This window comes from Phoenix dactylifera, unplaced genomic scaffold (genome assembly GCF_009389715.1).
Source record: "Phoenix dactylifera cultivar Barhee BC4 unplaced genomic scaffold, palm_55x_up_171113_PBpolish2nd_filt_p 000100F, whole genome shotgun sequence".
NCBI lineage: Eukaryota > Viridiplantae > Streptophyta > Magnoliopsida > Arecales > Arecaceae > Phoenix > Phoenix dactylifera.
The window spans coordinates 1,392,270-1,464,358 of record NW_024067682.1 but is presented as its reverse complement, the minus strand read 5'-3'; the positions used below and the strand labels follow the sequence as shown (position 1 = coordinate 1,464,358).

General features: G+C 38.7%; 1 protein-coding gene across 1 annotated transcript; it reads right to left on the bottom strand.

Annotated features, from left to right (window-relative positions):
* Positions 1-46,868: 46,868 nt before the first annotated feature.
* LOC103718701 (G-type lectin S-receptor-like serine/threonine-protein kinase At2g19130) lies at positions 46,869-49,536 on the bottom strand. Its single transcript, XM_008807630.3, has one exon. It carries the CDS (start codon positions 49,534-49,536, stop codon positions 47,125-47,127), a length of 2,412 nt encoding a protein of 803 aa, XP_008805852.1. The 3' UTR covers positions 46,869-47,124.
* Positions 49,537-72,089: the final 22,553 nt, after the last annotated feature.

The window sequence follows — 72,089 nt, the reverse complement described above, 5'->3', positions numbered from 1 at the left end:
TACTTGGGTGCTCGGTGATGTCTGGACCATACACAAGCTAAGGCTTTAGATTCTCCAAAATACTGCTAAAACTAGTAGTTTCCAAGAATTGGTCAGATAAGACCTAATCACTGATTCAAAATCATCCTACCTTGCAGGATTTCGAGAGTTGTGGATGTTTACTTTAATACCTCATGGGCTTTATCTGTAATATTCCAGTTTACTCGAATTTTTACAACGACGGCTTTCACACTATCATCTTTTTCAAGGTCAATATTATTTTCTCTTTTTCTTTTTTTTATTTTTTTAATTATTTTATATTATTTTATTATTTTTATTATTTTATATTTATTACGCACTTTTACTCTTGTAATGATTCCTCCATGTAACGAGCATTCAGTCAACACTCCCACACCAGATGGCATAAGGTGTTAGGCATCAAGACTCCCCTACAGACCTATGCTCGGATTCATCATTGCAAGCCCGCTGACCTTTGACAATAGGTAGCCCTTTTCGATGTACCTGACTAAATTTATTTTTTTTTTTAATAGCGAATTAGATAGGTATGATTCATCAGGACTCAAGGTTGCCACCAGACTTAACAACATCATGTTAAACCTAACCCTTAGAAGTGCAGGCCATGTGTGTTGTGAAATTTCAAAGTAAAAATTATCTTACAACTTGCTAAAAGAATTTTTAATGAAAAGAACTCAAATTGACTTATTTCTGACTAATCATTGGGCTTTTTAGATTTTATATACTTTGTGTGATTATCATTTCAGCACTAAGGCATAGAAATTAGGTTTTTTTTTTTAAATTCACTTAAAAATGTGAAAATGCGAAAAATTCCTTCAAAAATTCGAAACCTATACCCCCAACCTAGATCAGACATTGTCCTCAATGTTTTTTTTGAATATTATATTATTATTTTTATTTTTTTATATATTTTTTATTTTGGACGAAAATATGATGCATATGGAGGATAGAAGCATTTTACCGTAGTTGCATCAGTAATATGAGGGATCCTGTTAAGAAAATAACAAAAAAAAATGCGACAAGAAAATATGCAAAAATAACCTACGAGAATTGGGTTGCCTCCCAACAAGCGCTAAGTTTAACGTCTTCAGCCAGACGTAGTGCATCCTTATCAAATCATACCGGGTTCATGCGGGGTTCTCCAAGGAAGAAAATTTGTGGAAGACTGATTGTTGGGCAGGAAGTTGACTGCTTCTATGGCCTTGTCTATATCAAAGTCAAAATGGGCCAAGTATGTTTTCAGAGGGTTATCTGCCAAAATATAGGGAAGGGTTTCTTCTACAAGATCGTCCATTTTGTCTATTAGGAAGCACTCAACTTTCTTTGTAGGTTGATCAGAGGCACGAAATATATTTAACTTGACCTTCATATTCCCAAAGGATATATTCATCACCCCAGTTCTACAATTTATACTCGCATTGGCTGTAGCTAAAAAGGGGCGCCCAAGGATCACGGGGATTTGTTTCTTAGGATTAGGCTCATGTTCCATATCAAGGACGATAAAATCTACTGGAAAATAGAATTTATCTACCTTAACAAGAACATCTTCAATTGTTCCTCGTGGTATTTTTACAGATCGATCAACCAACTGAAGGGATACCGAGGTTGGTTTTAACTCACCTAACCCAAGTTTCTCATAAACTGAGTAAGGTACAAGATTGACACTTGCCCCTAAATCTAAGAGTGCTCGATCAATGAAATTATTTCCTAAGACACAGGAGATGGTGGGAGCACCAGGATCTTTGAATTTCGGTGGGGTGTTGTGTTGGAGAATAGAACTCACTTGCTCAGTTAGGAAGACCTTTTTAGGCACATGTGTCATAGATTTTCGCTTTTGGGTACAAAGGTCTTTGAGAAATTTGGCATAGGAGGGAACTTGTCTAATAGCATTAAGAAGCGAGAGGTTGATTTTGACTTGTTTGAAAACCTCCATCATCTCCTCTAGTGAAGTTCCCTTTTTGCCAAAGGGAGAGGGTGAATTAAGAGCTTCAAGAAATGGGGCCTTTGGGATATGAGTTTTGGCAGAAGGTGGACTAGCTGAAGAAGAAGAAGAAGGTTTTAGATTTTCATTTGATACATTTCTATCCTCTTCTTTACCTTCCTTATTGTTATCCTCCCCAATCCTATTGTCTACTATACGTCCACTCCTTAGGGTAGTCAAAGCATTAGTGTTGCCCAGATAGACAACCCAAGAGGGGGGGGTGAATTGGGTTTTAAAATAATTTTGCAATTAAAACGTTTGAAGATGACTAATTAATACTTTTGCAAGATGATTAATTAGTTGCTATGTGCTGTGAGTGAAATGAGAGTGAGTGAGAGAGACACAAGCAATCACAAACACAATGTTTATAGTGGTTCGGAGCTAACCCTTGCTCCTACGTCCACTCCCCAAGTCTCACTTGGGAATTCACTATAACCCCTTGGATTACAGCCGGTTGTTTTACAAGCTCACAACCCAACTTGTTGTTTTACGAGCTCACAACGAACTCGGTCGGTTTTTCCAGGCTCACCGACTAGAACCACCCCGATTGTTTTTCCGGGATCACAATCGAACCCTTACACGTTGGTTTTATCCTCGGCTCACCAACCAACCTCTACACTCTTGATTCAATCCCCTGATTGAATCAAGCAAAGACAAGATGGAAAGAACAAGGACAAATAGAAAAACAGAGCTTCTAAAAAATAGATATACAGCAATATAAGCTGGAGAGAGTTAAGAGCCCTCAAACACGTTTGAGTTGGAGTAGAGTAGGGCTTCTTGAACTGTGAGTCTCCTCTTGAATGTCTGGTCGACTTGAAGGCAGGAGGAGACTTCTTTAAATGCTGGGAAGAGGTAGCTGGATGGAGTTAATGGCGCTCTTCCTTCTTTTCTGTTGAAAACTAGTTGGCAGAGATAGGATGCTTGATTTCTTTGAGTGGAATAGTGCTTCTCTACCTTGCTACAGTTCTCTGTGGCTATTTAAGCCATCCCCCACGGAAACTAAACGTTAGACACCTTTTTCTGCCCGTTCTGCACACTCTGCACATCCTGACAATATGTCCGTTGGGGTCGGAGTCGACTCGCGCGATCTGGAGTCGACTCGGCTGTAGCGGGAGTCGACTCATGCTTTTCTGGAGTCGGCTCGGCAACTGTTCCGGATTTGAATTAAAGTGACCTCCGCGACTGGGAGTCGACTCGACTTAACCCGGAGTCGACTCGCCAACTTCTGGAGCTGACTTGCCATTTTTGGAGTCGGCTCATCCCATGAAGTCCATGGAGCTAATTTTTCAACTTGGCCCACTCGAGTCGACTCGACAATCCTGGGAGTCGACTCGGCGCTCAGACCCCGAACTCCCGATCTTCTGTCTTTTGGCTCGTCCAGTCTTGGAGTCGACTCGAACTGTTCCGGAGTCGACTCGGCTCTCAGTTTCCGAAACACAGCCTTCTGCCTTTTTGATGTAGCGCTGCCTTGGAGTCGACTCGAGCTGTCTGGGAGTCGACTCGGCTCTCAGAGACAATAATTCGGTCTTCTGTCTTTTTGGGGTCGCGCTGTCTCGGAGTTGACTCGCGCATTGCGGGAGTCGACTCGGATCTCAGAGTCCGAAAACTGCTCTCTGACTTTTGCCTTGTGTACCACTGAGAGTCGACTCTCGCTTTCTTTGGAGTCGACCTGCCAACCATCGGAGTCGACTCGCGTTCCACAGGAGTCGACTCGAATCTCAGGGTCGAAAATCGCTCTCTGACTTTTCTGTCTGTAACTCCTTGGAGTCGACTCATACTACTCCGGAGTCGACTCGCGCACTTCAGGAGTTGACTCGCTGACAGGTTTTGAGTTGAGTCTTTCTGTTCGTCTGTCAGTTCTCAGTCGGAGTCGACTCGTAATGATCCGGAGTCGACTCGAGCTCGTGCCAGTGATTCTGATACGCTTGGAGTCGACTCGTAATATCCCGGAGTCGACTCGAGTCTCAGACTTTGGTTCAAACTGACTTCTTAACTTATCCAAAATATCTTTAACCAAGTCTAGAAACACTTAGACAAGATTTTCACTGAAACACTCAATTGAATTCATTAGTAAACAAAAGATATACTCAATTGTTTGAGCTCATCAAAATCAAATAGGGTTTTAATCAATCACTCCACAATCTCCCCCTTTTTGATGATGACAAAACATTGAGTATATGTAAAGTGAATTGCTCAATAAACAAGGAAATGAAATCTATAAATGAATTCAAGTGTCTGGTTTTTTTAATTTATCCAAACTTGAAAGGTGTGAAACAATAAATTTTGGAGTTAAAGCTCCCCCTTTCATTTGTAATTATATAAGCCTTCATGTCATGCACTCAATTGTTTGGCTTATATATATTTAATGATTTGACTTTCTTAAAAATTCAGATTCTCCCCATCAACATATGCATTCTACTTTGTTTTGATTCTCTGAATTTTCTTTTAATGCATTGAAGTTTTTGAACTGAAATTTTTGGTTTTTAGAGGGAAAATCTGTCAATTTGTTCTTGAGTAGGATTCAACTAATCTCCGAATATCCCTTGAATAGATTCTGGAGATTACTCCATTAGGAGCCCCAACAGAGAGATAATGAGCCTCGAGGTACCAAATCCACTAAGAACAAATTATGTTTTAATTTTTGATTTCTTTTATGTTGATTCCATTTACATATCTATTAAATATTTCTCTCCCTTTTTGTCATCGTATCAAAAAGGAAGTGAGTATAACACGCAATCAATTAGAGAGCAAATTGCACAAAATTGAAGAGAATATGTCTACTCATTGTATTGATGTGTATGTAAATACATTTGTGAATACAATAAGTAAAGCAAAAAGAATACATGTCAAAATACAAAAAGATATCTAAGGCTTCCTCGAGGAGGATGCGGCTCCCCGGGGCATGCGCTCTGCAAGTAGTGTGACTGCATTGGTGACGTGCTCGAGCTGTCGGATAATGGCCGAGGTGGCCCTGCTATGTGTCGTATCGAGCTCGGTCACCGACTGCTGAAGTGTGTCAAGCTTGGCGATGAGCACATTCGCCAAGCGCTCGGCCCCCTGGGTAGTGGTGCCCATGTCGTGTCGCATGTCATCGCGCATCTTCCGAGTGGTGCTCGTGACTTCGCTCATGCTGTGGAACTGGGCTTGGATCAGGCTCCTTACATTGTAGATCTCTTCCCGCACATGGGCCGTCATCTCAGTTACGGCTGACAGGGAAGGGACCAACGCTGAAGAAGGTGCAGGAGAGGGAGCAGGCACTGAACCTCGGAGCTCCCTAAGCAGGTCGTCCCGGAGATCTCTAACTATCTCCTGCCGCAACTCCCGGAGCTGCTCAGGAGAGATCCGGACCTCCATGGGCTGAGTAGGTGGAGCTGAGGAGGAGGGTCCGGCAGAGGTGGTGGGAGCAGAGGTGGAGGGAAAGGTAGGATAGTCTGAGTCTGGGTCAGGACTGGGGGAATGTCTGGTAGTATGTGTGGAGGTGGATGATTTCCTAACCCAGGTTCCCTTGACCTTCCGAAACCCCATCCTGTGTAGGGTTCCCGGACGCATGCGATCTGTCCATCGCAATGCGCGAGAGGGTTCCCCCTCAGGAATGGGAATCTCGGCCTCCCTAAATAGAAGAGTGAACATCATGCCATAGGGGAGGGTGAGCCTAGGTCTATCTAGTGGCTCACATAGATATCTATACATCATCTTGGGAAAGTTGATTGGGGTGTCCTGGAGGATGTAGAACATAAGAGCTAGGTCTCTCTCAGATACAAAATTGAAGCGGCCAGTCTTCGGAAAGAGGGACCTAGAGATGATACTCAAGAGGAGCCGCATCTCAACTGAAAGTGAGCTAGCGGACACCTCATCTAAGGGGGACTGAGGTGGATGTCCTAGAATGGCCGTAAGGGCCTCAGTCCTATCCTCGGAGTGTGTGGGAGCCACCCCTACTTGTGGAAGATGGAGGACCTGAGCAATGATATCCTCCGAAATGAACAATGGGACACCGGCTACCATGCCCTCGATACCCCCATCGCCCCTATGTACAGTACCGTAGAACTCCCTAACTAGGCCAGGGTATGTGGGGAGATCTAGAGAACAAAAATACTCTAAGCCCTGGGCCCGCAGTCTCTCTCCTATAGTAAAGCCCTCCCGGGAGAGATAGTCGAAATCGACATATCTCCCGGTGGAGACCGCCTTCCCGGCGCACGGCCTCGAGGGAACCTCCCTCGGCGGGGAACGAGCCGGAGGTTGTGGCCTCGTGGGATCGTTCCGAGCCTTGGAACGCCGCTCGGCACCGGTCGCGGGTTGGGGTCTCTTCCGGACAACGGCTTTACGAGGCATTTTGACCTAGAGAAGAGGAAGGAACCTAAAGAAGCGAGGAAGATGGACGGGAAAAACCTTAAGGTCGGCTGGAGACGCTCTAGGAGTCGGCTCTAGGGCTTGTGAACAGTGGCGGCGGTGAATAGAAGTGTTGAGTAAACGATGAAGTTAGGGTTAAAAAATCAGATCCCGACTGTACTCGGCCGCTGTGCGGGCCATACCCGCGGGGTCCCTGAGCAGCACAGGGAGGGTCACTGTCAGCATGTCCTGCCGCCTGCCAACGGCGATGGCCTGGTTAGTAGGTGGGTCATACCGAGGGTCCCTGAACCCATGGCGAGGCCAGGTCGGAGTCCGGGGTTGGGCGAGGCCTTGGTCGGAGTCGACTCGTGGCGCTGCCTTTGGTGGGGTTTAAGGAAATAGAGTTGCGCCTTCACTAACACCGGTCAGTTTTGGTGTAATGGTAGCGCTTGATCCTGACAATTGGTATCAGAGCCTAAACTCTTCTACTCTAAGAGTAAAAGATCAAAATGACAACCCCATTTGGATATTCCCACATTGAGGGTCAGTCCACCCAAAGACCCCCATTCTTTAATGGATCCGACTACTCATATTGGAAGGCTAGGATGAGAATATTTATCCAAGCCCAAGACTATGAGATGTGGACCATTGTAGTAAATGGACCATACATCCCATCCATCTATATAGAGGGTGTCACTGTACCCAAACTCGAAAAGGATTGGGATGACCATGACATGAGAAAGGCACAACTCAATTCCAAAGCAATGAATGTGCTTTACTGTGCATTAGATAGGAATGAATTCAATAGAGTCTCTACTTGCAATTCTGCAAAAGAGATTTGGGATAGACTTGAAGTGACCCATGAGGGCACGAATCAAGTCAAAGAATCCAAAATAAACATATTGGTTCATAAGTATGAACTATTTAAGATGGATTCTAATGAAACAATCACTTGCATGTTCACTAGATTTACTGACATTGTCAATGGCCTAAAAAGCCTTGGCAAAAACTATACTAACAGTGATCTTGTCAGAAAGATTCTTCGTTGTCTACCAAGGTCATGGGAAGCCAAGGTGACGGCAATCCAAGAAGCCAAGGACTTGAACAAGCTACCACTTGAGGAGCTTCTTGGATCCCTAATGACGCACGAGCTAACAATGAAGCAACACAGTGAAGAAGAGTCCTCCCATAAGAAAAAGGTAATAGCTCTCAAATCTACATCATCTAACAAAGACTTGTCTTGCAGTAGCAGCAGTGAAGAAGAAGATCACGAGGGAGAGGATGATGAGGCTCTTCTCGTACGTAAGTTCAGAAGATTCATCAACCAAAAGAAGTCCTTTCATCAAAGGAGAGGCCCCTCAAATTTCTATCGAAAGGATAAAGGTAAGAAAAGGGAAAATGAGGGGATTGGATGTTATGAGTGCAAGAAGCCGGGACACATCAGAGCTGAGTGTCCTTTACTGAAGAAGGGGAGCAAGTACAAGAAGAAGAAAGCCCTTGTCACCACCCTATCGGACTCCGACACATCATCATCATCATCGGATGAGGAACAAGGAGAAAAGGCCAATTTCTGCTTCATGGCCAATGAAAATGAGGTAACATCCGCACCACATTTAGATTTTACTTTCGATGAATTATATGATGCTTTCAATGAATTAATGGATGAATACAAAACAATAAACGTTAAAAACAAAGAACTAAAAGTAACTAACCAAACTCATCTCCGTAAGTATGATTCATTAGTTAAGGATAAAGATGTTCTTATCAAAGAAAATGCAGAACTTAAAACAAGCAACCAAATCTTGATACAAAAGAATAATACCTTAACTAAAGAAAATGAAAGGCTGAACAAAGAAACATTAGAACCCAAAAACAATAAACATATAAATGAGAGTCTCACAAAAGAACTAAATGATCTAAAAGCAGAAAAACAAACACTAACTAAAGAACTTGAAAAATACAAACCCTTGGTTGAAAAATTTACATATAGTTCTGAAAAATTGAATATGATACTTAATAGTCAACGAGTGGTATTCAATAGAGCGGGTTTAGGGTATAAACCTAAACATAAGCAAAAACTTCTTAGTAACTTCTTTGTTAAAGCAGGAGAAAGTAAAACTAAGAAAATAACCTGCTTTTGTTGTGGAACTTTAGGACATAAAGCAAATGTGTGTAATTATAGGAAAGGGAAAACTAAAAGAAAAATTAAGAGGGTTTGGGTTCCAAAAGGAACCAACATTACTAACCATGAAGGACCCAAGAAAACTTGGGTACCTAACATTATATGATTTGCTTGTGTAGGAGTGTCTTGCAGCCAAGGTCGACAAAAATTGTTGGTACTTGGATAGTGGCTGCTCAAGACACATGACGGGTGACAAGGATCAATTCTTTACCCTTGAAGCTAAGAAGGGAGGTGTTGTGACTTTTGGAGACAATAACCAAGGTCACATCATTGGTATAGGTAAAGTACAAATTACCCCTTCAACTTTTATTGATAATGTTCGATATGTTGATGGTCTTTAGCATAATTTATTAAGCATTAGTCAATTATGTGATAGAGGTTATAATGTTATGTTTAAACCATCACTATGCATCATAACAAACCCAAATGACAATTGGTATCAGAGCCAGAGGTCTCGAGTTCGAAACCCAGGCATCGCGTTGGGGGGGGGAATGTTGGACATACTCGGCCGCTGTGCGGGCCATACCCGCGGGGTCCCTGAGCAGCACAGGGAGGGTCACTGTCAGCATGTCCTGCCGCCTACCAACGGTGATGGCCTGGTTAGTAGGTGGGTCATACCGAGGGTCCCTGAACCCATGGCGAGGCCAGGTCGGAGTCCGGGGTTGGGCGAGGCCTTGGTCGGAGTCGACTCGTGGCGCTGCCTTTGGTGGGGTTTAAGGAAATAGAGTTGCGCCTTCACTAACACCGGTCGATTTTGGTGTAATGGTAGCGCTTGATCCTGACAATTAGCTTGTTCAAGATGAATTGTATTTAGTTGATTTTCTTGAGCCATGTATTGTCCCCTAGGATTACTCACTGGTTGGCTTGGAAGCTTTCCTTCCTCTCGCTTGTTCAGTGCATTAGCTAGTTGCCCCATTTGGGATTCTAGCTTGGCGATAGATTGCGTGTGAGAGTGCACCAATTGTGTAATGGTTTCCAAACCTTGAAGGGAGGTCCACACTTTCTCCTCAAAGGCTGTGTTTCTATCGGGTGGAGGAGGAGTGTGTTGAAATTGAGTCGAAGGACGGTAGGAATTAATATTCTGGAATGGTTGAAAGTTTTGGGAATAAGGTTGGGAAGTATTGGGAGTCTGCTGCTTCCAAGAGAAGTTTGGATAGTTGCGCCATCCCGGGTTATAAGTAGTGGAATATGGATCATTACCCGGTCGGGACTGTGTTTGAGCAGTGTTGACTTGTTCTTGCATAAATTCAGGGAATTGAGCTGCCGAAGGGCATTCATGAATAGGGTGAGACGGGCTAGAACAAAGAGCACAGACTTGTGCTTGGGAAAAATTTGGAAGCTGTTCTCTAGACATTAGCTGGTCCAACTTGCGGGACAGTGCATCTACTTTGTCAGATAGACCTATGGACTGGCTAACTTCAAATATGGTCCCTTTTCTTTGAGAACTCGGGGGTGCTTGACTCGGGGATGTGATCCTATTCAGCTGGGAACATGTGTGGGAAGAAAATTAGGTGACTGAGATGTGACACAGGAAAGTTTGGTGGAGTCAAATGTGGGAAAGAAACAAGGGAGGATGGATCTGAGAGGGTCTTGATTTGCGGGGTGCATACGATTTGGGTTCAGAAATTAATGAATTTGACTTGACCTGCATACATTAAACTCAATCAGTAAATAAATAAGTAAAACAAACTCGAATTAATTTATTAAAATGCAATGATGAGGGTAACACATTTTTTAGTTAAATTTACAAAATATGTGAATTAAAATAATGATAAGTGCTATGAATAAGATATGAATTTATGCATTATTTAGCACTTATCACACCTCCAACCTACAATTTGCTAGTCGTCAAGCAAAATAAAATAAAAAAAACTAACTCACTTTCGCAGGAATCGCGATTGCATTTACCGTATGCAATAAGGCTTTAAACCCCTAGGTAGCCCTAGTGGACGAGTTTTGTCTCGTGAGGATTTCCGGCTCAGATACCCACAAACTGTTGTCTCTACCTAATGAATTTGTTTTATTGCTTTATAAAATCTAATTTTAAATGCATAAGTGCCAAGAATTTTAAAAGCACATAAAGTTTTAATTACTAAGTCAGCCCAAATCCTAAGTCAGTATGCAATTTAAGTTGAAGTCATTAAGTTTCTGTTAGAGAGTTGCAAGGCTAATTTATACTTGGGTGCTCGGTGATGTCTGGACCATACACAAGCTAAGGCTTTAGATTCTCCAAAATACTGCTAAAACTAGTAGTTTCCAAGAATTGGTCAGATAAGACCTAATCACTGATTCAAAATCATCCTACCTTGCAGGATTTCGAGAGTTGTGGATGTCTACTTTAATACCTCATGGGCTTTATCTGTAATATTCCAGTTTACTCGAATTTTTGCAACGACGGCTTTCACACTATCGTCTTTTTCAAGGTCAATATTATTTTCTCTTTTTCTCTTTTTTTTTATTTTTTTTTATTTTATATTTTTTTTATTTTTTTTATTTTATATTTATTACGCACTTTTACTCTTATAATGATTCCTCCATGTAACGAGCATTCAGTCAACACTCCCACACCAGATGGCATAAGGTGTTAGGCATCAAGACTCCCCTACGGACCTATGCTTGGATTCATCATTGCAAGCCTGCTGACCTTTGACAATAGGTAGCCCTTTTCGATGTACCTGACTAAATTCACTTTTTTTTTTTAATAGCGAATTAGATAGGTATGATTCATTAGGACTCAAGGTTGCTACCAGACTTAACAACATCCTTAGAAGTGCAGGCCATGTGTGTTGTGAAATTTCAAAGTAAAAATTATCTTACAACTTGCTAAAAGAATTTTTAATGAAAAGAACTCAAATTGACTTATTCCTGACTAATCATTGGGTTTTTTAGATTTTATATACTTTGTGTGATTATCATTTCTGCACTAAGGCATAGAAATTAGGTTTTTTTTTTGAAATTCACTTAAAAATGTGAAAATGCGAAAAATTCCTTCAAAAATTCGAAACCTATACCCCCCAACCTAGATCAGACATTGTCCTCAATGTTTTTTTTTTGAATATTATATTATTATTTTTATTTTTTTTTATATTTTTTATTTTGGACGAAAATATGATGCATATGTAGGATAGAAGCATTTTACTGTAGTTTCATCAGTAATATGAGGGATCCTGTTAAGAAAATAACAAAAAAAAATGCGACAAGAAAATATGCAAAAATAACCTACGAGAATTGGGTTGCCTCCCAACAAGCGCTAAGTTTAACGTCTTCAGCCAGACGCAGTGCATCCTTATCAAATCATACCGGATTCATGCGTGGTTCTCCAAGGAAGAAAATTTGTGGAAGACTGATTGTTGGGCAGGAAGTTGACTGCTTCTATGGCCTTGTCTATATCAAAGTCAAAATGGGCCAAGTATGTTTTCAGAGGGTTATCTGCCAAAATATAGGGAAGGGTTTCTTCTACAAGATCGTCTATTTTGTCTATTAGGAAGCACTCAACTTTCTTTGCAGGTTGATCAGAGGCACGAAATATATTTAACTTGACCTTCATATTCCCAAAGGATATATTCATCACCCCAGTTCTACAATTTATACTCGCATTGGCTGTAGCTAAAAAGGGGCGCCCAAGGATCACCGGAATTTGTTTCTTAGGATTAGGCTCATGTTCTATATCAAGGACGATAAAATCTACTGGAAAATAGAATTTGTCTACCTTGACAAGAACATCTTCAATTATTCCTCGTGGTATTTTTACAGATCGATCAGCCAACTGAAGGGATACCGAGGTTGGTTTTAACTCACCTAACCCAAGTTTCTCATAAACTGAGTAAGGTAAAAGATTGACACTTGCCCCTAGATCTAAGAGTGCTCGATCAATGAAATTATTTCCTAAGATACAGGAGATGGTGGGAGCACCAGGATCTTTGAATTTCGGTGGGGTGTTGTGTTAGAGAATAGAACTCACTTGCTCAGTTAGGAAGACCTTTTTAGGCATATGTGTCCTAGATTTTCGCTTTTGGGTACAAAGGTCTTTGAGAAATTTGGCATAGGAGGGAACTTGTCTAATAGCATCAAGAAGCGGGAGGTTGATTTTGACTTGTTTGAAAACCTCCATCATCTCCTCTAGTGAAGTTCCCTTTTTGCCAAAGGGAGAGGGTGAATTAAGAGCTTCAGGAAATGGGGCCTTTGGGATATGAGTTTCGGCAGAAGGTGGACTAGCTGAAGAAGAAGAAGAAGGTTTTAGATTTTCATTTGACACATTTCTATCCTCTTCTTTACCTTCCTTATTGTTATCCTCCCCAATCCTATTGTCTACTATACGTCCACTCCTTAGGGTAATCAAAGCATTGGCTTGTTCATGATGAATTATATTTAGTTGATTTTCTTGAGCCATGTATTGTCCCCTAGGATTACTCACTGGTTGGCTTGGAAGCTTTTCTTCCTCTCGCTTGTTCAGTGCATTAGCTAGTTGCCCCATTTGGGATTCTAGCTTGGCGATAGATTGCGTGTGAGAGTGCACCAATTGTGTAATGGTTTCCAAACCTTGAAGGGAGGTCCACACTTTCTCCTCAAAGGCTGTGTTTCTATCGGGTGGAGGAGGAGTGTGTTGAAATTGAGTCGAAGGACGGTAGGGATTAATATTCTGGAATGGTTGAAAGTTTTGGGAATAAGGTTGGGAAGTATTGGGAGTCTGCTGCTTCCAAGAGAAGTTTGGATGGTTGCGCCATCCCGGGTTATAAGTAGTGGAATATGGATCATTACCCGGTCGGGACTGTGTTTGAGCAACGTTGACTTGTTCTTGCATAAATTCAGAAAATTGAGCTGCCGAAGGGCATTCATGAATAGGGTGAGACGGGCTAGAACAAAGAGCACAGACTTGTGCTTGGAAAAAATTTGGAAGCTGTTCTCTAGACATTAGCTGGTCCAACTTGCGGAACAGTGCATCTACTTTGTCAGATAGACCTATGGACTGGCTAACTTTATATATGGTCCCTTTTCTTTGAGAACTCGGGGGTGCTTGACGAGCGGAGGAGGCATGGTGGAGAGAGTTTTCATTAAGGTTTTCAAATAATTGCCATGCCTCATGGTCACTTTTAAGCATGAAAGTTCCTCCGCATGCGACATCGATCATCTGACAGTTTCGTTCAGTCAATCCGTCATAGAAACATTGCACTAACTGCCATTTAGGTATTTGTTGATGCGGGCATTTTCGGAGTAGGTATTTGAACTATTGCATATCTTTCATATTTTTCAGTCGTACATGTTATGCTTGATATATTCTTATGAAAATAATGCCAAATCTGATAAAGATATTCCTATCTTTGGATATCATTCATCAAGTAATGTATATAGAATATTCAATAAAAAGATCCTAGTTGTAGAAATATCAATTCATTTTATTCTTTATGAGACTAATGATCTTTCATCAAGATACTAAAATCAAATTATATATGTATATGGTAAATCTTTTTGCTTACATATAACGATCTGAAACTAAAATACCTTAAGAAGAATGAACAATATTATAATTGGTCAAGTTAAACTAAATCATTTTTGAAAGAGATAAAATTTGAAATCTTGCCAATAAAATCTGAAAACTTGTTAATAATTAGAACCAAATTGAGTTTTTCAAAAATGCACTAAATGAAGAAAAATTGGTGACTACTAAAAGATTCAATCAAGAAAAGATGAAATAGATCTTGATGAAATTCTTGCATGATTAGAAGTAAAGATCACAATTATTATTTGCTTACTTTATGAGCTTTATATTTTGTCAAATGAATGAGTAGAATGCAATCCTATGTGGTTATTTCATTAAAGAAGATTTATGTAAAATAACCACCTTACTTGAAAACACTCATTACAAATATGATAAAGCAATATGTGATTTGGATCAAGCACCAAAAGCATGATATAAAAGCTTGAGTAACTTTTTAATAGAAAGTAATAGTGATAAAACTATGCATCTAAAAGAAGAATTTGTGATATCTTATTTGCTCAAAGTATACATTGATGACATCATTTTTGGTTCTACTAATGAAGATTTATATGAAGATTTTACTAAGCTCATGCAAGGTGAGTTTGAAATATGTATAATGAATGAATTAACATTTTCTCTCGAACTCCAAATTAAGACAAACAAGAAAGGGGATCTTCATTGACCAAAGTTAGTCCACAAGAAAACTCTTATAGAAGATTGGCATGAAGAAGGTATGTCTATGACCCCATCTTGTAGAATTTGAAAAGGATGAGCAAGGTAGATCTATTGTTTTAAAGCTGTATTGAAGCATGATAGAATATGAGGATGATAATGTTATTTTGATGATTAACACAACCATTGGGCCATATCAAATTAGAAATACAAATTAACTCGATACATCATTGATAAATGGCACACCCTTGATACACTCACAATACATTAGGACTATATGGTCAAAACCACTCTCAAGAATTGATAAACGAGATAAAATTTGTAATAGAGAATGGTAGAAAGCTTAAGAATCCATTTTGGCAAAGTTTCACGTTAAAAATACCTAAAAGGGCAATTCGGTAATTTCAACTATTAAGGGTATGAAACTCTATTGTGTCTTACATCGTAATTTGCTTGAAATATCATATTGTTGTTTCAATGTGCATAACTAACCTTCAAAGTGCAGAAAAACATGGTTAGAGTCGACCCTAATTAGTTTGGAGTCGATCCCGATACATTTGGCACACCTTGGAATGAAGTGGCATGCCTTTGGAACACTTGGCACAGAGTAGGAGTCGACCCTAGAAGAGATGGAGTCGACCCCAGCACGTTTTAGAAATATTCTGGCATATTCTAGCACTTATGGCATGGATGAACAGTACTTGGGTCGACCTAAGTGAAAGTTGAGTCGACCCCATCTTTAAGTCTCAAGAGAACAAGTATCTGGAATCCCTAAGAGGATTGACCCCAATGGAACTTGAGTCGACCCCACTTTGAGTCGACCCAACCTTGAGTCGACCCAAAAAGAGTTGAGTCGACCTAAGTGAAGGAAGGCTGAAATACAAGGTTCTGTATTTTCTGAGAGGGCCGACCCAAGAAAAGCTTGAGCTGACCCAAGTCTGATGAACCGTGGTTTGGGTCGACCCCAGAAAAGTTTGGGTCGACCCAAGCACGGGCAGAAGCATAACGGCTAGTTGTGCAGAAGTGCTTTTTGGACTCCCAACGGCTATAAACGGCTAGTTTCTTCAATCCAACGGTCAGAAAGGACTATATGGAGGTTGGAGAAGTATTTAAGAGGGAGTATTCATCAGAGAAAGGAGGCTTTTGAAAAGATATCAAGTGCATTCAAGAGAAAACCCTAGCAAGGCAAGCTTCATTCAATTGCTTCATTCAAAGAGCCAAAAGGAAGTGGTTGAGCAGATTCCAAGAGACATTAAGAACTCCACCAACCCTTGAAGAGTGAAGCAATCTTGTCAAAGAAGAGAAGAGCCTTATTAAAGGGATAACTATATTCTAAACTCTTCTTTGTAGCTCATAATTGTTTTATTTGCTCTTTTAGGAGCTTTTATTCTTTACTTATTACTCTTATTGTAAGGTTTGTTGGTAAGCCCGTAAAACCAACATTGTAGGTTGTTGGTAAGCCCGTAAAACTAACGTAGGTTATTGGTAAGCCCGTAAAACCAACGTAGGTTGTTGGTAAGCCCGTAAAACCAACATAGGTTGTTGGTGAACCCGTAAAACCAATTGTAAAGGTTCGTTGATGAGCCCGTAAAACCAACATAGGTTTTTGGTGATCCCGGAAAACCAAAGTGTAAAGGTTTTTGGATTGTTTTCCCGAGGGATTATAGTGAATTCCTAAGGAGAGGCTTGGGGAGTGGACGTAGGTGCTTGGAGTGCACCGAACCACTATATATTGTCTTGTTTGTGTTGTGCTTGTTCTTGTATTTATTCTTGCTTTATATTTGATTCTTGCTCTAGGGTAAGTTCACACAAGTAATTTAAGAAAGCTTCCACCGCTCTTAACAAGAAAACTTTTCAAGCACCAAAAATTTAAAAAAACCCAATTCACCCCCCTCTTGGGTTGTCACCTTGGGCAACAAGTGGTATCAGAGCAGGTGCTCTCTTGTCATTTATAGTCTTAACCGACTAAAGCCAAAGATCATGGCAACCCCACATAATATGTTATTTACCGAGGGACTTTCCATAAACAGACCACTGTTTGATAAAAATAACTATATCCAATGGAAAGCTAGAATAAAAATCTTTGTTCAATCACAAAACTATGAGTTATGGAATGTCATAACAAATGACCCTCACTCACTCTCTCACACTATTAATGAAAAAGACTTAGCACAATTGAATGCTAATGCTATGAACATACTATATTGTGCTATCCATGAAACTGAATTTAATAAAATCTCTGCATGTATCTGCTAAGGAGATCTGGGATACTTTAGAAAATATTTATGACAAAATTCAGATTAGCTCACATGTGCTTCAATTACATACTAACAGTGAGCCTACAGAAAAAGATGTTGAATCTCCCAATCAGGAAGAAAGAACAACAAATGAAGAATTCGATGATGAAAACAAGGATCCATACCCAAACACAGAAAAGTTCAAAAGCTTCCTAAAGACAAAGAAGAAGAGGAAGCAAGAAGAAAGAAAGAAAGAGATAAAAAGCAAGAAAGCCTTGATCAAGGAAGAGTCAAGCAAGAAAATGAAAGTTAGGAGCAACAATAATGATACTAGCTCCAAAGAACTACAAGAGGTAACTAACTTATGCTTTATGGCACAAGAAGATAAGGTAAAATCTGAATCTGATTTTACACCTAATGAATTTCAGGAAAAATTCTCTTATGATGAACTATTAAATGCTTTTCATGATTTGTATGGTGAATGTAGAAAATTAGCTACGAAAAATAAAAATCTTAAAAAGCCAAATTTGGAAATGTCAGAAGAAAGAAATTCTTCCACTGAAATGAAAGACAAATTAAATTCTGAGAATGAAAGCTTAAGATTAAATTCAGAAGAATTGATTCAGAAAAATCAGAATTTAATTAAAGAAAATCAAAACTTAAGTGAAGAAGTTAACCAATTGAAATCTTTTATTAACAAATTCACTGTAAGTTCAAAAAGATTAAAAACAATGTTTGAAAGCCAACATGCTGTTTTTGATAAATCAAGACTTGGCTGGATTTCTTTGCTCAACAATAAACCCCTAAAGAAAAAGGTTATCAATTCGCCAAGGAAACCATCAAATAAGATAACTTATTTCAAACATAAAAAGATTGGGCATAAAAACTTTACCTATGGTTCTAATACGAATAAATCAAATGGTAAAGTTATTACGATTAAACAGATTTGGGTTCCAAAAGGAACCATATGCACTAACCCTCAAGGACCCAAGCAAGCTTGGGTACCTAAAATGAAAATATGAGGGTGTAGATGTAGGTGTGCCAAGCTACCCATGGAATAAATGAAATTTTCATACAAATGGGTGCGTTGACACATAATTAAAGATAAGTCTCAATTTATTCATTAAATCTAGTATAAGATTTAACATTCTACATCGTGTATCGAAATTATCTTTTTATTATGATACTCTCTGCATCAATATTTTTAAATGCCTCATATGTTAAATCTTATCTCAACGATTTTAGCATGAAACTTTCTAGTGCTTGCATCATGATAAAGAAAATAATGAATGGATATATATATAACCTTCTTCTTCAAGTTTACAAAATCTAAATTCCCTCTCTAGTATAAACGTTTGATGCTGATTTCATGCTAAAACTTTATTGAGCATAATACTTATGAAATCTTATGTTATCCTTTGTGAAGGTATGAATATAATTCATCATGTTATTATTATACCATTCATTCCTTATATGATTATCTGAAATATATTATGATTTGCTTTATAAGTCTCATATATGCATCATAGGTTAAACCATAATCATCTCAAATTGGTTCAATCATAAATGATTAATGTGTTATGATCATAATAAGAAACTTACTTAAAAGTTTTTATAATAACAAATTGTCTTCCTTCTTACAAGTAATGCTCAAGACTATTCTAAAATTCAAAATCAATAAATCTGATCACTAAAATAATTCATTGAGCATAATCATTGTATCCATGATTAATATCTTTCTCTAAAATTATCTCGAACTCTGCTGATTATTTTTAACCTATCATGTTTAATCTGAGCATAAAAATCTTTTAAAGCATGAATATTAATTCCTTTGAACTATCTCTCATAAGTCAAAAACAAAATCTTATCTGCTCTAAAAGAAGATTGCTTATCTCTCTAAAACATGATTACTTGTGTTGAAAGTTGAAACGTAATCAGAATTCTGATAGAAATAATTGTTTAAGATAATTTGATTAAAACCTAACTTGTTTATCTTATTGATAATTATCTTAAGCAAATAAAATCTAAGCTAAATTGATTTTGAAAACAAGAAATTGATTTGACCTTGATGAATCTTCCTATTGCCTCACATGTTTATCCTTGAACCATCTTACTTAATGAAACTATCTCTTTAGTTCAAGTGACTTGTGCTTGCTTATATTTAGGCAATCTCTTGAGTAGAATGACTCAATATTCAATTATTGTCATGTCTTATTTTGAGTCATCTAGTTAAAAAATATATATATATGTCCTATGAATGTTTTGTATCTTGAAGAAATTAATGACTTTCCTTCAAGAAAGAAAAAGATTTTGCTAATAATGCAGGATCTATGAGCAAGAAATGGAAGATTCAACTTGAAGGACACCTTCCCGTAAGGTACAATAAACATTCACATGCAAACAAGAAAGAGGATCTTCTTCAGCCAAAAACTTTACACATAAGAAATCTAGTAGGTATTTGACTTGAAGAATGCAGAATGAATCGGTAACTTCAGATACCTCTTTTGTAAATTAACTGAGCAAAGTCAATAACTTAAATCTAATTGTGGTATGATTAAAGTCTTTAATTACTAATTTTTTGATATCATGCCTACAGATGTATTGACTAACTTATGCTTTTGGAAATTATTTTATGGTTTGCCTAAATTGAAATATATCGTTGCCTATGTAAGCATAACCATGAAATACACAAGTTTATGCTTCAAATTTTGATTTAAAATAACTTTTGATAAACTATGAATTCTTGAGCATAATTAAAATGTTGTTTGCATGATATACATCTATATGATATATTAGATTATTTCTTTATTCTGCTCTTTCATATAAATTACTTGAGACTAACAAAAAGAGAGAGAGATAAAAAAAATGAGCATTATTCAAGGAAAGTAAAAGCAAATACTCCAATCTTAAGAAAAGCAAAACAAGCATAATATATTCGGCACATTTGTGAGACTTGTGTGAGCATTCTTTTGGAAGGGATAACCGTAATTAATTATATTTAAATAGGGAGAGTTTGGAGTGAATATCTTGTTGTTGAAGATAACAGTTTAACCTTTCTATATTACTCATCATAGGGATGGTGCCAATGGGAAGGCTAGTGGTAGTACCCGGTACTATTTGACCTAACTATTCAGTGTAGGATATATTAGGAACGGCACAAGAGGGAGGCTAGTGGTAGTACCTCGTGCCCCTTCTAACTCCACCGGATAGGGAGCAAATAGAATATAGAGCATAGAAAAGTAAATCCGAAAAATAAATGAAGATAATCAAAATGTTCATTGAGTGGTTAAAGAAAGAAATTAAAAAAAAATTTGGGGAATGAATGATAAATAAATGAAAATATATAAGAAGGTCGTGAAAAAGCAAATGAAGTTTCAATCATTTGAAAACACACCTTAAGGATAAAATCAGTGCTAAATTGTATTTAAATAGGGGGAATTTTATTTGAAAAGAATTGATTTTGATCCATGATATGCTTGTTATGTTTTGCATATTTTAAATTATATGTTTTCAATATTCAGTTTGAAATGCTCCATGCTTGAATAATTTGATTGAAACATGTTTCTACCAATAGCAAATTTATTTTTCTTTTATGACACTCATAATTTGGAATAGGCTTTAACTTTGTACACAAGTTTTTGCTTCACCTTTGACTTCGAAATAACTTGTGTTCCAAAGCCTAATGAAAATTGTCTTTACTTGCATTCTATACTCATCAATAATATTTTGGATTTCTCTTGTACTCTTTTGATCAAAAACAAAATTTCTTATTAAATCGGTTCCAATGCTTGAATATTTAAAAAATTACATAAGAATTTTTCTAAAAATATTTTTGAAAGAAATTTTAGATTTGTCGTTCATGATCACCTTTGAAATCTGAAAGTTGAATATATTTACAAAAAGAAGAAGAAAAGGATACTTCTATTTTAATGAATATCTTCTGAAAAATAAAAGAAAAGGATAATCTGAATTTGCAAATTAGGCAGAATGAATTGATTATAATTTATCTTTCAACTTACCTAACATTAGTACATAATGTCCTCCAATTTGTACCAAAATTCAATATGAATTACAAAGATTATGGATGTACTCTAATGTTCTTGAAATATGTGTTTTCAATCTTAATAATTTAAGATGAGCTACAATGTAGAAGATGCATATCTCAAATTATAATCCTGAAAGCTTTCTTAAAAATTTTTATGAAATTCAGAATCTGATTTTGTATAAAAGCTTAAACTTAATTTAAAAAATGCTTCTATCATTGCATTTTTGTAACTTTCATTATATGCTTCAATGATTGCATCATTTTGGGGAATAACTCAATATGATTCCTGGATGAAAACTACGGTCTAAGAAAAATAGAATTAATTTTGATGCCTTGATTGTTTGCTCCGATACGCATCTGAAACATATCATTTTCTATCTTATAAGTTTATTAAAATTGGTCTAAATTATGTGTTTTTCAATGATCTTGATTGCGAACAAATATTTCTAAACATATGATATTATTTTGATATTAAAAAGATTTATCGTGCTTCATATATATATTGCTGAAAAACTATGACTAAGAAATTAATATTTTGAATATACACTCCTGCATTATTAAATGCTTCTATCATTAAAAAGAAAAGCTATTCTTAAGAAGAGAGTTAATGATCCTAAAGCTTAAAATATTTCAACTCACTCCAATAATTCTTATAGGAAAGAAAATGTAATTATTTTTAAAAGAAATTTGAGCTTCAAAAGAATTATTTTCTGATTAATATTTCCATACATATTTTTAAAAAAAATTAAAAAAAATATAATTTATTCTTGAAAGATTAAAAAGAGTGATTGCTATAAATTTTGAAAAATTCTGGATCACTCTACATTCTTGATATTAAAGAAGAAAAGAAAGTTTAAAAGAAAATGCATCTTTTGAGGGGGAGCTTTAAATACTCAATCTCTTTATTGAAAATTATCTTCAAACTCTAAATTCTCAAATGGGATAATTAATTAAGGAAAAGAAAGAAAATTTCAGAGGGAGAGATTATATAGAACTTAATCGTGTAAATTCACAACTAAAGATGAGAGAAAGAATACTAAATGTAAAGTGGTATTAAACTTTGTGCTTCATTGAATATCTTTCGAAAGTTGGATTTCCATCTATATTCATCGGTAAAACATTTGTTTCTAAAAATTAATTGAAAAGAATTCTATCTGTCTTAGTATCGAAAATTTATCTTAGAATCTACTTATGAGTTCTTATTGGGTTGCACTTTTGTGTTTCAATCCTGAACCAATTCATTTTAATTGATTTTGATGCTATGATCTTTAAAGGAGTAAAAGAAAGTCTTTAAGAGAGCTCTAAAAGAACTTTCAAAGTTCTGAATTTTATGTATCCTACATTGCATAAATTCATGTTTTGGTATCTATGCCCCAATACTTTTATATCATGAAAGAACTTTGAAGTCATTAAGAATTAAGGATTCAACATTATCTTATGTTTTTCGAGTATATAAGTTTTGATCTTTATCTGCTCTTATACTATACTCTAAAAATTAATTAGATTGCTCTCATGTTGCTATATACTTAATATATTAAAAAAAAAAGTGTTGGATTTTCATTCGTGCTTTCTTTGAATATTATTCTTGATACTTCTTGAAATAACTTGAAAAAGATTCCATCTACACTTGATTTGAAAACTATCTTTGGAATCTACATTTAGATATCTCTTCTGGCTCACATCTTAAATGTCTCATTTTTAAAGCCAAACTTTTCATCCTTGATTTTGATGTGATCCAATCATAATTTTAAAACTATAGTAATTGGCTCTGATCTATACTCATTATCTTGCCCTAACAGTATTGCCTTGAGTCACATAATTCATATTCTTGCAACAATTTGGCATGCAATGAATGAAATATTGTCTTGTGCTTAATATTTCATTATTTTGCAATCTTTTTGATGTTGTCAAAAAGGAAAAAAAATATCTGAGTATATGCTCATAATGAAGCATGTTCATTATGACTAGTGTCTTCTAGATTTTGTATTTGTTTTGACCAGTATCTACTCTTTATTATTGTCTGCATTTCTTCTCTAGAATATTATACTTTTGGCAAAGATGATGAAATACATTTTTTTCTTGAGTTATGATCTTTGTGATTGTCATTACAATGCTATCCATTTCATTGTTATTCAATCTTTTTGATGATAACAAAAAGGGGGAGAAAATATAAGGGAGAAACTAGAAGCAAATTCTATAAGAAAAACAGTATAGAGGAGAAAATATAAAAGGTATATATTATATACTTACGGGGGAGATATGTATTATACACTTAAGGGAGAGACATTTGACAAAGAGAAAATCTGAATCTGGCACATAATCATAGAGATTTTTCTTGCCTCGATGCATGACTTGAAACTCCTGCTTTGACACAAACTTTTGAAAATTTTGTCTTAATGAAATACGAGAGTAAGGGGGAGCAAAGCTAAAAACTCATTTGGCATCCATTTGGATAGGATAGGAGGAGTTCTTGGTTCATTTATACAAACTCTAATTAAGACTACTTTGAAACTCTTGAACCAAAAGTACTTTATGAATGTTAAATCTAACTTTTCATATGATTGCCAATTTGCTTACACTCAATGTTTTGTAATCATCAAAAATGGGAGATTGAGGATGATAATGTTATTTTGATGATTAACACAACCATTGAGGCCATATCAAATTAGAAATGCAAATTAACTCGATACATCATTGATAAATGGCACACCCTTGATACACTCACGATACATTAGGACTATATGGTCAAAACCACTCTCAAGAATTGATAAACGAGATAAAATTTGTAATAGAGAATGGTAGAAAGCTTAAGAATCCATTTTGGCAAAGTTTCACGTTAAAAATACCTAAAAGGGCAATTCGGTAATTTCAACTATTAAGGGTATGAAACTCTATTGTGCCTTGCATCGTAATTTGCTTGAAATATCATATTATTGTTTCAATGTGCATAACTAACCTTCAAAATGCAGAAAAACATGGTTAGAGTCGACCCCAATTAGTTTGGAGTCGATCCCGATACATTTGGTACGCCTTGGAACGAAGTGGCACGCCTTTGGAACACTTGGCACAGAGTAGGAGTCGACCCTAGAAGAGATGGAGTCGACCCTGGCACGTTTTAGAAATATTCTGGCATTCTAGCACTTATGGCATGGATGAACAGTACTTGGGTCGACCCAAGTGAAAGTTGAGTCGACCCCATCTTTAAGCCTCAAGAAAACAAGTCTCTAGAATCCCTGAGAGGATCGACCCCAATGGAACTTGAGTCGACCCCACCTTGAGTCGACTCAACCTTGAGTTGACCCAACCTTGAGTCGACCCAAAAAGAGTTAAGTCGACCCAAGTGAAGGAAGGTTGAAATACAAGGTTCTGTATTTTCTGAGAGGGCCGACCCAAGAAAAGCTTGAGCTGACCCAAGTCTGATGAACAGTGGTTTGGGTCGACCCTAGAAAAGTTTGGGTCGACCCAAGCACGGGCAAAAGCATAACGGCTAGTTGTGCAGAAGTACTTTTTGGACTCCCAACGGCTATAAACAGCTAGTTTCTTCAATCCAACGGTCAGGAAGGACTATTTGGAGGTTGGAGAAGTATTTAAGAGGGAGTATTCATCAGAGGAAGGAGGCTTTTGAAAAGATATCAAGTGCATTCAAGAGAAAATCCTAGCAAGGCAAGCTTCATTCAATTGCTTCATTCAAAGAGCCAAAAGAAAGTGGTTGAGCAGATTCCAAGAGACATTAAGAACCCCACCAATCCTTGAAGAGTGAAGCAATCTTGACAAAGAAGAGAAGAGCCTTATTAAAGGGATAACTATATTCTAAACTCTTCTTTGTAGCTCATAATTATTTTATTTGCTCTTTTAGGAGCTTTTATTCTTTACTTATTACTCTTGTTGTAAGGTTTGTTGGTAAGCCCGTAAAACCAACATTGTAGGTTGTTAGTAAGCCCGTAAAACTAACGTAGGTTGTTGGTAAGCCCGTAAAACCAACGTAGGTTGTTGGTAAGCCCGTAAAACCAACATATATAGGTTATTGGTGAACCCGTAAAACTAATTGTGAAGGTTTGTTGGTGAGCCCGTAAAACCAACATAGATTTTTGGTGATCCCGGAAAACCAAAGTGTAAAGATTTTTGGATTGTGAGCCCGGAAAACAATCCAACTGTAATCCGAGGGATTATAGTGAATTCCTAAGGAGAGGCTTGGGGAGTGGACGTAGGTGCTTGGAGTGCACCGAACCACTATACATTGTCTTGTTTGTGTTGTGCTTGTTCTTGTATTTATTCTTGCTTTATATTTGATTCTTGCTCTAGGGTAAGTTCACACAAGTAATTTAAGAAAGCTTCCACCGCTCCTAACAAGAAAAATTTTCAAAGCACCAAAAATTTAGAAAAACCCAATTCACCCCCCTCTTGGGTTGTCACCTTGGGCAACAGAATAATTATTTTATCATACAGTTAATAGACCAGATTATATGCTCATTATGTGCCCTTGTGCAAGACTTCAATCTAACTCTAATGAATCATATTTTATTGATAACAAATGAATCATAATCTAAATTTTGATAGAAACAATTATTTAAGATAATTTGATTAAAACTTAGATAGCATGTCTTATTGATAATTATCTTAAGCAAATAGAATCTAAACTAAATTGATTCTGAAAACAAGAAATTGATTTGACCTTGATGAATCTTCCTATTGCCTCACATGCTTATCCTTGAACCATTTTGGTTAATGAAACTATCTTTTTAGTTCAAATGACATGTGCTTGCTTATATTTAGGCAATTTCTTGAGTAAAGTGACTCAACATTCAATTATTGTCATATCTTATGTTGAGTCATCCAGTTAAGAAATATGTTGTATTAATGTTTTGTATCCTGAAAAACTAATAACTTTCCTTCAAGAAAGAAAAAGATTTTGTTAATAATGCACGATTCTTAAGCAAGAAAATGAGAGATTTCAATTTGAAGGACTCCTCCACATAAGATACAATAAACATTCACATGCAAACAAGAAAGGGGGACCTTCTTCAGCCAAAAGTTTATACATAAGAAATCTAGTAGGTATTTGATTTGAAGAATGCAGAATGAATCGGTAATTTTAGATACCTCTCTCATAAATTAGATGAGCAAAGTCAATAACTTAAATCTTATTATGGCATGATTAAAGTCTTTAATTATTAATTTCTTGATATCATGTCTATATATGTATTGATTGACTTATGCTTTTAGAAATTGTTTCATGGTTTGCCCAAACTAAAATAAATCTTTGCCTATGTCATAACCATGAAATACACAAGTTTATGCTTAAAAATTTTGATTTAAAATAACTTGTGAGAAGCTATGAATCCTTGAGCATAATGAAAATGTTGTTTGCATGATATACATCTATATGATACATAAGATTATTTCTTTATTTTGCTCTTTCATATAAATTACTTGAGAATAACAAAAAAAAGAGAGAGATAAAGAAAAGAAAATGAACATTATTCAAGGGAAGTAAAATCTAAGTAAAGGCAAATACTCCAATCTTAAGGAAAAGCAAAACAAGCATAATATATTTGGCACATTTGTGAGATTTGTGTGAGCATTCTTTTGGAAGGGATAAAATTCGTAATTAATTACACTTAAACAGGAAGAGTTTGAAGTGAACATTTTAACCTTTCTATATTGCTCATCATAGGGATGGTGCCAATGGGAAGGCTAGTGGTAGTACCTACCACTATTTGATCCAACTATTCGGTGTAGGGTATATAGGGATGGCACAAGAGGGAGGCTAGTGGTAGTACCTCGTGCCCCTTCCAACTCCACCGGATAGAGAGCAAATAGAGTATAGAGCATAAAAAAGTAAAAACAAAAATAAAATCAAAATGTTCATTAATTGGTTAAGGAAAGAAATTCAAAAAAAATGAGGAAATGAATGACAAAGTAAACTAAAAGTATATAAGAAGAATCAAGTCAAGTTTTAATCACTTGAATACACACCTTAAGGATGAAATCAGTGCAAGATTATATTTAAATAGGGAGAGTTTATTTGAAAAGAATTGATTTGATCCTTAACATGCTTGTTTTTAATATTTTAATGCATGACTTAACACATAATATATTTGCATGTGGCATGATGTTTTGAATTATGGGTTCTTAATATTTTGTAATGCTCCATGCTTGGATAATTTGATTGAATGTTTGAATACTATATAAATTTTTTTTGGTATTATTAAAAAAAAAATTTCAGATTTGTCGTTCACGATCATCTTTGAAATCTCAAAGTTGAATAAATTTGTAAAAAGGAGAAGAGAAGGATATCTGTATTTAGGAAAAATGAATTGATTTTGTTTATCCTTCAACTTGCCTAACTTTGGTACATAATGTTCTAATTCGTACCAAAACTCAACATTAAATACAAAGATTCTGAATATGCTCTAATATATTTGAAATATGTGTTTTCAATCGTAATGATTTAAGATGAGCTAAAATATGAAAGATACATGTCTCAAATTATAACTTTAAAAGCCTTCCTTGAAAATCTTTATGAAGTTCAGAATCCGATTTTGTATAAAAGCTTAAACTTAATTTAAAAATGCTTATATCGTTACATCTTTGTAACCTTAGTTATATGCTTCAATAATCGCAACATTCAGGAGAAATAACTATGGAGTGATTGATTATACCCCTATATGATTTTGATGAGCTCAAAGCATTTGAGTATATTTCAGTTGTACTAATGAATTCAAATCTAGTGTTTCATGTGAATATATGTGAATTTATCTTTAAGAGCATCGAGCCTTGATTTAAAGTAATTTGGCTAAGTGTTGAACTCAATTAAGCCAAAGTCTGAAGCTCGAGTCGACTCCGAAAGATTGCAAGTCGACTCTAAGTGTTTCAGAGGTTTTGGCACAGAGCTCGAGTCAACTCCGGTACACTACGAGTCGACTCTGACTGAGACAGACAGAAGGACAGAAAGATGAATTTCAGACTCTGTCACCGAAGTCGACTCCGAAGATTTCGAGTTGACTCCGATGCTTGCCGATCGACTTTCGACGGTTCCGAATCGACTCCAAAGGGTAACAGACAGAAAGACAGAACGATGTTTTTAGCCCCTGTTACCTGAGTCGACTCCAAAGGATGCGAGTCGACTCCAACGTTTGGCGAGTCGACTCCTAATTATGCCAGAGTCGACTCTCAGAGGAAAGCGGACTGAAAGACAGAAAACCAAACTCAGTGACCCTATGAACGAGTCGACTCCGAGAATTCGAGAGTCGACCCCAAGTCAGCCGAGTTGAACCCAACAAAGTGCGAGTCGACTCTGAGGCAACCCAGATCAACAGATAGAGGATCAGTTTTTCGGGCTCTGAGAGCCGAGTCGACTCCAAGAGGATCCGAGTCGACTCGAGAGAGAAATGCAGAAAAATAGATCTCTGGAATCCTGAGAACGAGCCGTCTCCAAAATACCGAATCATCTTCAGATCTTGGCGAGTCGACTCCAGGATTGGCCCGAGTCGACTCCAGGTTGGGACGTCACTTTAATTCAAATCCTGAACAGTGGGCGAGTCGTCTCCAGTAAAGCATGAGTCGACTCCAGCAACAGCCGAGTTGACTCCAGATCGAGCGAGTCGACTCCAACCCCAACGGATACATTATCAGGAGGTGCAGACTGTGCAGAATGGCTACAAATCAGTGTCTAACGGCTATTTTTCAACGGATACATTATCAGGAGGTGCAGACTACTTAAATAGCCAGAGTAAACAGTAGTAGACGATAAGAGAGTTACTCCATCTGTGCATTAAGTGGTTTTCAACTACCAAGAGTCCATTGAGAGAAAAGACAAGCAAAAGAAGAAAGAAACGCATTCAATTCATTCCTAGAAGTTTTTTCTTCGCATTCAAGGCTCTTCTTCTGACATCAAATCTTCAGTGCACTCAAAGAGGAGACTCAGAGTTCGAGAAGCCCTTTCTTCCTCTTCCGAAATCTGTTTGAGGGGCTTCTAACTCTACTCTATTCATATTGATTCATATTTGCTTTTTTAAGAAGTTTTCCTTGTATCTTTTTCCAAAACTATTTTTTTCTTACTTGATTCAATCAGGAGATTGAATCAAGGGTTGTAAGGTTTAGTTGGTGAGCCGAAGTTAAAAACCAACGGGCTTGCTAAGGGTTTGATTGTGATCCCGGAAAAAATAATCGGATGGTTCTAGTCGGTGAGCCTGTAAAAATCCGACGAGTTCGTGTGTGATCTCGCGAAAACAACAAGTTGGGTTGTGAACTTGTAAAACAACCGGCTGTAATCCAAAGGATTATAGTGAACTCCCAAGTGAAGCTTGAGGAGTGGATGTAGGAGCAAGGGTTGGCTCCGAACCACTATAAAATTTTCTTGTGTTTGCATTGGCTATTTGTCTCTTCCAATCTCCTCATCAAGTAGCTTAATTAACATACTTGCATTAGGTTTAATTATTTACTAATCAAGTTTTAATTGGTCGAGAATTAATCCAAACCCAATTCACCCTCCCCCCCCCTCTTGGGTTGTCTCCTTGGGCAACAATAACTCAATATGATTCCTAAATAAAAATCTTAACTTAAGAAAAATAGAATTAATTTTGATGCCTTGGTTGATTGCTCCGATACGCATATGAAACATATCATTTCTTATCTTTAAAGTGTACTAAAATTGGTTTAAATGATGTATTTTCAATGATCTTGATTGCGAACAAATGTTTCTAAATATATATGTCACGACCCCCGCCCCGTTCCCGGCGGGCCGCCGCGACGGTCCTAGGGTGCGGGTAGGCATAAGGCCACCAGCCACCGCGTAGAACCCTACTACCTATCAATCATCAATAAATCTTGAAAAATTTGGCATGATGCATGCACAAATGATCACTTTTCCTATAGTGACCTGTTAGGATTATCTCAATACATACAACACACTACCTGTCAGAGCAGCAATCACATAATCCGTCACATAATGAACCTGGACAATATATATCAATACATTATCTCAGGCATATAACTCATCTGCACACATATATATATACCTGCTTCCTAATCCATCCATGGTCAAACCCATATCCACAACAGGATCTATGACTGTAACTATGCACTATATACAATAGAAGGTTTATAATACACCAAAAGGTATAAACCTCTATCTACATTATACTATACTATACTATGGAGCGGCACAGCTAGCAGGCAACCACTAATCCTGCTCCTCTCTATACAATACCTGCCCTGCAATCAAAAACACCAAACTGGGGAGTGAGTATATAAATACTCAGTGAGTGGAGTAGAGAGTACTATGCACATGAGACAAGATATAATCATGGCTCGAGGTGAAATCTCAAGATCAATAACAAGATGAACATGAACTCAACATAAAGAATATGGAGTAAATCATCAATATCACCACAATCACAATCAACTTATCTGAAGCATATATGGAATAATCGAGTAAACATATATACTACTCATGAATATGCTCAACAGATCATAATGCTGGAACATACAAATCAGGTGTCAATATGCTGAATCATCAACAAGACAGCTATTGGGAGGTGGGTTTTACGCCCCAGGCGAACCAGCAACAACTCCCTACTGTCACATGCATATGCAGAATAAGACACCATACCAATAATATAAGTGGCAAGCCAGTATCCAGAACAGAAATCCATCTCACATCTACATACTAAACGGCACCTCGCGGGAATTCTACATCCGCGGAAAGCCATATGCACCTCGCGGGGGTCTTACTATGCCCGCGGCAAGCAGAATATAAGTCGTAGGACTGGCCAATCCTACGCCTAGGGCCGTGTCCCCCCTAGGAAGGGACTGGGCTCCGCCCACCCAGAAGGCTACTATGCGCACAAAGGCCGATGTTCAACCCCATCGACTATAGGTGTCCTGCAGATACTGTCAAGCCATGCATGAATGCCATAATGCACCCTCCCAATACTCTACTAAAAAGGAGTATAATCAAGACTACCACTCACTCGATCATGACCCAATCATAAACTAACATCAGGTTTGGGAGTGAGGGGTCAAGGGTGTGCAATGCAACTCAATATACCACTGAAATGGGCTCTACAAATTTTTGAAATAGAGGAAATGAAATCAATTTACAAAAGAAGTCATTTCACAATTCAGATCCAATTTAATTACTCATAAAGAGTATAATCAAGGCTACCACTTACAAGTCTTTGAAATAGAAGAAATGAAATCAATTTACAAAAGAAATCATTTCACAATTCAGATCCAATTTAATTACTCATAAAGAGTATAATCAAGGCTACCACTACAAGTCTTTGAAATAGAGGAAATGAAATCAATTTACAAAAGAAATCATTTCACAATTCAGATCAATTTGATTACTACATCATCTTGATTCAATCTCATCCGTCAATTCTCATCAATCGTTCTCTCAATGTTTCCTCAAATGCATGTACAGAATAATCAAGCATGGAGAATCAAGATTATAGAGGAATCTACTACAATATCAATCAATATGCTCAAGTGGAATCAATTCACACTTAGCGACATTCGTGAAAATGAATTAAGGAAGCTCATGGTGCAAAGTACATGACTCCCACTCACCTGCCAATCCGGCACGGCCTCGATACGCCTCTAGAATTTTACAGTAGGCAGCAGGGGACTTCTTCCTCTTGTTCCCTAGCTTCTTGGCCCAACTGTGACATGCATTTACCAATACATTTAGTTTTGTATCAAGGGCTATAATCTACGTGCCAATTTATAATATAGGGAACTTTAATTGATTCAACTCCCCCGTTCCCTAAATCTTTTTTTTCTTTCTCTTTTTCTTTTTTCTATTAATTAACTCATCATTTATGTGTATTAGGGACTCCCTTGCACGAGTACAATGTCCCTTTTAGCTTGATCTAGGCTTAATACCCTATTATAGCATGAAATCCCTTATTTTCCACCCGGATGAACAGTAACCCGGACCGACAGCCGGTTACTTCATCCCGGGGTTTGATCCACTTTCAGACTCCAAATTTGATGAAATTTTTACCTAACATTCTACACTCATAGAGGATTCCAAAGAGATAACATGCATCATCATCGGAGGCCGTTTGACCCCCTAAATAATTCGCCGAATTTGGACTTCGACACAGTTTTTCCGTAGTGCCGGAAAAATTTGTCAAAATCCGTTCTTCTTCTTTTAACCGCCTCTACAACCCTTATCCGACCCCTCTAGACTATATTCACCCTTTGTATAGCCTAATGTCATCAAAAGACTAGATAGGGATGGATATTTACCTTTTTCTTTTTTGAAATCGAGGTCCTTGCGTAGAGGGGAAGGAGATCTACGTTCTTCCCTTCAGCTCGGAGCACAACCGGGATTCCTCTCCTCCTCGAATCCCCTTCCTCTTCTTCTTTCTTCTTCTTCTTCTTCTCTGTGTTTCCACCGCCTGAGATTTCCCCCCTTCCTTCTCTTTCTCGGTTTCATTCCAACGCCACAGTAAAACCCCTCTTTAAATCACATCAAAAGCCACTAATGTCATCCTTGTTTATATTATTAAATTCCCATTTTGCCCTCACCACTTTCGATTATATCTGCAATTATGCCATTATCTTTTGATTCCTTCCAATTTTACCCTTATATCAATTTTAAAGACTATTCTATCCCTTTTTTATATAAAAAAAAATTTTGGGGTTATTACATCCTCCCCCCCTTATATAAAATTCGTCCTCGAATTTTAAAAGAGTAAATTACCTGATTACTCAAAGAGGGAGGGTATTTGCTCTTCATTACTTTGCTCCGACTCCCAAGTGCATTCTTCAACATTGTGCCGGTGCCATTGGACATTTACCATACATATTTCCTTTATTTCTTAGCTTCTTGATCTGAGTATCAAGGATAGCTACAGGAAGCTCTTCAAAGAAAGGTTCTCTCTCTACTGGTAACTTCCTGCACTGACAGCACCATGGGATGGATTTGGCACATATTCCGGAGCACAGATACATGAAATACTGAATGCACATGACTGAGGTTTGGAGGCAGTGCTAATCTGTAAGATACAGTGCCAACCTTGTCTAATATCTCAAGGGGCCAATGTATCTAGGACTAAGCTTGCCTCTCTTTCCAACCTCATTATTCCTTTCATAGGAGAGATCTTTAGGAACACATGATTTCCCGTGCCAAACTGCACATCTCTCCTTCTAACATCTGCGTAGCTCTTCAGCTTACTAAACACTGTCCTCAACCTTTCTTGTATCACTGACCATCTTTTCTGATCAGTGCATCTACCACAACATTAGCTTTTCTCGGATGTGAGTAGAGCAGTAATACTACCAGAAGTTTTTCAACTCGGTGTATCTACCTCAACATTAGCCTTTTCCGGAGAGTAGTGTATAGGACAAGGGCATAATTTTTTATCAATTCCAATCATCTTCCCTGTCTCATATTGAGTTCCTTATAGTTAAGAAGGTATTTTAAACTCTTATGATCAGTATACATCTTACAAGATTCATCAATCCGGGGCTGAAGATATTTGTTCTTTATTGTTACCTTGTCCAATCCTGATAACCGATACATAACCTCAATCTTCCATCTTCCTTCTTTACAAACAATACTAGAGTTCTCTAAGATGACACACTTAAGTTGAATGAAGCCTTTATCAAGCGATTCTTGCAACTTTTCCTTTAATTCTTTTTATTTCAGTTGAAGCCATTCTATAGGGGGTTTTTTGAAGATTGGTATGGTATTGGGAATCAAAATCCAATTGCAAATTCAATCTCTCTCTCTGGTGGCAAACCAGGAAGATCTTCTGAAAAAAAAAAACATCAAGGTGTTCATTCATTACTGGAATATCCTCTAATTTGGTCTCCTTTCAGGTATTCATTACACAGACTAAATAAGTCTTATACTCCTTTTCTAATGCCTTCCTAGCTTTCAGGGCAGAAACTAATGTTATGATGAATTACATTACACGGGTGCATCGCTTTGAAAGAAGAACCCTGGTTCTTCAGGTATCTAGAATATCACTCTTTACTGTAGCAGTCAATATGAGTGTGGGTACTGAGACCTCCAAGCTATTCCAAAATGATGTCAAAATCTTGCATGTCAAGTTATATAAGATTTGTCACTAACTCTCCTACCCCTATTTTGAATTATGCAATTTTTGCACTAATGTCAACAATTACTGTTTTCTATAGGGGTGTAGAACACACAGTGATTCTTCTAGTTCCTCAAGTATGCAGGTGTAGTTATCTAGATAAACTAACTGAAATAAAGGAATGCATTAGTGCCAGAAACCGAACAAAATAGAGGATCAATCAAGCTGACTAGTAATATACCTGTTACCACCCGGTCATTGGCACTAGCATCTTGGCTAGGTCAGTGTAAAACTCGAGCATTACCTCTTGGCCTCTGGTCACCAGGTACAGGAGGTCTGAGCTCATTCCTCCTCTTGTATGGGCAATCACGTGCCAGGTGTCCAGTCCGCCCACAACTATAACATGCCCTCGCTCTCCTCATATAGGGCCCACTATGGGATCTGCTAGAGTAAGTGCGGGCTCTGGGATCTGCTATAGTGATATTGATGATTCCACTATGAGATCTGCTAGAATAATTGCGGACCCTGGGCTTCTCTTGAATTGGGAGTGCCCTGAAATCCCATGGCCTGCCACTCTGACTTCTATCTGATCTGGATCTCATCAGGTCAGCCCTTTCTCTATCAGATCTTTTCAATTCAGCCTCTACTCTCAAGGCTCTGTCCAAAATATCTATATAGCTGGTAATTAACTGTGAGGATGTCCGGGACCTGATCTCATGTCTAAGCCCTTGTTCGAACCGGTTGGCTCTACTCATATCATCCTCCATGAACTGGGGGCAGAATCGACCCAGCTCATCGAACCTATTGACGTAATCCGAAACAGTCATATGCTCGGACTGAGTCAGCGATAAAAACTCATTCTGCTTCATTTGCCTAACCGAGTCCGAAAAGTACTTAGCATAAAATATTCTCTTAAAATCTCCCCAGGCCGTTCCGTTGACCTCATATGCTGTCTCCATAGCAGTCCACCAAGAGTCAGCACTCCCCTTAGCATGGAGGTAGCTAGTTTGACTTTTACCTCCTCGGGAAATTGAAGTAACTCATACATCTTCTCCAGTTCCCGGATCCAGGCCTCAGCTATCATGGGATCGGACCCACCATTAAACATCGGTGGATTCAGCCTACGGAACCTCTCGTAATAGGATTCTATCGGCTGTACAGGTTGGGCAGCTAACTGCATCTGCTGCTGTTGCTCAAGCAGTTGTGCTATTAACTGGTACACTCCTGCTAAATCTGCCTGGGTTGCTATGGAGTGTGGAGTAGTTTGTGAAATTGCATTGGCTATCAGGGTCCGGAGAAGGTGCCCTTATTTCTCTTTCATCCTCCATGTTGCTTATGGCTACCTAGCAGTCAAGAATTTATGATGAGTTTACATAATTATCTCTTAACATAGTAAAATAGCAAAAACCATCAAAGAGATCACATAGTCATATCATAATAAATCTGAGAATCTACAATATTCACCTTCTCTTATTAACACAAATCTTCATTATTGAAAAATCTAGTCTCCCATCACAGTCAATATTTTTGACCAATTTAAATTGATTCGATCCACTATACTTTCGCTACACAACTCTGATCAATATCCTCCGAATTTATTAATTGACTTTCTGTCAAAATATAAATCTTGATTGTAAACTGAATGATATACAATTTTGTCTCAAGTAGAGCCAAAAAGAACTCTTAAGTCTCATCCCCAAATATATTTTACAGAATTGTATCTGACTCATAAAATAACATATAGAAAAATCCTATGCTCCATAGTATAATCCTATACTTAATCCTGACTCACCCTATTGCTCTGACAGGACTCTTTTTAACCTTTGCTCTGATACCAAGCTTTGTCACGACCCCCGCCCCGTTCCCGGCGGGCCGCCGCGACGGTCCTAGGGTGCGGGTAGGCATAAGGCCACCAGCCACCGCGTAGAACCCTACTACCTATCAATCATCAATAAATCTTGAAAAATTTGGCATGATGCATGCACAAAATGATCACTTTTCCTATAGTGACCTGTCAGGATTATCTCAATACATACAACACACTACCTGTCAGAGCAGCAATCACATAATCCGTCACATAATGAACCTGGACAATATATATCAATACATTATCTCAGGCATATAACTCATCTGCACACATATATATATACCTGCTTCCTAATCCATCCATGGTCAAACCCATATCCACAACAGGATCTATGACTGTAACTATGCACTATATACAATAGAAGTTTATAATACACCAAAAGGTATAAACCTCTATCTACATTATACTATACTATACTATGGAGCGGCACAGCTAGCAGGCAACCACTAATCCTGCTCCTCTCTATACAATACCTGCCCTGCAATCAAAAACACCAAACTGGGGAGTGAGTATATAAATACTCAGTGAGTGGAGTAGAGAGTACTATGCACATGAGACAAGATATAATCATGGCTCGAGGTGAAATCTCAAGATCAATAACAAGATGAACATGAACTCAACATAAAGAATATGGAGTAAATCATCAATATCACCACAATCACAATCAACTTATCTGAAGCATATATGGAATAATCGAGTAAACATATATACTACTCATGAATATGCTCAACAGATCATAATGCTGGAACATACAAATCAGGTGTCAATATGCTGAATCATCAACAAGACAGCTATTGGGGAGGTGGGTTTTACGCCCCAGGCGAACCAGCAACAACTCCCTACTGTCACATGCATATGCAGAATAAGACACCATACCAATAATATAAGTGCAAGCCAGTATCCAGAACAGAAATCCATCTCACATCTACATACTAAACGGCACCTCGCGGGAATTCTACATCCGCGGAAAGCCATACTGCACCTCGCGGGGTCTTACTATGCCCGGCGCAAGCAGAATATAAGTCGTAGGACTGGCCAATCCTACGCCTAGGGCCGTGTCCCCCCCTAGGAAGGGACTGGGCTCCGCCCACCCAGAAGGCTACTATGTGCACAAAGGCCGATGTTCAACCCCATCGACTATAGGTGTCCTGCAGATACTGTCAAGCCATGCATGAATGCCATAATGCACCCTCCCAATACTCTACTAAAAAGGAGTATAATCAAGACTACCACTTACTCGATCATGACCCAATCATAAACTAACATCAGGTTTGGGAGTGAGGGGTCAAGGGTGTGCAATGCAACTCAATATACCACTGAAATGGGCTCTACAAATTTTTGAAATAGAGAAAATGAAATCAATTTACAAAAGAAGTCATTTCACAATTCAGATCCAATTTAATTACTCATAAAGAGTATAATCAAGGCTACCACTTACAAGTCTTTGAAATAGAGAAAATGAAATCAATTTACAAAAGAAGTCATTTCACAATTCAGATCCAATTTAATTACTCATAAAGGAGTATAATCAAGGCTACCACTTACAAGTCTTTGAAATAGAAGAAATGAAATCAATTTACAAAAGAAATCGTTTCACAATTCAGATTCAATTTAACTACTCATAAAAGAGTATAATCAAGGCTACCACTCACAAGTCTTTGAAATAGAGGAAATGAAATCAATTTACAAAAGAAATCATTTCACAATTCAGATCCAATTTGATTACTCATCAACCCCTCGTAATTCCTCTCAATGTTTCCTCAAATGCATGTACAGAATAATCAAGCATGGAGAATCAAGATTATAGAGGAATCTACTACAATATCAATCAATATGCTCAAGTGGAATCAATTCACACTTAGCGACATTCATGAAAATGAATTAAGGAAGCTCATGGTGCAAAGTACATGACTCCCACTCACCTGCCAATCCGGCACGGCCTCGATACGCCTCTAGAATTTTACAGTAGGCAGCAGGGGACTTCTTCCTCTTGTTCCCTAGCTTCTTGCCCAACTGTGACATGCATTTACAATACATTTAGTTTTGTATCAAGGGCTATAATCTACGTGCCAATTATAATATAGGGAACTTTAATTGATTCAACTCCCCCGTTCCCTAAATCTTTTCTTTTCTTTCTCTTTTTCTTTTTCTATTAATTAACTCATCATTTATGTGTATTAGGGACTCCCTTGCACGAGTACAATGTCCCTTTTAGCTTGATCTAGGCTTAATACCCTATTATAGCATGAAATCCCTTATTTTCCACCCGGATGAACAGTAACCCGGACCGACAGCCGGTTACTTCATCCCGGGTTTGATCCACTTTCCAGACTCCAAATTTGATGAAATTTTTACCTAACATTCTACACTCATAGAGGATTCCAAAGAGATAACATGCATCATCATCGGAGGCCGTTTGACCCCCTAAATAATTCGCCGAAGTTGGGACTTCGACACAGTTTTTCCGTAGTGCCGGAAAAATTTGTCAAAATCCGATTCTTCTTCTTTTAACCGCCTCTACAACCCTTATCCGACCCCTCTAGACTATATTCACCCTTTGTATAGCCTAATGTCATCAAAAGACTAGATAGGGATGGATATTTACCTTTTTCTTTTTTGAAAATCGAGGTCCTTGCATAGAGGGGAAGGAGATCTACGTTCTTCCCTTCAGCTCGGAGCACAACCGGGATTCCTCTCCTCCTCGAATTCCCTTCCTCTTCTTCTTTCTTCTTCTTCTTCTTCTCTGTGTTTCCACCGCCTGAGATTTCCCCCCTTCCTTCTCTTTCTCGGTTTCATTCCAACGCCACAGTAAAACCCCTCTTTAAATCACATCAAAGCACTATTCATCCTTTGTTTAATATTATTAAATTCCCATTTTGCCCTCGCCACTTCGATATATCTGCAATTATGCCATTATCTTTTGATTCCTTCCAATTTTACCCCTTATATCAATTTTAAAGGACTATTCTATCCCTTTTTTATATAAAAAAAAAATTTGGGGTTATTACAATATAACTTTATTTTGATATTAAAAAGATTCATTGTATTTCATGTATACATTGCTGTAAATCTATGAGTAAGAAATTGAATTCTATAAACATTCACTTGAATGATCTTCTATATCCCTTTCTGCATGATTGTTGCTTCTATCACTAAAAGAAAAAGCTATCTTTAAAAGAGTGAATGATCTTCAAGGTAGAAACATTTCAGCTCACTCAAATGACTCTTAAAAGAAAGAAAATGTAATTGCTTTTGAAAGAAAATGAGTTTCAAATGAATTATTTTTTGATTAATATTTCAGAACATTTTTCTCAAAGATTAAGAGGAAGCATAACTTGTTCTTGAAAGATTAAAAAGAGTGATTGCTACAAATTTTGAATAATTCTAGATCACTCTACATTCTTGATATCATAGAAAAAGAAAAGAATGATTATAGAAGATGCAAGCATCTTTTGAGGGGGAGCTTTAGATATTTAATCTAAATGCATTATGTATCTTATTCAAAAGTCACTTTCACTTAATGCATTCCTTGAATGTTTTATGGATTGATTTTGATGAACCTTTTTGTGTTGCCATTGCTTGCCTTGAGTTGAGTTCTACAAAGGTTGTTTTAGGAGGAGAGATCATATGGAACTTAATTGCATAAATCTATAACTAAAGGAGAGAGAAAGAATACTAAATGAGAAGTGATCCTAATACTCTTCATTATATAAATATCTGAAATTTAAATATGAAAATCTCTGTAATACACTTGAGGCTTACTATTTGGTTAATATATTTTATGCATCAATCATGAACCAAATTGTAATTCAAACAGTTGATCTTAAGAGCCTCTAGTTTAATGAAAAAAGAAAAGAATAATGTGTTGAATTTTCTTGAGTATCTCTTGTGAACACAAATTTAAAAGTAGCTGCTACATGATAGATCTATAGATTTTAAAATGCACCTAATCAGCAAATCAGCTGTTCTGAAAATTATTTGAATACGAATTTCATTTGTCTTTATTAGAAAATCTATTTTGGAATTCACTAATGAGTTCTTATTGGCTTGCTCTTTAGAACTTCAATTTTGTGCCAATTCATTTTTATATGTATCAAAATGTGCTTCTTTTTAAAGAAATAAAAGAAAGTCTTTAAAAGAGCTTTAAAAGAACTTTCAAAGCTTTGAATTTTATGTATGCTCTAAGATATATCATAAATTGCATGAATTCATATTTTGGTATTTGTGCCCGAATGCTTTTATTATCATATAAGAACTTTAAAGTTATTAAGAATTAATGATCCAACATGATGTTATATTTTTTTTTAAAGTTTTGATCTTATACTCTGAAAATTAATTAAATTGCTCTCATGTTGCTAAATACTTAATATATTGGGCAAAAGATCTTAAATAAACAAGCTTTCATACTTGTTATTAAAGATCTTTCAAAAAAAAAGGGGCTAGATTTCCATTCGTGCCCTCTTTGAATATCAATCTTGATACTCCTTGAATTAACTTGAAAAAGATTTCACCTACACTTGATTTGAAAACTATCTTTGGAATCACATTCAATATGCTCTCATTATAATTTGCTCTGAAATCATCTTAATTGGCTTTGATCTATGCTCATTAATCTTATTATGACATTATTGCCTTGAGTTATATGATTCATATTCTTGCAATAATTCAACCTGCATTGACTGAAAATCAGAGTACACTAAGAAAAAGGAATATTTTGAGTATCATTTGCTGCTTTGTGCTTAATGTTTCATTACTTTGCAACCTTATTGATGTTGTCAAAAAGGGAGAGAAATATTTGAGTATGAGTATATGCTCATAATGCTTTATGTTTTGAATTGAATACAAATCAGCTTAGATTGAAATATGTTGATTGTGTTAAGCTGATTAATTCTAAAGTATTATCATGAAGTATGTTTTAAATATGCATGTTTTCTACTTCATGCAACTTAGTTATGCATTAGTGAGGATGATAGTGTTATTTTGATGATTAACAAGCAATAATCAAGAGTATGTTACAAGTTAATTCGATACTTCATTTATAAGTCTGTTACTCTCATTATATTCGTATAATAACATAAAGATGCATTTCATTGTTTATATGGATGAATCTAATCTTGAGTTGCAGCAAAGTGTGGATTGAGTCGACCCCGAGGTTGATTGGGTCGACCCCGGTACATAAAGAAAGCATCTGGAACACTTCTGCAAAAATGGCACGGATGAACAGTAGTTGGGTCGACCCAAGGAAAGCATGAGTCGACCCAAACCTCAAGCCTCTCAAAGACTCAAGAAAACAGTTCTCTGGAACCACTGAGAGGGTCGACCCAAGAGGAAGTTGAGTCCACCCAAGTTTGAGTCGACCCAAACACTGAGAGGGTCGACCCAAAGGCAGTGACAGAATACATTGACAGAATAGGTTCTCTGGAAACCCTGAGAGGGTCGACCCAAGTGAAAGTTGAGTCGACCCAACTGAACCTTGAGTCGACCCAAAGAAATGTTGAGTCGACCCAAGTGAAGGAAGGCTGAATTGCAAGTTTCTGTGGTTCTGAGATGGTCGAACCAAGAAATGGTTGAGTCGACCCAAGTGAAAGTTGGGTCGACCCAAGGACAGGTTGAGCCGACCCAAGCACGGGCAGAAGCATAACGGCTAGTTCTGCAGAAGTACTTTTTGTCCTTCCAACAGTGAGTAACGGCTAGTTTTTGAATTCTAACCATTGGGGCTTGTCCAATAGATGAAGGAAACTATTTAAAGTGGCACTATTCATTAGAGAGAACATGTTTTTGCAAAATATCAAAGAGTACACAAGAAAGACAAAGTGCCCTAATCTTCTTCATCCAAGTGCTTCATTCAAGAGTCAAAAGAAAGTGTTGAGCAGATTCCAAGAGTCATTAAGAGCTCCATCCATCCTTGAAGAGTGAAGCATCCTTGACAAAGAAGAGAGAAGTCACATCAAGCGATAACTATTCTCTAAACTCTTCTTTGTAGATTATATTGTTATATTTGCTCATCTAGGAGCTTAAATCTTCTTACTTTGTTTATTAAACTCATTGTAAAGGTTAGTTGGTAAGCCCGCAAAACCAACGGTATAGGTTGATTGGTGAACCCGTAAAACCAATTGTAAAGGTTCGTTGGTGAGCCCGGAAACCAACATAGGTTCGTTGGTGAGCCCGTAAAACCAACATAGATTTTTGGTAAACCCAGAAAACCAAAGTGTAAAGGTTTTTGGATTGTGAGCCCGAAAAACAATCCAACTGTAATCCGCGGGATTATAGTGAATTCCCAAGGGATCGCTTGGGGAGTGGACGTAGGTGCTTAGGAGAGCACCGAACCACTATACTTCTTGTTGTTTGTATTGTGATTTGTTTAATTCCACTAACTCATCAATTAACATAAGTAAGATAGTTAAAATTAAGAGAAACCAATTCACCTCCCCCCTCTTGGCTTGTCACCTTGGGCAACAATTAGTTCTAGAACACAATCTATTTTATATTGCATATACTCCAAGTTTTGTCATCATCAAAAAGGGGGAGATTGCTGACCCAAAAATTGATTTTGATAATCACAAAACCTTGAAGTATAATTACTAATGTTTGTGTTGCAAGAAGAAAGATATTTATTTTGCAAGGAACATAACAAGTTGGAAGAATAGAAGAAGACCTCAAAAGCTCTCAAAAAGTTGAAAGAAAGCTATACTTCATTGGCCCAAGTTTCAAGTTCAAAGGATTCAAGTTGGAGGAGCAAATTCAAAGAAAGATTCAAAAGAATAGTCCTCGAGTCGACTCTTGAAAATTCAGAGTCGATTCTGGCACTCTGGATTTTCAAGGAACAGTGCTCGAGTCGACTCCGGACCTCTGCGAGTCGACTCCGACTGAGAACAGACAAAAAGACAGAGAGTTGATTTTCAGCGCTACAGTGCTCGAGTCGACTCCAGCTACAGTCGAGTCGACTCCCAGCTACAGTGCCGGCAGACTCCTATTCACAAGTCGACTCCTGTTTTAGCCGAGTCGACTCCTGCTTCAGTCGAGTCGACTCGAGCACGCTGGGAGACATAACGGCTAGTTTTTTCTCAACTCCAACGGCTATTTTTGTCTCTAACGGCTAGATCTTTGTTCCCACGCCATCCAAAGTTATAAAATCAAGGAAAGAGCTAGGGAAGAAGTTAAGGAAGTGGGAGAGAACACATAGAAAAGAGATTTCAAAGAGATTTCAAGAGAAACCTCCCAAAAGCACAAAAGGGCCATTCAAAGCAAAAGAGAGAGAAGAATAGCATCCGAGTGAATCCCAAGGCTTCCTCTCCAACTGTGTGCAGCCTCAGTGATCCTCTACCTCATGCGAAATCAGAAGAGGGTCAAGTAAAGAAGCCGAGTTCCTTCATTTGCAAAACTTGGTTGAGGGCTTCTTCTCTTTACTCTATTTGTTTACATTGTTATATCTGCTTGTTTAAGAAGCTTGTATTTGTTTTAAACTCTTGTTCTAATATCTTGTAACTTGATTCAATCAAGGGATTAAAGTTTGTTGGTGAGCCAAAGGGAAAACCAACGGTATAAGGTTGTGGTTGGTGAACCGGAAAAAACCAATTGGGTTTGATTGTGAACCCGGAAAAACAATCGAGTGGTTCTAGTCGGTGAGCCTGTGAAAACCGCCGAGTTCGTTGTGATCTCGTTAAAACAACAAGTTAGGTTGTGAGCTTGTAAAACAACCGGCTGTAATCTGAGGGATTATAATAAAATTTTCAAGAGATCTTGGGGAGTGGATGTAGGTGCTGGGGTGCACCGAACCACTACACGTTTGTTGTGTTTGTGATGCTTTCTGTCATTGTTTAATTTCCTCACTTACTTATTTAGATAAATATCTAATTGAATTGCTTGTTTAACTCTTATCCGCGCATCATTTAGTTGCAAGTATATTCAAATTGTTTAATCAAGTTTCATTTAATAAAACTGCATTAAGATTCATTATATTGAAGTGTTTGCTTGGGAAAATCTAGACTAATTGTTTATTGAGTCCGTTGTTTAGTTTTAATCTTGATCAGATTAGAATCAAACTATTGCTAAGTTTAAATTTTACTGTGCATCTATACAACTTAGCTTAATTAATTGAAAAGTTTAGAAATAGTTGAAAAGTTTTAAAAGACCCAATTCACCCCCTCCTCTTGGGTTGTATCTACTGGGCAACAAAACTGATTTGGAGGCATGAGACCGTAGTATTTAATTTTAACTTCTAAAATTATGTTAAAATTAATAATATTTTAATGATATTAAACAGGCGTATCTGACATGTTTGCATGAAGTGGGATTTAAAGTGAAAGAGGTAAGTAACTTAATGCTCCAAATTATTTAGTAAAATAATTATTAGTTAATTAAATTATGAGATATGTTTTGTACTTAGTAAAATGTGTCAGACATGTTAAATATCATTTGAAAATTATGTTTTATACTATGAAGTCTGTAAAATGTTGACTGGACAAATTATAAAAAATTTATTTTGTATACATGTATGTATTCTCAGCATGGCTATGTTCTGTTCTGGCCCGCCAGTGGAGATTATTCGTTGGCCCTGTCGACTTGTATCTGTGAGAAACTAATTTCGATATCGCGCCACCGGTGATTAGAATAGCGGATTTGGACACCATTGCCACCGGTAATTAATAATAGTGAATTTAGATATTGTTGCCACCGATGGTTAATAATAGTAGATTTGGCACTTTGTACAAACCATGCCACTAGGTTACGTGGCCTTAGCCGATTTATGTTAAGATTTCAGTATCAGAGTTTTTATGAAAATTCTTAATAAATTTCAAAAGAAAAAATATGCTTATTTGTGATTTAATTTTCAGTCACTATTTTGTGTTTTGATTAATCATCTGATATGCTTTGACCCGACTCTAGGGTATTATGTTGCTTACTAGGATAGTATAGCTCATTATCTTATTTTCTCTAATTTTCAGATCCAGAGACATGATCACACGGGATTAGAGAGTGCGCTAGATTCTGGAGATTTTATACGATTATTGGTATTTTAGTTAGACTGGTTAGAGTAATTGATTTATGTTGTCATATATTATTTTGAAACTTTGGAAGATTGCTTTGAGACAAATTATTGATTAAAGAAAAAGAAAATTCAGAAATTTGTCATTGTTTTGATATTTGTAGCCTTGCATGCCTGTACGATCCGCCGTGTTGGCGTGCGGTATCTGTCGCACTCCGGGCTTGGGGCGTGACAAACTATTCAAGAGTTTATCAATAATTTGTCCAACTCAAATTTATCTAATTGGTGTCCAGGTGATACTTTAATCTTTTCTGCGGAAATGATGCAATGTTTCGATCTATTAATGTTCTTTGGCCTGGAAAAGGTGGATGAATTATGCACAGGATGGTACTTCCATTGGTATTATGCCAAGTGATCTAGTGGTAGAGGAGGGGCCTGCTGAACATTTTTTGGATAATGCTCCATGCATGATTGAGCACCCTCCCTTGCATGGCTGACATTTGTAGGTTAGCAGATTTTACCACTTTTATGTGATCTGATTTATCTGGTCCTAGAGGTATTTTTTACCTAATGGAAGTCTTAACCTAAAATTCTAAGCTAACAAGAGTTAAGGTATGATCAAATTTCAAGTTATGCACTTGTTTGTTCGAACTTCTACTATGGCTTGCATCTTCAAATTTTGATATTTAAATTTAAGAGGAGTGTGTTCAAAAATGTTAGCCGCACACGCTTCCATAATGCATGTGCATGCACCATTCCACGCCACGGCACAGCCAGCCAAGTAAGGCGAGCGTACATGCCGACATCAGCCCAAAATCCACACTGCCCGACTAAGCCTTAAACTCTTGAAGTTCATTAAATGCATGTCTTCTTGCATTTAATTATACAATATAGAATTATTCAAAATGTAATGTTAAAAATTTAAATCTTTTCTAAAATTAAATTAAAAATTATTTCAACCATGTCTGTTCAAATATTTAAATTTTTTAAAGCTACTAGATTCATCATGAAGAAATTTTGAGCAACTTAGATTGTGGAATGGGCATGTTGAATGGCCTTAAATCTTACTTAGTGTTAATTATATCTATATGAAAGTAATGTTACGATCATTATAACTCTTTCTTTCTATAAAAGTGGATGAATTATACATAGGATGGAGATTCTATCTTGCCGTAGGATGTCATCCTCCAGAATGGAGCTCCTATCTTATAGTATTATCATATCTTCCAGCATTCTAGAGGTTTATAAGTTCCTAATCCATAAATTTGAAGATGACTTTACCCAGTGTTGGTTTTAGTCTAAAAATGGAGTCAAGGTACAGTCATAGATTCCAAGTCAAATTCGTTTACTTGCTTATTCTTAAACCTCTGCTGCGACAACACAATCAATATATAAGTTTTACACTGTCCAAGTTTCACCCGATAAATATAATTTAATTTATCTGTACTGTCTTGGAATCTAGTGGTTTTTCAGTTTCTACTTCACAGATTTGAGGATGAGTTTACCCAGTCGAAGTCCACGAGTAGTCTAAAATTTTAAGCTGGCAAGAATCAACGTATATTTAAAAATTCTAAGTTTAGACATGGTCTAGTCAAAAAGTTTTGGGCTTACAAGAGGCTAAAGTTCTAAGGTTTAGATGTGGTCAAAAGTTCTAATCTAATAAAACAATAGGTAAATAAGATTTGTGGATTAAATTAGATAGCCTACCAGCCATAATAGATTTACTGGAATTAAAAATATTATGTAACATTTGACGAATTTTTTGGCAATTGTCCAAATGAACTTACACGAAGAATCAAATGGTGTTATCGTCCGTGTACCAGTATTTTTTAAGAAGAGCTCGAAACATATAAAATTTTAAACACTTGACGAGCAATGCATATTCATGCAACTCTACTATTTTCTTACTTACATGAAGAAGAACTTTGCTTGGGTGCGTATTCTTTATTAAATTTTACAACACTATGGGCATTCATTCTTTGAGACAAAATAGAAACTTCATTCAACTGAGATAAAACTTGAGAATCATATATAAGCTTGTCTTTGGAGTATAACTTTTCCTAATCTAGTCTTCTCTTCAAAAAGAGATCCTTTTATTTTTATCATTAGCACAGAATTCAAGCACATTGAAGTCCTAAGTATGTCAGAGAAACCAAAACTAGCATGCACCTTGAACCTCTTATACATGGATGTTGACTAACAAAATACAGACTCATTCAAACTCAAACATGGGAAAATGAAATATCTCCAATTTCTTATCCCTTAGAATGCTGAAGACGTTAGTTTCGGTTGACGTTAATTTGGGAACTTTGACCTGAAGACAAGTGCGAGTAGAAGACCAGGCTCTCCGAGTTCTCCGCAAGAACATGAAGTGACCATGGAACAGGAGGCATGTTAACTTCGATGGCACACTCTAGAATTTGAACAACTTGCCCCATTGATGGCCGGTGAAACTCGTTATCCTGAATGCACCAACAAGCAACCTTGCAGACTCGATCAAGCTCTTCCAAGTCAGCATCACCATTCAGCTTGTGATCCAGCAAGCTAAGAACATCTCCTTCTGTAACTTTATTAACAGCTAACACCGGGAAAAAGGCCTTCTTTCCTTCTTCTGATTGCTCTGCATTTCTCCTGCCGGATATGATCTCTAAAAGCATCATCCCGTAGCTATAAACATCAGCTTTGGAAGTGATAGGCAACCCGAAGATCCATTCTGGTGCAAGATAGCCTCTGGTTCCCCTCATTGTCGTCAGAACTCTACTAAAGTCGCGGCCAACAAGCTTTGCAAGACCGAAATCTGCCAGTTTTGGGACAAATGAGGCATCCAGGAGTATATTCTCTGGTTTGATGTCACAATGTATGATGCATTCCCTGCATTTCTCATGGAGATAAGCTAATCCTCTAGCGGCTCCAAGGGCAATCTGGTACCTTGTTTTCCAATCCAAAACCATGGAATTGCTTCGAAATAGCTTAGTGTCTAGAGAACCATTTGGCATATAATCATAAACCAGCAACCTTTTAGTCCCTTCAGAGCAGAATCCACGAAGGCGAACCAAGTTAACATGCTGAATTTTTCCGATAGTGCCCACCTCGGTTCGGAATTGCTTCTCCCCTTGATGAAGACCTTCAAGCTTCTTTGCAGCAATGACAGTCGAGTCAGGTAGCAGCCCTTTGAAGACGGAACCGAAACCTCCGCCCCCTAATTTCTCTGAAAAGTTTTTGGTCATTCGCCGCAAGTCACCATACTTGAACAACACCAAATTATTCTCCATGGCTTTTGTAGTAGCAATCGTTCGTCTCCGTTGATGTCCTGAAATCAGAATGAAAGCAGTTGCAAATAAAGCCAACACGCCGACCGCCACGCCCACCTCAACTCCAACAAACCGTCGCTTCCTTGATTTGGAATTTGGCAGCTCCGAAGCAGCTAGACGGAGGTAAAGGGTCTCCCCGGCCGATCCGTCCGGCTGCTGCTGTAAGTTAAGCAAGTCTCCATACCATACAGTGCATCCATTACTATAAGAATAAGCAGTACAGGAGCAATTCTTCAAGCATGCTATTCCACAATCTTCGCTACTAGCAACTGCTACAGAATGGTTATTAACAGGCAATCGCATACCAGGCATCATACAGAACTTATCTTTATCCCCATGACCCGAGCTCTTAGTACTGCACTGCAATGGAGTGTTTCTCACACAACCCTGACTCTGATCGCCCAAATTCCAATTGCTAGGAGAAGCTTCACTGAAGCCCTTCACACAGCTGCAGAACGGGAAGCTTCCCGGGCTGCAGCTGCCAAAAGGACCGCAGAGATTGTAGACATCACACTGCTGTTTGGGCAGAGAATAGAAGAGCACCCACTTCTGGGCTCCCTCCATCCAGGCCAGGTTCTTGAGTTGTCCTGAGATATCCATAACGTGTCTTGTGATCCTCTTATCAGGGAAGTAGATGAAGTAATTCTCTGTTGCATTGGAGAAGTACCCAAATTTGTAGAGATAATTTGATGACATCTCGGGAATAGCAGTGAAGATATGTCCATTCCAATATCCACTGCTCCAATACTGCCTGGTTCCGTTCCATACTATGAAGTACTGGCTAGAACCACGGGGGTCTATCCCATGAGAGAAGATCCCAGGAGCAGGGTCATCAGAACTCTTCCAGGAGGTGAGTTGCTGCCTCTCTCCAGTCACCTTGTTCATTCCAAACTTGCACCCAGGTAACAATGTGTCCGTTGGGTGGTCACAGCTCTGCCAGAAGACTTTGGATGGGTCAGAGTCATCTCTAAGAACAAGGTTTCCAGAGTCCAGGATCACAGCAGTCGTAGAGTTTGAAGCTATGGAGGTAAGGTTTGTAGACCAGACTTGCTTCTTGAACTGGTTGAGGAGGACCAGATTGCCATCATCAGAGATTCTGAGCTCTGATGAGGTTGGGTCAGAGATGGGTGTTTCCCTGTTTGCTACCCAAACTTGAGTGAGCTGTGAGACCTTCTTGAACCAGATGCCTATGTAGTAGTTGTGGTTGGATTTGTTACCAGGTTGGAAGAAGCCTAGCACGAAGTTGCCACCTTGAGACATTATGGACTGGTTTCCAGAGAGAGGATGGTTCGTAGAGATGGAATTCGCTGCAAAAGTGCGAGGGATGTTGAGAGAGCTAAAGAAGATAAATAGGAAAGGAAAGAGCAGAGGATGGCTCATGGCTCCTATACTGGGGGAGAAGAGGACAGAGGTGGAACGTCTTGAAGAAGAAGAGGAAGGCCGTGGCTGCTCTACTTTGGACTAATAGGTGAGACATGGAAGAGCTGAGCAGAAGACAACTTAAATAGATGCCAAGGTCATGCCTGACTTGTCTTCCACGGCTACGTGACTAATCACACCGTCTATTCTATGAACGAGGATTAAACAGCTCGAAAGACTTCGACTGGTCAAGTTCTTACAAAAGAAAAAAAAGGATAATAAATTTAGATTTAAATTTATTCGATTTATTAAAGTGTATAACGGTCAACATCCTATAAATTGTGAACAGTGATATTGAAGTGCGGCTTTGGGGTTCCGTTGACTGGTTTCCTTTTCCCGGAAGAAGGCACTAGGTTTCTATTTTTAATAAAACTGTAAACGTGTGAGACTAAGGCCTGAATGGGCTGGAGTCGGCTAGGCCAGTCGGCAGGCCTGGCCGACTCCAGCCCTTGAGCCAAAGGAAATGTGGAACAGAGGATCGCGATCCTCTGCTCCATCTTCATCAGGGCGTAACGGCTGGCAACGCCGCGGCCACGTGCCGACCTAGCCGACTCCTGCCCTTGGCCCAAAGGAAAAGTGGAACACAGGATCGCGATCCTCTGCTCCATCTTCATCAGGGCGTAACGGCCGGCAACGCCGCAGCCACCCCGTGGCCGTTCTGCGGCTGCCCCGAGGCCGGTTGAACGGTAGTCGATCCTGCTGCTGCGCGAATGGCGGCGGTGAACGGGCCGACCGCCCCTCAGAAACCCTCTATAAAGACCTCCCTCGTCTCTCTGAGAGCACCGCTGAGACCCTCCCTCTTCCTCCAAGTCCTCCCTCCTTCAGACATTTTGGGCCCTATTAGGCCGTGCCCATTGTGGACCTATCCTGTTCACCCTGTTCGATCGTGTCCATTGTGGGCCCTATTGGGCCATGTTTGTTCATTATGGGCCTATTCAACCGTTGTGGGCCTGCTCATCTATTATGGGCCTGTTCACCCATTATAGGTCATTCATCTATCGTGAGCACGTTCACCCATTGTGGGCCCGTTCATCCGTTGTGGGCCCGTTGATCCACTATGGGCTCGTTCAACCATTGTGGGCCTGTTCACCCATTGTGGGCCTGCTCATCCGTTGTGGGCCTGTTCATCCGTTCTGAGCCATATTTGGGTCTTGTTCGTCTATTATGAGCCATGTTCATTTTGAGCCGTAGTCATTTATTTTGGGCCCTGCTCATCTATTTTTGGCCGTATTGCTTTTAGGCCTTGTTGGGCCCTATTCGTGCATTATAGGCCGAGTCCGTTCATTATGAACCAGATACATTAATTGATTCAGGTTGACCTAGGCCAAATATTTCTTTTTCAATTTTGGTCAAATCGGACTAAATAGGTCAAGCCTCTGATTGGACCTAACTAAGTGGATCAAACCCAAAAACTCAAATAGCCTTAGATTGTGTATCTCTTTCTCTCTCTGAGCAAGCCCACGTTCTGACTAGATCGAGACCTTTCCTTTGATGGTCAATCCAAAACAATCGGACCAAGCCTAAAACCAGGATCAGACCAAATCTAAACCCGAGTTGAGATTCTCTCTCCTCATTTTCTCCCTCTAGACAAGCTCGAGAAGCCTAGTGTAAGCCTTGTCCTTCTTGTAGCTCGGATCTAAGTTGACCCAATTTGAAAACCCCAAACTGCCCCGGTACTCGGGCGGTTGACCAGCCATTACTTTAGCCCCAGATTTGGCCACTTTCGATCTTCACCTCTGACTCGTTGAATCCTTCTTGCTCGGACAGAACTGATCTGGAGGCATGAGACCATAGTATTTACTTTTGACTTCTAAAATTATGTTAAAATTAATAATATTTTAATGATATTAAACATGTGTATCTGACATGTTTGCATGAAGTGGGATTTAAAGCAAAACAAAGCAACTTAGTGCTTCAAAGTGTATTTTCTAAATTATTTAGTAAAATAATTATTAGTTGATTAAATTATGAGATATGTTTTGTACTTAGTAAAATGGGACAGACATGTTGAATACCATTCGAAAATTATGTTTTATACTATGAAGTCGATAAAATGTGACTGGGCAAATTATGAAAAATTTATTTTGTATACATGTATGTATTCTCAGCATGGCTATAATCTATTCTGGCTCCGCTAATGAAAATTATTCGTTGGCCCTGTCGACTTGCATCTGTGAGAAATTAGTTTCGACACCGTGCCACCGGTGATTAGAATAGTGGATTTGGACGCCTTTGCCACATGTGATTAATAATAGTAAATTTAGACACCGTTGCCACCGGTAATTAATAATAGTAGATTTGGCACTTTGTGCAACCCATGCCACTAGGTTACGTGGCCTTAGCCGATTTATGTTGAGACTTCAGTATTAGAGTTTTATGAAACAACTTAATAAATTTCAAAAAAAAAATATACTTATTTGTGATTTAATTTTTAATTATTATTTTATATTTTGATTAATCATATAATATGCTTTGACCCCACTCTAGGGTGTATAGCTCATTATCTTGTTTTCTTTATTTTTCAAATCCGGAGATATGATCACACGAGATTAGAGAGTGCATAGATTCTGAAGATTTTATTCGATTATTGGTATTTTAGTTAGACTAGTTAGAATAATTGATTTATACTGTCACATATTATTTTGAAACTTTGGAAGATTACTTTGAGACAAATTATTGATTAAAGAAAAAGAAAATTTAGAAATTTGTCATTGTTTTGATATGATCTACAACCTTGTATGCCTATACAGTCCGCCATGCTGGCGTGCGGCGTCTGTTGCGCTCTGGGCTCGGGGCATGACAAACTGTAAAGGCTCGCATGTGGTTGGGCCGGCCTCCAAGTAAGGCGGCCCAACACATGAGAAAGGGGGGAGGGAGACTCCCGATTGGCTCCCTCCCCTGTTTTTTTTCAAACCCTTCTCCCCTCCTTCCGAATCCATCGGAGGGGAGGTTAGAGGGTGATAAACCCTACCATATTGGGTGAGGATCGCCTCCCTTCTCTTCCTAGGGTATCAGCCGAGAGGTTTCCACATACGCACAAAAAAAAAGGAGAAGGGAGATTGGAGTTCTACCTTGTCGCGGGAGGGATCGGGCTGTTTGCCGTCGATCCGGTCGGGAGGACCTCGCCGGAGGCAAGATGAGCATCTTCTCCTCCTCCTCCATCGTCTTTGGCCCTTATCACTTTGGGGAATGAGGTCGGGAAGCCGCCGGGTTGATGGAGAAGCCGATGCCTTGTTCGGCCTTCTCCTCTCTCGTTCCGGTCGGCTGTCACCGGTCGTGGCACACCGCCGGCACACCGGCACCGCCATGGGCCGGCGACCATGGGGCATCGCCGGCCGTGGGCCGCCTGCTGCCGAGCACCTCCCCCTTACCGTCGGGAAGAATAAAGAAGAGAGAGAGAAAGAGTTTATTTGGGGCTTCTCTTCCCTTTCCCTTCTTATTATATTTCCCTTTCTCTCTCTAATTGGGTTCTCTCTCTACACATGGATCTGGGGAGAGCATTGCTTTGTGAATTCTAGGAAGTCCTGGGATGTTAGATCTTAGAGGACCCTTTAGAGGAATCAAACAGGGGTCCTAGATTATCATATATCTTTGATAAATTTTAATGATGACTTGATTCTGTAGGAGAACAATCTTTTGGACGAGAGGACGCTGAGCAGAGTCCTGTGCATTCCGGTTTATAGATTGCTGTGAGGGCAGGTGACTGGTTGTTTGAGCTTTCAACAAAGGGTAAGGATTCTTGTACGCCAATCCTGCATGATATAATATTTTTATACTTAGATATGTATGATATGCTATGATCCAGACAAATCAAAAATAGTTTTATATTAAATTATATTTTGATCGTGTTGGCTTGTGGTTGATATTATGATTGTATTCGCTTGTGGTTGGTATCATGATGGATGCATGCATGCGCATAACCTACACCTACATAATTTGACTATGGATGTGGTGCTATAAACTAACCATGTGATATTGGTTGCCCCGTCACGGGCTGGAAACGTGACCGTGGTTAGTTTAAAGCCGGAAATAAATAAAAAAAAATTTGATGTGTGGATGTAAACTGGATTGTATGAAAAGAGACTTTGGGTTTATCTTGTTATTATGGCATGCCCCATCACAGGCTAAAATTGTGGTACTTTGGTAGCCTCCCTCACAGGCTAAAAATGTGGAACTATAATATGCAGGCCCCGCCACAGGCTAAAAATGTGATACTTTGGCAGGCCCCCTCACAGGTTAGAAATGTGGAACTATAATGTGCAGGCCCCGCCACAGGCTGAAAATGTGATACTTTGGCAGGCCCCATCACAGGCTAGAAATGTGGAACTATAATGTGCAGGCCCTGCCACAGGATGAAAATGTGATAATTTGGTTGCTCCACCACAGGCTGAGAAATGTGACCGAGATTTGACCCAAAGTCGGAAAGATAATTGATCTGGATTAAGTTAATATAGAATGAAAAGAAAAAGCATTGTGTGGAGTGATTGATTATAACCCTATTTGATTTTGATGAGCTCAAAGCATTTGAGTATATCTTATGTTATACTAATGAATTCAAACTAGTGTTTCAGGCAAATATCTGTGAATTTATGTTTAAGAGCATCGAGCCTTGGTTCAAAGTCAATTAGCTAAGTATTGAACTCACTTAAGCCAAAGTTTGAAGCTCGAGTCGACTCCGGAAGATTTCGAGTCGACTCTAAGTGTTTCAGAGGTTCTGGCACATGCTCGAGTCGACTCCGGTACACTACGAGTCGACTCCGACTGAGAACAGACAGAAGGACAGAAAGATGAATCTCAGACCCTGTCACCGAGTCGACTCCAACGGTTTCGAGTCGACTCCGATGCTTACCAAGTCGACTCCCGACAGTTTCGAGTCGACTCCAAGGAGTAACAGACAGAAAGACAGAGAAGTATTTTCTGGACCCTGTTACCGAGTCGACTCCAGAAGAATTCGAGTCGACTCCAACGTTTGGCGAGTCGATTCCTAAACAAGCAAGAGTCGACTCTCAGAGGAAAGCAGATTGAAAGGCAGAAAATCAAACAAAGTGACTCTGTGAATGAGTCGACTCCGAGAATATGAGAGTCGACCCAAGTCAGTCGAGTCGACTCCAAGACGATCCGAGTCGACTCCGAGGCAGTTCAACTCCAAAGATAAAGGATCAGTTTTCGGGCTCTGAGAGCCGAGTCGACTCCAAGATAATCCGAGTCGACTCCAAGGCAGTTCAACTCCAAAGACAGAGGATCAGTTTTCAAGCTCTGAGAGCCGAGTCGACTCCAAGATGATCCGAGTCGACTCGAGAAAGAAATGCAGAAAAATAGATCTCCGGAACTCTGAGAACGAGTCGTCTCCAGAGGGCCGAGTCATCTCCGGATACTGGCGAGTCGATTCCAGGTTTGGCCTAGTCGACTCTAGAATGGGACAGCACTTTAATTCAAATTCTGAACAGTGGGCGAGTCGTCTCCAGTGAAGCATGAGTCGACTCCAGCAACAGCCGAGTCGACTCCAGATCGAGCGAGTCGACTCCGACCCCAATGGATACATTGTCAGAAGTTGCAGATTGTGCAGAACGGCCACAAATTAGTGTCTAACGGCTAGTTTTCAAAGAGAACTGCTTAAATAGCCAAAGTGAACAGTAGTAGACATTAAGAGAGCTATTCCATTCAAACAAAAAGGGATTTTCACCTACAAAAGGCTCTCAAGAGTAAATACAAGAAAAAGAAGGAAGAAGCGCATTGAACTCCATCCAACAAACTCTTTCCTTCGCATTCAAGGCTCTCCTTCTGACATCAAATCTTTAGCGCATTCAAAGAGGAGACTCAGAGTTCGAGAAACCCCTTCTTCCTCTTTCAAAATTTGTTTGAGGGCTTCTAACTCTTCTCTTTTCATATTGTTTAATATTTGCTTATTAAGAAGCTTTCCTTGTAACTTTTCCCAAACTATGTTCTTACTTGATTCAATCAGGAGATTGAATCAAGGGTTGTAAGGTTTGTTGGTGAGCCAAGGTTAAAACCAACGGTGTAAGGGTTCGATTGTGATCCCGGAAAAACAATCGGGTGGTTCTAGTCGGTGAGCCTGTGAAAACCAACCGAGTTCGTTGGGATCTCGTGAAAACAACAAGTTGGGTTGTGAACTTGTAAAACAACCGGCTGTAATCCTAGGGATTATAGTGAACTCCCAAGTGAAGCTTGGTGAGTGGACGTAGGAGCAAGGGTTAGCTCCGAACCACTATAAAATCTCCTGTATTTGTAATTGGTTCACTGTCTCTTCCATCCTCTCCACTCACTACAACTAGTAATCTAATTAATCTGCCTGCAATAATCTTAATTAGTTACTCATTAAGTTTTAATTTGCAATTATTACTTAAAATCCAATTCACCCCCTCCCCCCTCTTGGGTTGTCTTCTTGGGCAACAAGTGGTATCAGAGCCGGAGCTCTTATATTAAAAGAGTAAAAGATCAAAATGACAACCCCTTTTGGATCTTCTCTTAGTGAGGGCCAATCCACCAATAGGCCTCCACCAAAGCAATGAATATGCTTTATTGTGCCTTAGACCATAATGAATTCAATAAAATCTCTACTTGCAATTCTGCAAAAGAGATATGGGACAAACTTGAAGTGACCCACGAGAGCACGAATCAAGTAAAGGAATCTAAGATAAACATACTAGTACATAAGTATGAACTATTTAAGATGGAATCTAAAGAAACTATCACTTGCATGTTTACTAGATTTACTGATATTGTCAATGGCCTAAAAAGCCTTGGCAAAAGTTATACTAACAGTGACCTTGTCAGAAAAATTCTTCGATCTTTGCCAAGGTTATGGGAAGCCAAGGTAACAGCGATCCAAGAAGCCAAGGACTTGAACAAGCTGCCACTTGAGGAGCTTCTTGGATCCCTGATGACGTATGAGCTCACAATGAAACAATACAGCGAAGAAGAATCCTCTCATAAGAAAAAGGTAATAGCCCTCAAATCTACTTCTTCTAACAAGAATCTATCTTGCAGTAGCAGCAGCGAAGAAGAAGATAATGAGGGAGATGATGAAGAGGCTCTTCTCGTGCGAAAGTTCAGAAGATTCATCAACCGGAAGAAGTCCTTTCATCAGAAGAGAGGTTCCTCAAGTTCCTACAACAAGGATAAATGTAAGAAAAGGAAAAATGAGGGAATCGGATGCTATGAATGCAAGAAGCCGGGATATTTCAGAGTTGACTGTCCCTTGCTGAAGAAGGGCAGCAAATACAAGAAAAAGAAAGTCCTCGTCTCCACTTTGACAGACTCTGATTCATCATCATCATCATCGGATGAGGAACAAGAGGAAAAAGCTAATTTTTGCTTCATGAAAAATGATAATGAGGTAACATCTGAAACTCAGTTTAGAGTTTACGTTTGATGAATTGTATGATGCCTTCAATGAACTAATGGATGAGTATAAATCCTTAACTCTTAAAAACAAAGATTTGAGGGTGACTAATAAATCGTATAGTCATAAAAATGATAGTATAATTAAGGAAAAGGACTCCATTATTAAAGAAAACTTGGAACTTAAAACAAGTAATCATCTATTAACTCAAAAGATCTGTACCTTAATTAAAGACAAAGAAAGATTAACTGAAGAGATTTCAGAATATAAAAACAGTAATCAAACTATGAAAGATAATCTTACAAAAGACTTAAGCTTACTAAAAACAGAAAAACTGAACTTAACAAAAGAACTTGACAAATACAAACCTATTGTAGAAAAGTTTACGTATAGTTCAGAAAAATTGGAGATGATTCTTAATAGTCAAAGAGCTGTGTTTAATAGAGCTGGTTTAGGGTATAAGCCTAAGAATAAGCAAAAGTTTCTTAAAAACTTTTTTGTAAAAGCTAGGGAAAGTAAAACTAAAAATATAACCTATTTTTGCTGTGGAAAAGTAGGACATAAAGTTAATGTGTGTGACCATAGAAAGACAAAAGATAAGAGAAATATTAAAAAGATTTGGATTCCAAAAGGAACCAACATTACTAACCATGAAGGATCCAAGAAAACATGGGTACATAAAATTGTATGATTTTCTTGTGTAGGAGTGTCTTGCAGCCAAGGTCGACAAAAACTGTTGGTACTTGGATAGTGGCTGCTCAAGACACATGACGGGTGACAAGGAGCAATTCTTCACCCTAGAGCCTAAAAAGGGAGGTGCAGTGATCTTTGGAGACAATAGCCAAGGTCACATCGTTGGTATAGGTAAAGTACAAATCACCTCTTCAACCTTTATTGATAATGTACGATTTATAGATGGTCTTAAGCATAACTTACTTAGCATTAGTCAATTATGTAAAAGAGGTTTTGATGTTCTGTTTAAGCCAACTCTATGCATCATAACCAACTCAATTGACAATAGCTTAGTATTCAAAGGAATAAGACGTGGCAATGTGTACGTAGTAGATCTTGAAGATCTTGTCAAAAATAACCTTTGCTTAGTAGCTAGTGATACTAAGGTTAATGATGCAAGTTGGTTATGGCACCGTAAGTTAGGTCATGCAAGTATGGATACAATATCAAAACTAGTTAAAAGAGATTCTGTAATAGGTTTGCCAAAACTAAAATTTGAGAAAAATAAAATTTGTGAGGCATGTCAATATGACAAACAATCTAGGAGCTCTTTTAAATCCATAAATTGTGTCACTACTACTAGACCCCTTGAACTACTACACATGGATCTATTTGGACCAACTAGAACCACAAGTCTTGGTGGAAACAAGTATGGCCTTATCATTGTAGATAATTTTTCTAGATACACATGGGTCATGTTCTTAGTTCATAAAGATGAAGCATTTTCAGTATTTAAGAAATTTCATAAGAAAGTTACTAATTCAAGAAATGCTTCAGTTATAGCTATTAGGAGTGATCATGGAACAGAATTTGAAAATCATCTATTTGATGAATTCTGTAGTAAAAAGGGAATAACTCATAATTTCTCTGCACCTAGGACACCACAACAAAATGGAGTTGTGAAAAGAAAGAATAGAACCCTAGAGAAAATGGCTAGAACCATGTTGTATGAAAGTAACCTCCCTAAGTATTTTTGGGGAGAAGCGATTAACACATCATGTCATATATTAAATAGAGTTTTATTGAGACCAATTATAAAGAAAACATCTTATGAACTTTGGAGAGATAGAAAGCCCAAAGTAAACTATTTTCATATTTTTTGGTGTAGGTGTTTCATTCATAATAATGGCCAAGATAACTTAGGTAAATTTGATTCTAAATCTGATGAAGGTATCTTTTTGGGATATTCTACATCAAGTAAAGCTTATAGAGTCTTTAACAAAAGAACCCTTGTTATTGAAGAGTCTATATATGTTGTTTTTTATAATACTAATGATATCTCTACTAGCAAGAGAGTAGCTCTTGATGATGATGCAGAAATACTTGAGAAAAAGATAGATGATATGACATTACAAGAGAATGAACCAAAGCAAATTGGAGAAACTTCAACAAGCCAAGAGGTAATTGATGATCATGGGCTTACAAAGGCTTGGAGGTATGCTCATGGTCACCCTAAAGAATTAATTTTAGATGATCCATCTCAACCTATTAGAACTAGAGCATCTCTTAGGAACTTAAGTAATCATCTTGCATTTGTCTCACACTTTGAACCTAAGAACATAGAAGAAGCTGAAAGTGATGTAAATTGGATAAATGCTATGCAAGAGGAACTTAACCAATTTACAAGAAATAAAGTATGGAACTTAGTTGAAAGACCCACTGAATACTCAATAATAGAAACTAAATGGATATACAAAAATAAACTTGATGAAAATGAAATTGTGATTAGGAACAAGGCTAGACTAGTAGCAAAGGGCTATAATCAATAAGAAGGTATAGACTTTGATGAGACTTTTGCTCCTGTAGCTAGACTTGAAGCAATTAGATTGTTACTAGCATTTGTATGCTCTAAAGACTTCAAACTATTTCAAATGGATGTAAAAAGTGCATTTTTGAATGGGTATATTAATGAGAAGGTGTATGTAGAACAACCTCCTGATTTTGAAAATCATCAATACCCCAATCATGTTTATAAACTAAACAAAGCACTTTATGGTCTAAAACAAGCTCCTAGAGCATGGTATGAAAGACTTAGCAAATTTCTATTAGTCCATGAATTCTCTAGAGGAAATGTTGATACAACACTGTTTTTAAAGAAGAAAAATAAAGATATATTAGTAGTACAGATTTATGTAGATGATATTATTTTTGGTGCTACTAACAATCGCCTCTGTGAAGAATTTGCTGACTTAATGCAAAGTGAATTTGCAATGAGCATGATGGGAGAGCTGAACTATTTCCTCGGGCTCCAAATCAAACAATCTAAAGAAGGCATCTTCATCAATCAAGCAAAATACATCAAGGAGATGCTTAAGAAGTTTGATATGGATGGAAACAAGCCAATCAGCATACCCATGAGTTCATCATGCAAACTAGACAAAGATGAATCAGGTAAATCAGTAGATCAAAAGATGTATAGAGGTATGATAGGATATTTATTATATCTTACAGCAAGTAGACCTGATATCATGTTTAGTGTATGCATGTGTACTAGATATCAATCTAATCCTAAGGAATCACACCTAATTGCAGTTAAGAGAATTTTTAAATCTCTCATAGGAACAAAAAACATAGGTCATGGTACTCTAAAGAATCAAGCATAAACTTAATAGGATACACTGATTCAGACTTCGCTGGTTGTAAACTTGATAGAAAAAGCACCAGCGGGTCATGTCAATTCTTAGGAGAAAACTTAATCTCTTGGTTTAGCAAGAAACAAAACTCGGTTGCACTATCTATGGCTGAAGCCGAATATATTGCTGTCGGAAGTTGTTGTGCTCAAATCTTGTGGATTAAACAACAACTTGAAGATTATGGTATTAAACAAGATAAAATTTTCATTAACTGTGATAATACAAGTGCCATAATCTAACTAAAAATCCAATTCAGCATTCCAGAACTAAACACATTGAGATAAGACATCACTTCATAAGAGATCATGTACTGAATGGTGATGTGACACTTCAATTTGTTTGTACTGATGATCAACTTGCTGACATCTTCACAAAACCTTTGAGTGAAGATCGATTTTGTATACTTAGAAGAGGGTTAGGAGTGATTGATCCATTCTAGTGATACTCTCCTCAAATTCATTGATTTTGATGATGAGCTTATGTTAGACATAGGGTTTCTTATCTATGATCATCAAATCAGTTCTTAAATCTTAGATAGTTCCATAACTCTCTCTTTTGGCATGGAAATAACAAGTTTTTTGGTTATGTGCCAGAGTTCGAGTCGACTTGAAAAGATTTTAGAGTCAGCTCGTGGGCGAGTCGACTCGCGCATATTTAGGAGTCGACTCGAGGTCGAGTCGACTCACGACTTACCAGAGTCGACTCGAGGTCGGAAATCCGACTTTTAATCCTAAGCGGAATGTTTTTTCTCTTCACTTCTATTTTCAGCCGCCACTGTTCAAAAGCCCTAGAGTCGTCTCCGACCTCGTCTCCGACCCGTTCTAGGTCCTCTTCCTCGAGTTTTCTTCCATTTCTCTTGTCCATCCCTTAGTTTTTAGGTCAAAATGCCTAGGAAAGCTGTTGTCCCGAGCCGAAAGAGACCACTCCGCGAGCGGCGCCGAGCGACGGTCAAAGGCACGGAACGAACCCATGAGGCCACCACCTTCGGTTCCTTCCCCACCTAGGCCAGTTTCCTCGTGTCCGTGCGCCGGGAGGGCAGTCTCTACCGGGAGGAAAGTCAACTTTGACTTCCTCTCCCGGGAAGGGTTCACCCTAGGGCATCATCTTAGGGCTCAAGGGTTAAAGTTGTTCTGTTCTTTAGACCTCCCTACTTACCCAGGGTTAGTTAGGAAATTTTATGGGACAGTAGCTCGAGATAGTGGTGGTATCTAGGAAACCGTAGCGGGTGTCCCTGTATTTATCTCGGAGGACTTCATTGCTCGAGTCCTCCATCTCTCCAGAGAGGGGATCTTTCCCACACACCCCTCAGATAGGACAGAGGCCCTAACGGGCATCTTAGGGAGTCCCCCTCAATCACCGATTGAGGAGGTGTTTGCAAATCAGCTTTCAGCTGAAATGCGACTCCTCCTAAGTGTCATCTCGAGGACTCTCTTTTCCAAAACGGGTAGGTTTGACTTTATTTTAGAGAGAGACCTAGCACTGATGTACCATATCCTCCAAGACACTTCCATCAACTTTCCCAAGCTCATCTACAAGTACATATGTGAACCCCTAGATAAACCTAGGCTCAACCTTCCTTATGGCATGCTGTTCACACTCTTTTTTAGGGAACTAGAGGTTCCTATCCCTGAGGGGGAACCCTCTCGCTCACTGCGTCATACAGATCGCATGAGTGAGGGGACTCTCCATCGTATGGGTTTCCATAGAGTCGAGGGAGTCTGGGTTAGGAGACCATCCACATCCACACCATCTGACCCTATCACTCATCACTCACCCAGTCCTGATCATGACCAGGATCATGACATAGCTCCTCCCACTTTTCCTTCCACCTCTGGTCCTACCCATACTGAGCCCTCCACCTCCACCGCCCCACCTTCTCAGCAGCAGCCCCTGGAGGTTCAGATATCTTCTGAGCAGCTACGAGAGCTGAGGCAGGAGATAGTGAGGGAGCTGAGGGATGATCTGCTGAGGGAGCTACGAGATCCTCAGACTGCTCCCTCCACCGAGATAGTCCCCTCTGAGGATCCTAGTGTTATTTTGATGCTTACAAAGCTATTGAGGCCATATGGAAGTGCTAATGCTATTAACTCAATTAATCCAGTACATAAGTGAGTAAGGAAGAAATATTCGATACATCATTGATAAATGACACACCCTCGATACATTTACGATACATTAAGAATATATGGTCAAAACCACTCTCAAAAATTGATAACGAGATAAAATTTGTAATAGAGAATGGTAAAAAGCTCAAGAATCCATTTTGGCAAAGTTTCACGTTAAAAATACCTAAAAGGGCAATTCGGTAATTTCTACTGTTAAGGGTATGAAACTTTATTGTGCCATGCATCGTAATTTGCTTCGAATATCATATTGTTGTTTCAATGTGCATAACTAACCTTCAAAGTGCAGAAAAACATGGTTAGAGTCGACCCCAATTAGTTTGGAGTCGACCCCGATACATTTGGCATGCCTTGGAACGAAGTGGCACGCCTTTGGAACACTTGGCATAGAGTAGGAGTCGACCCTAGAAGAGATGGAGTCGATCCTGGCACATTTTAGAAATATTCTGGCACATTCTAGCACTTATGGCACGGATGAACAGTACTTGGGTCGACCCAAGTGAAAGTTGAGTCGACCCCATCCTCAAGCCTCAAGAAAACAAGTCTCTGGAATCCTTGAGAGGGTCGACCCAAGTGGAAATTGAGTCGACCCAACTGATCCTTGAGTCGACCCAAAAAGAGTTGAGTCGACCCAAGTGAAGGAAGGCTGAAATACAAGGTTCTGTGTTTCCTGAGAGGGCCGACCCCAATGTAGCATGAGTCGACCCCAGTGAAAGTTGGGTCGACCCTAGAAAAGCTTGAGCCGACCCAAGTCTGATGAACAGTGGTTTGAGTCGACCCCAGAAAAGTTTGGGTCGACCCAAGCACGGACAGAAGCATAACGGCTAGTTGTTTACTTTTTGGACTCCCAATGGCTATAAACGGCTAGTTTCTTCAATCCAACGGTTAGGAAGGTCTATTTGGAGGTTGGAGAAGTATTTAAGAGGGAGTATTCATCAGAGGAAGCAAGCTTTGGAAAATACATCAAGTGCATTCAAGAGAAAATCCTAGCAAGGCAAGCTTCATTCAATTGCTTCATTCAAAGAGCCAAAAGAAAGCGGTTGAGCAGATTCCAAGAGACATTAAGAGCTCCACCAATCCTTGAAGAGTGAAGCAATATTGACAAAGAAGAGAAGAGCCTTATTAAAGCGATAACTATATTCTAAACTCTTCTTTGTAGCTCATAATTGTTTTATTTGCTCATGTAGGAGCTTTAGTTCTTTGTTCTTTATTCTTGTTGTAAGGTTTGTTGGTAAATCCGTAAAACCAATATTGTAGGTTGTTGGTAAGCCCGTAAAACCAACGTAGGTTGTTGGTAAGCCCGTAAAACCAACGTAGGTTATTGGTAAGCCCGTAAAACCAACGTAGGTTGTTGGTAAGCCCGTAAAACCAACGTAGGTTATTGGTCAACCCGTAAAACCAATGTAGGTTTGTTGGTGAACCCGTAAAACCAATTGTGAAGGTTCGCTGGTGAGCCCGTAAAATCAACATAGGTTATTGGTGATCCCGAAAAACCAAATTATAAAGGTTTTGGATTGTGAGCCCGAAAAACAATCCTACTGTAATCCGAGGGGTTATAGTAAAATTTCCAAGGGAACGCTTAGGGAGTGGACGTAGGTGCCTTGGGGTGCAGCGAACCACTATATATCGTTGTGTTTGTGTTGTGCTTGTTCTTATGTTTATTCTTGCATTTTCTTTCATCTTTGGTCTAGTTTAATTCATTCAAATAATTTAAGAAAGCATCCACTGCACTTAACTAAGAAAACCTTTAAGGCACCAAAAATTTAGAAAAACCCAATTCACCCCCCCTCTTGGGTTGTCACCTTGGGCAACAAGTGGTATCAGAGCAGGTGCTCTCTTGTCATTTATAGTCTTAACCGACTAGAGCCAAAGATCATGGCAACCCCGCATAATATGTTATTTACTGAGGGACTTTCCATAAACAGACCTCCACTGTTTGATGAAAATAACTATATCCAATGGAAAGCTAGAATGAAAATCTTTGTTCAATCACAAAACTATGAGTTATGGAATGTCATAACAAATGACCCTCACTCACTCTCTCACACTATTAATGAAAAAGACTTAGCACAATTGAATGCTAATGCTATGAACATACTATATTGTGCTATCCATGAAACTGAATTTAATAAAATCTCTGCATGCTTATCTGCTAAGGAGATCTGGGATACTTTAGAAAATATTTATGACAAAATTTAGATTAGCTCACAGTGCTTCAATTACATACTAACAGTGAGCCTGTAGAAAAAGATATTGAATCTTCCAATCAGAAAGAAATAACAACAAATGAAGAATTCGGTGATGAAAACAAGGATCCATACCCAAACACCGAAAAATTCAAAAGCTTCCTAAAGACAAAGAAGAAGAGGAAGCAAGAAGAAAGGAAAAAAGAGATAAAAAGCAAGAAAGCCTTGACCAAGGAAGAGTCAAGCAAGAAAATGAAAGTTAGGAGCAAATAATGATACTAGTTTCAAAGAACTACAAGAGGTAACTAACTTATGCTTTATGGCACAAGAAAATAAGGTAAAATCTGAATCTGATTTTACACCTAATGAATTTCAGGAAGAATTCTCTTATGATGAACTATTAAATGCTTTTCATGATTTGTATGGTGAATGTAGAAAATTAGCTACGAAAAATAAAAATCTTAAAAAGCTAAATCTGAAAATGTCAGAAGAAAGAAATTCTTCTGCTGAAATGAAAGACAAATTAAATTCTGAGAATGAACGCTTAAGATTAAATTCAGAAGAATTGATTCAAAAAAATCAGAATTTAATTAAAGAAAATCAAAACTTAAGTGAAGAAGTTAACCAATTGAAATCTTTTATTAACAAATTCACTGTAAGTTCAGAAAGATTAAAAACGATGTTTGAAAGCCAACATGCTGTTTTTGATAAATCAAGACTTGGCTGGATTCCTTTGCTCAACAATAAACTCCTAAAGAAAAAGGTTATCAATTCGCCAAGCAAACCATCAAATAAGATAACTTATTTCAAACATAAAAAGATTGGGCATAAAAACTTTACCTATGGTTCTAATACGAATAAATCAAATGGTAAAGTTATTACGATTAAACAGATTTGGTGTAATAACCCCAAAATTTTTTTTTTATATATAAAAAGGGATAAAATAGTCCTTTAAAATTGATATAAGGGGTAAAATTGGAAGGAATCAAAAGATAATGGCATAGTTGTAGATATGTTGAAGTGTTAGGGGCAAAATGGGAATTTAATAATATTAAACAAAGGTGAATAGTGCTTTGATGTGATTTAAATGGGGTGGTTGGTGGCTCACGGGAATGAAGCAGAGAGAAGAAAGGGAGGGGTTCTCAGGCGACAGAGAGGAAGAAAAAGAAGAAGAGGAAAGGAAAGGAAGAAAGGAAGAGGAAGAAGAAGAAGAAAAAGAAAGGGAAAGGAATCCCGGGTGCACTTCCAGCTGAAGGGAAAAATGTAGATCTCCTTTTCCTCTATGCAAGGACCTCGATTTCCAAAAAGAAAAAGGTAAATATCCATCCCTATCTAGTCTTTTGATGATATTAGGCTATACAAAGGGTGGATATAGTCTAGAGGGGTTGGATAAGGGTTGTAGAGGCGGTTAAAAGAGGAAGAATCGGATTTTGACAAATTTTTCCGGCACTACGGAAAAACTGTGTCGAAGTTCCAACTTCGGCGAATTATTTAGGGAGTCAAACGACCTCCGATAGCAATGCATGTTACCTCTTTGGAATTTCCTATGAGTGTAGAATGTTAGGTAAAAATTTCATCAAATTTGGAGTCTGGAAAGTGGATCAAACCCGGGATGAAGTAACCGGCTGTCGGTCCGGATTACTGTTCATCCGGGTGGAAAATAAGGGATTTCATGCTATAATAGAGTATTAAGCCTAGATCAAGCTAAAAGGGACCTTGTACTCATGCAAGGGAATCCCTGGTATACATAAATGATGAGTTAATTAATAGAAAAAGAAAAAAAGGAAAGAAAAGAAAAGATTTAGGGAACGGGGGAGTTGAATCAATTAAAGTTCCCTATATTATAATTGGCACGTAGATTATAGCCCTTGATACAGGACTAAATGTATTGTAAATGCATGTCACAGTTAGGCAAGAAGCTAGGGAACAAGAGGAAGAAGTTCCCCACTGCCAGCTGTAGATTTTTGGAGGCGTATTAGGGCTGTGCCAGATTGACAGGTGAGTGGGAGTCATGTACTTTGCACCATGAGCATCCTTAATTCATTTTCATGAATGTCGCCAAGTGTGAATTGATTCCACTTGAGCATATTGATTGATATTGTAGTAGATTCCTCTATAATCTTGATTCTCTATGTTTGATTATTCTGTACATGCATTTGAGGGAACATTGAGAGGAATTACGAGGGGTTGATGAGTAATCAAATTGATTCCGAATTGTGAAATGATTTCTTTTGTAAATTGATTTCATTTCCTCTATTTTAAAGACTTGTGAGTCGTAGCTTGATTATACTCTTTTATGAGTAATTAAATTGGTTCCAAATTGTGAAATAACTTCTTTTGTAAATTGATTTCATTTCCTCCATTTCAAAGATTTGTGGAGCCTTTTTAGTGGTATATTGAGTTGTATTGCACTTCCTTGACCCTCACTCCTAACCCTGATGTTAGTTTATGATTGGGTCATGATCGAGTGAGTGGTAATCTTGATTATACTCCTTTTTAGTAGAGTATTGGGAGGGTGCATTATGGCATTTATGCATGGCTTGGCAGTATCTGCAGGACACCTATAGTCGATGGGGTTGAACATCGGCCTTTGTGCACATAGTAGCCTTCTGGGTGGGCGGAGCCCAGTCCCTTCCTAGGGGGGACACGGCCCTAGGCGTAGGATCGGCCGGTCCTACGACTTATATTCTGCTTGCCGCCGGGCATAGTAAGACCCCGCGAGGTGCAGTATGGCTTTCCGCGGATGTAGAATTCCCGCGAGGTGCCGTTTAGTATGTAGATGTGAGATGGATTTCTGTTCTGGATACTAGCCGGCATTTACATGATTAGTGTGGTGTCTTATCCTGCATATGAATGTGACAGTAGGGAGTTGTTGCTGGTTCGCCTGGGCGTAAAACCCACCTTCCGACAGCTGTCTAGCATTTCCATTATCGATATGGTGTATTATCCTGCATATGCATGTGACAGTAAGGAGTTGTTGCTGGTTCGCCTGGGGCGTAAAACCCACCTCCCGACAGCTGTCTAGTGATGATTTCAGCATATTGACACCTGATTTGTATGTTCCAGCATTATGATCTGTTGAGCATATTCATGAGTAGCATATATGTTTACTTGATTATTCCATATATGCTTCAGATGAGTTGATATTGATTGTAGTGATATTGATGATTTACTCTATATTCTCTATGTTGAGTTCATGTTCATGTTGTTATTGATCTTGAGATTTCATCTCGAGCCATGATTATATTCTGTCTCATGTGCATAGTACTCTCTACTCCACTCACTGAGTATTCATATACTCACTTTCCAGTTTGGTGTTTTTGATTGCAGGGCAGGTATTGTATAGAGAGGAGCAGGGTTAGAGATTGTCTGCTTGCTGTGCCGCTCCATAGTATAGTATAGTATAATCTAGATAGAGGTTTATACCTTTTGGTGTATTATAAACCTTCTGTTGTATATAGTGTATAGTTATAGTCATAGATCCTGTTGTGGATATGGGTTTGACCATGGATGGATTGGAGAGCAGGTATATATATATGTGCAGATCAGTTGTATGCCTGTGATGATACATGTGATGTCCAGGTTATATTGTGACAGATTATGTGATTGCTGCTCTGACAGGTAGTGTGTTGTATGTATTGAGATAATCCTGACAGGTCACTATAGGAAAGGTGATCATTTTGTGCATGCATCATGCCAAAATTTTTCAGAATTTAATAATGATTGATAGGTAATAGGGTTCTACGTGGTGGCTGGTGGCCTTATGCCTACCCGCACCCTAGGACCGTCGCGACGGCCCGCCGGAAACGGGGCGGGGGTCGTGACAAAGCTTGGTATCAGAGCAAAGGTTAAACAAGAGTCCTGTCAGAGCAATAGGGTGAGTTAGGATTAAGTATAGGATTATACTATGGAGCATAGGATTTTTCTGTATATTAATTTATGAGTCATTTACAATTCAGTAAAATATATTATGGCTCTGTGTAACGACTGTCCTCTCTTTTTGACTCTTTTAGAGACATATAAAGAATACTTCCAATGAGAATGGAGCCAGATATAGCATTGGATGCGGGTTCCGCACATGTCGAGCCCCAAAGAGAAAAATCTCCTCCTGTTGATAGACGGAGGGTTGATGATCAAGGAGAGGTAGGAAGTAGAGATGCATTAATGGAACAGTTACTGGCGGAGAATCAGGCTCTGAGGGAGCAGATTGCTCGGGGGAAATCTCCTGCCCCGTCAGTAGTATCCATCCCACCTCCTGTAGTTGTGCCAAGAAGTTTGGCCAGGCGGGCTCTAGATGATGAGGGGATTACTGTACAGGAATTTCTGAGGCTCAGAACCCCAGAGTTTAAGGGGGAAGAAGGTGAAGATCCTCAGAGATTCCTGGAGGAGACTGAAAAGATGATACGGAGACTGCCATGTTCTGATGCAAGGGCAATAGAACTTGTAGGGCTCACAATGAAAGAAGATGCCTGGGGCTGGTACCAGTGGCACGTGGAGGACAGATTGTACAGTAGGAATCCTCCAACCTGGGAAGAGTTCAGGCAAGCAGTGATGGATGAGTTTTTGTCTCCGGCTGAGAGGCAGAATCGGGCTCTTCAGTTTGAGAGGCTGAAGCAGATGCCCGGAATGAGCGTATCTGAGTACGCTCGTGAGTTCACTAGATTGGGGAAGTATGCTCCTTACATCATCCCCACTGAAGCTGCCAGGATAGAAAGATTCAGGCGGGGTCTGATTTCCCCGCTTTATAATGCAGTACTGGCAGTAGAGGTCCCCACCTTGTCTAGGCTGATTGATAAAGCAAAACAGTGGGAGATCAGAAACAAAGAGGAAAGGGCTGAAAGAGAATAGAGGAAAATGAGTAAGGGGAAAGGGCAAAGCAGCCGAGGTAGATCTGAGGGAGCAAGTCTCCCGGAGGGCCCGACGGAGCAGTCTGTACGCTCAGCTCCACCTGCCCCACGTACGAGGAAGTGGAGGAGAAGAGGTCAGTCACCGGATGCTTCTCTACCATTAGCACCTCGTCCTCCGGTCACTATGGCCAGAACTGAATCTAAGTTCCAATCATGGCCAGTGTGTGGCATATGTGGGAAGCAGCACCCTGGCAGATGCAGAATGGGTCAGAGAGTGTGCTATAGATGTGGACAGCCGGGTCATTTTATTAGAGAATGCCCGCAGGGTGCCACCCAGCAGTTTGTGCCTTTAACATCCTATCCTTCTGTGCAGATGGACAGGCCTAGTAGTAGGGGGCCTGTAGGCAGAGGCAGAGGTCAGACACCAGCATCACAGCAGAGTGCTGGACCATCTCAGCTGTTAGCTCCAGCAGGCAGAGGGCAAGGAAGGGTGTTCACGGTAAATCCACAGGAGGCACAGGCATCAAATGCAGCTGTGACAGGTATGCTCCTCATTGATAAGATTAAAGCTAGAGTGTTATTTGATTCTGGAGCTACCCATTCATTTGTGTCCTCTTATTTTGCTAAAAAGTTAGCTAAGGATAAGATATTGATGCATATTCCCTTAGTTATTAGCACACCTGTAGGGGATAGTATAGAAGTGAGATATATGTATCTTACCTGTGTGGTAGAGGTAGAAGGTAAGACACTCCCAGTCGATTTGATTGAGTTGGCAGTTTTAGACTTTGATGTCATACTGGGCATGGATTGGTTATCAGACAATCGTGCCACCATTAACTGCCAAGAAAAGAGTGTTATCTTCAGACCTTTAGATAAGGAGAAATTTACATATCAAGGGGACAGGAGTGAGATCCCAATGAATTTGGTGTATGCAGTAAAAGCAAAGAGGCTGCTGAGAAAAGGGTATCAAAGCTATCTAGCTTATGTGATGGACACCCAGGTAGAGTCTGTGGATCTGTAGCAGATTCCAGTTGTTAGGGAGTATCCTGATGTATTTCCAAGGGAATTACCAGGATTGCCACTTGATAGAGAAATTGAGTTTAGTATTGAACTTCTTCCTGGTACAAACCCTATATCGATTGCTCCCTATCGTATGGCACCTACAGAGCTGAGGGAGTTGAAGGTGCAGTTGCAGGATCTGCTAGACAAGGGGTTTGTTAGGCCCAGTACATCACCATGGGGTGCCCCAGTTCTGTTTGTGAAGAAGAAGGATGGGTCGCTGAGATTATGTATAGACAGCTGAATAAAGTGACCATCAAAAATAGATACCCACTCCCCAGGATAGATGACCTGTTTGATCAATTACAAGGGGCTGAGTACTTCTCGAAGATTGATCTGCAGTCTGGGTATCATCAGTTAAAAATCAGAAAGGAAGATATATTGAAGACTGCATTCAGAACGAGATATGGGCACTATGAGTTTCTAGTGCTTCCATTTGGGCTGACAAATGCCCCAGCAGCATTCATGGATTTGATGAATAGGGTCTTTAAACCCTATCTTGACAGATTTGTGATAGTCTTTATAGATGATATCCTCATATATTCTAAGAGTCAGGCTGATCATGAAGAGCATTTGAGGATAGCACTACAAACCTTGAGAGAACATGAACTGTATGCCAAACTTACTAAATGTGAGTTCTGGCTACAAGAAGTTGGATTCTTGGGACACATAATATGTAAGGAAGGAATCAGGGTGGATCCCAAAAAGATTGAGGCAGTTATGGATTGGCCGAGACCAACAAATGTAACAGAAATCAGGAGTTTTCTGGGTCTGGCTGGGTACTATAGGAAGTTTGTAAAGGACTTTTCAAAAATAGTTACCCCATTAACAAAGCTGACTCGGAAGCAGGTTAAGTTCACTTGGACAGATTCTTGTGAACAGAGCTTCCAGAAGCTGAAAGATTGTCTCACATCAGCTCCAGTTTTGACTCTACCCACAGATACAGGCGGGTTTGTAGTCTACTGTGATGCTTCTAAAGTGGGATTGGGATGTGTGTTGATGCAGAATGGCAAGGTGATTGCATATGCATCCAGACAGCTAAGAAAGCATGAAGTAAACTATCCCACTCATGACTTGGAAATGGTTGCTGTCATATTTGCATTAAAGATATGGAGGCATTATTTATATGGTGAGAAATGTGAAATATATACTGATCATAAAAGCCTCCAGTACATTCAGCAGCAAAGAGATTTGAATCTCAGACAGAGGAGATGGATAGAGCTGTTGAAGGATTATGACTGCCAAATCCTGTATCATCCGGGCAAGGCTAATGTAGTAGCAGATGCATTAAGCCGGAAGTCAATGGGCAGTTTATCTCACATCTCCGGCCAGAGGAGAGAGATAGTCAGAGATCTGGCAGATTTATTTGCTCAGGGACTATCTTTTGAGGTATTAGAGGTTCGTCCTTTGATTGCACAGTTTCAGATGAAACCGAGGTTGATAGATGAAATCAAAGTTTCACAGGATTTAGATCCAATCCTTGTGAAACTGAAAGGAGAAGTGCAATCAGGACAGGCAGAAAGGTTTCAGATTGTAGATGGAATGTTGAGGTGTGGCAGTAGGCTATGTGT

Excerpts from the sequence above, each read along its gene's own strand:
- LOC103718701 (XM_008807630.3), bottom strand. The coding sequence starts at position 49,536 with ATGAGCCATCCTCTGCTCTTTCCTTTCCTATTTATCTTCTTTAGCTCT.